Source organism: Hypomesus transpacificus, chromosome 22 (genome assembly GCF_021917145.1).
Source record: "Hypomesus transpacificus isolate Combined female chromosome 22, fHypTra1, whole genome shotgun sequence".
Lineage (NCBI taxonomy): Eukaryota > Metazoa > Chordata > Actinopteri > Osmeriformes > Osmeridae > Hypomesus > Hypomesus transpacificus.
The window spans coordinates 8,603,274-8,664,221 of NC_061081.1; the positions used below are offsets into that span (position 1 = coordinate 8,603,274).

The following is a 60,948-nucleotide window of genomic DNA, read 5'->3' on the forward strand; positions in this document are numbered from 1 at the left end:
CTCTCCCTACTATTTTCCAGCTGTCCATTTCTCTCTTCCACTGCTCTCTCCCTCTCCAACCTTCTCCCTCCATCACTGACAGTAAACCCCAGAAGAGAAGCACTTACTTCAGCTCCATGTCTGCTCTCCTTGTTTCCCTCTTCCTCAGTGGGAGAATGTCCACGCTGCCCTCTCTGTCAACTAATCCTTCTCATCTCTGACACTGTGTGTTGTGTGTGTGTGCGTGGGTGTGTGTGAGCGAGAGAGTGAGAGAGAGAGAGAGGCTGGTGTTATAATAACGCAAACAGACTGACAGGGAGCTGTCGGGGTGAGCAGAGAGGGAGGGGGAGGGGCCCTGTCGTCAGGGGAGATGAAGCAGCCAATCGCAGGGGCGTTTGGGTGCTCAGGGGCGGCCCCATAGTGTGTGTGGATCTAAAAACCCCACAGAGGCCGGAGGGAGAGAGAGAGAGAGAGAGAGAGAGAGAGAGAGAGAGAGAGAGAGAGAGAGAGAGAGAGAGAGAGAGAGAGAGAGAGAGAGAGAGAGAGAGAGAAAGAGAGAGAGAGACAGATAAGAGGGAAGGGAGTAGGAAGGGATCTGCTAAATGACAGGAGCAGAGAGGAGGAAACAGGACGTGGCTGCAGCCAGTCAGACTGTCGATTGACATTGTCATAAAATGTTGTGTGTTGGAGCACAGCAGATTCAAATGTCATATTGGAGGTGTAATTGTTGAGTAAACAACTTGCATACAAAATAAGCACACAGGCATGTTTTCTGTATACCTGTTCGCAAAAATGATTAAACATTAAAGTTATATATCTAAATTATTTGCCTTCTAAAAGGCATAAACTTGTAAGAAACTGAAAAACAGACTCAGAGATCTTAACTACAGATCCCCCGTGAAGTAAGGGATGAGGTCATGGATGATGTCACTGTAGTCAGGTACTAACACACAGGGAGCTCCATGCACAAGTCCCACAGGGGAAGATCCCCCCCTTGAGCTTGGATGGTTTGTTAGCTTTAATAACAAACACATTCTCTCCATCTCAAGTTTCCAGTTTTTTTCTCCAGAGTGGATGATGACAGCTCTGAGGTAACGGTTGGCATGAAAACTACAATTCCAACTCATCATTAGCAAGGGAGTATGTAACTACAGATGGCCACTGTAATGTTTATTTTTCCAGAATTCTGAACACAGTTGTCCAACAAACAGTAATTTCAGCACTAAAGTAACTGTATAGTCATCTCTTCCATACAAGAACATTTATATATCATTGTTTTGCTTCCCCCCCATCTTTGACATTCCATGGCCTTCCTATATTTGTGTGAAAAAGAAAGAAAAGACAGTAAGGATAAAAATGACCCGGCTCCACTAGACTATGCTCCAGTAGACCAATCACAACCAAGGATTTGAGGCCCTAACATGAGATCACCCAGGAGGAGGATGAGAGAAGACAGGGCTCTGACTGTAGTCTGACTGTGCTGGCAGACATGAAGAGATGTGGAGCAGCGTGGTGACAGCAGACAAGGCACAGCGTTTGCAGAGCACTCTTTCATGCTTGGTTGAACAGTGGCTGAAAGAGCCTGGTCGGTATACACACGCACTCACACACACACAATATACATTGTCAAAGACAAATTCAAACACACATGCTGAACGTTCATTTTGCTTCACAGACTAGAATAGGTCAGGTCATCAGCTCATAAACCTTCCTCTTCAATCTGCCATTCCCTCATTCAGTTGAATTACATTCAAAAAAGGTCAGTCGACAAGATCATCTCTCCACACTCCCAATCCACCAAGGAGTGCACTGAAACATCACTGCGTTTCAGGAACCAAGGAAACCAGTTATTTTGGTGTGTGTGTGTGGGCAGGGGTGAGCGGGCCACTCATAGACACGATCAACACGCCTCTCATGTTCCAGTACAGAACTGAACTGAGACCTCATCAGGGAAGCAGAGGAACACAGCGCTTCAACCATGAGGCTTTACATTATATAGGGTGGTTCACCAAAGCCTTATGTGATTCACAGCATATTGTACCAGATTAAGCATGATTAGGAATCACCCAAAAATCCATACATGTAGAAGACAAAGCCACATAGTATAAGCATGCACACACAAGCACACAAACTCTCTCACACACACCCGCGCTCATGGATCACTAAACAGGTTGGTTTCCAATTCAAACCAATTAGCTCTAGTTAGTCCAGCTTTCATCCAGATGCCCATCGACCCCTATCGTAACAGAGGTCAGGAGGTCACAGGACAGCACTGCCCTGGGCTTCTGGGGCCTACGGTATATTTCCAAAATGGAAAGCATCAATAATGGTCATCGACAGCTTTCCCACACCACTGGAAACAGTCAATATATGTGTTAGGATACAGGAAAGACTCAGTGTTAGGATACAGGAGAGACTCAGTGTTAGGATACAGGAGAGACTCAGTGTTAGGATACAGGAGAGACTCAGTGTTAGGATACAGGAGAGACTCAGTGTTAGGATACAGGAGAGACTCAGTGTTAGGATACAGGAAAGACTCAGTGTTAGGAAACAAAAGAGACTCAGTGTTAGGCTACAGGAAAGACTCAGTGTTAGGAAACAGAAGAGACTCAGTGTTAGGATACAGGTAAGACTCAGTGTTAGGATACAGGAAAGACTCAGTGTTAGGAAACAGGAGAGACTCAGTGTTAGGATACAGGTAAGACTCAGTGTTAGGATACAGAAAAGACTCAGTGTTAGGAAACAGGAGAGACTCAGTGTTAGGATACAGGTAAGACTCAGTGTTAGGATACAGGAAAGACTCAGTGTTAGGATACAGGAGAGACTCAGTGTTAGGATACAGGAGAGACTCAGTGTTACGATACAGGAAAGACTCTGTATTAGGACCCAGGGAAGACACTGGTAGGAGACAGGAGAGGACAGACTTATTAGGAGACAGGAAAGGACAGACTTCTTAGGAGACAGGAGAGGACAGACGACAGGGATTCTCCGTGTGCACCATGTGACAGACATACTGAGGCATCGAGACAAAAAGGAAAGCAGACACAAGTGACAGCAGTTGGGTTAGACTCATTTTTATGCTTAGACAACCTTGAATATAGGCCTAAAGTTGACCTCAGGGCTTTGAGTTAAGGCTGTTGTAGAGCGACTTAGAGCAAGAACGCCTGGGAGATTACATACATACAGCAATACTTTTAGGTTTGTGACTGTAAAGAATAGGGACTTCATTTCCTGACAGATTCGGTGCTGTAGATTATTACATACAGTAAATATAGAATCGTATCCCTTGTGACCCCATCTAGGACTGCACTGCAGTGTTGCAGCAGAGACAGAGCTACGCACCCTGCTACATACTGCACCATTCGCTACTTCCTGGTCTCACACACACTTAGCTGTGATGTCAAACTACAGAGCTAAAGTACAACAATGCACCTGAGCTTGGGTCTAGGATAGAGGGCGAGGAAGGAAAGGATGACAGAGAGAGAGAGAGAGAGAGAGAGAGAGAGAGAGAGAGAGAGAGAGAGAGAGAGAGAGAGAGAGAGAGATGGAAAAAGAGAGTGAGGGAGATTATGTAATACGATTTTACAGTCCACCATCTCAATCTGCTGAGTGGTAGAAAGGGTTGGCAAAACAGGAATGTAAATTTAATGAAAGCATAGTGGTCTGATCGAGGGAGGCAATCTTACTAATTCATGTGATGACTGGTATTTAAATGTGTGTGTATGGAAGGCTGACCATTCACGGAAGGAGGAGAATACGGTCAATCCAAGCATTAGTCTTACCTTGCACCACAGTGATTGACAGATCATAAAAAACTTCCGATATCATTAATGTATGCCATCCACGAATGACCCAATTTCACTGCATGATTTCACTGATCCTGCACTTACAATTTTATCATTTAAGTTTGATGATTGATGTCAACATGACGTGACAGAGGATGTCCTTGTAGACAAAGCACTACCTAAGCATATCCACATGACCACAGTAGTCAAGGTCATAAGATAGCAACACTACACTCACAGGACCTGCGACAGCTCTTACACATTAATATAAGAAACCCTCTGGTTGTTGATTTAGAATAAGTTACCATCAATCGTTTTAACATTTACGGGTGTTAAAAGAGATTTAACTTGGGACAGTGCCTAGTGTAATATCTTGAAAGCACTACTGGAGGGGGGCAACATATGCCTGATGATGTCATAGGCGTCTCTGGAGACCTTGAACTAACGTGAGCATCATTCACAAAGCATGAGTCAGCAATACAGAAAGACAGGAATCCCTTCCAGCTTTCTATCCACTCACTAGACCCATGTAAAATAATATAAATACATCATAGTGACTGTCTGATCATGTCAAAGTCTTAAGCGTGCATGATCTGACAAAGTAAATTAATTTTGATAATGTGGATTGATAACAGGTGTCCGGCTATAAATTAAACCACTGGAAGTTGGAGTGAATGAATTATTACAGAAATATTTCATTGAGGGGTTAGGTGGTGTCTGTGGCACTGATTGGAAATTCAGACGACTACTTTGACTAGTGTCATATTACATTAAAGTAACAGAGACAAAATTGTACCAGTTCGACTTGATTATTAAGTCCTGCATGAAAGTCTAAAAACACTGCAGTCTTTTCAAAACAAACATGGCAATCTAGCCTGTAAAGGAACATAACCAGGTTCCTAATCTATCACTGTCACCAGTGGATATACATAGGTGCGTGTGGATCTTAAACCATTAGTAGAGCTTGCACCATGTACTGCATCAGTAGTCAACATCGTGTCGATGACTACGTAGGTAAAAAAAAACGTTTAACAACACTTCGCTTTTCCTCTCGCCTTTGAAAGATCCCCCGTAGATGACACGCTCGAACCAAATGTTCAACAAACTGCGATCTCCCAAACAATTCACATGCGTTTCAAGTTCACGCACCAAACTCCTGTAGACCTATACGCGTACATGCCGTAGCCTACATCATGGGAAATTGATGACTATCGACCTTTTTACTCACGTTCTTTCACAGCAGATGTGGTCACTCTCCGTTGCGAAATATTTTGAAGTAGTTTTAAGTTCTCGCTCTCCTTGCTGTGCCTAGAAAAGAGATCCAGCGGAAAGTGCGTCTTCACTGCCAGATTCAACGTATGAAGTGGGGCAGAGCAATGTGTTTCTGTTCAGTTAAAGGGACATCTGTAGCGACTGTCAGGCAGGCGACCACAGTGGGATACACATGCATTAACCAAATCCGCTTAAAAACCACATCAATATTGCATTCATTGCAATGCATGCGCATCAGCCCATGTACAGAAATAGACTTAAGATTCATGCAGTATTCAATTCCTTTTTATCAGTTAAAATGTTAAGGGTCTACATAGCCTACTGTTCCTCGCACTGTTCGATGTTACTTATATATTTGAAAATGTTTAGATATCTCTGGCAGATGATCCTACATGATTCCTCTTCTGCATGGAGTGTCAAAGAGGGTGTCCCGTGCTCAAACCCTTGGTCATAGTAGTTTCCAGGGGAACCACTCTCTGCAGCCCCTCCTTCTTTCCTGAGGGAGGCTGTTGCCATAGCAAACATGCATTATGCAGCAAACCTATGAAAGCCTCTTTTGAGACTTTTTTCTTATTCAAAAAAAGGGAGGGGGGGAAAGAAAGTTATTTGCATTCCTTTTTGATTACAGAATTCATTGATAGTAACAAGGAAGAGGCACACTATGGGATGTTTGTGTGTGTGTGTGTGTATGTGTGTGTGGGGGGGGGATTAGGGTAGTTTCTTTTGAAAAGAAGTGCACTGCCTATGCTACATTGTGAGAAAGCTAAGATAAGAACATAGTGTGCCGAACACTCATGCAGAACCTTGTATCATATCTCAGAGCTCCAGGACTTCTCTGCTGCCAACTAAAGGTGTGGCTGAAATGTGACTGAAACTACTCACATCCTAAAGACACTGTGATTCCTCAAATCAGAGTATTAGGGTGTGGTGTGCACGCCTGGTGTCACTCTGCACCTGCTGCCACCATTAGCTCAACGGTGCATGATGGGATTAGAACACACTCACACATGCACGCACACACACCTGCCTGCAGTAAATCATTAATTGGCCCTTTTGTCTAATTGATGATGTTATGGTGTTGATGTAAATGTGGTTAGTGATAGACAGATGTCAGAACATTGGTCTTCAAAAGAAACCATGTTTTCTCTGTTCATCCTAAACATTCCTTCGAAATATATTTCAACAGATCTGCACTGCAGGCAAGAATATGTAAGACTAAATAATCCACTGACTCTTTCGAACCCCAGCCCTCCTGCTGAGTCTCAGTAGGACGTAACTCAGACATTACAGTGCAGTCTGGAGACATGGAGATGCACCCACTTTCTCTATGTATATATATTATGAAACTGTTAGAGAAATGGCTGGAATGAAAAAATGAACAAACTGCTGCAAAAAATGTTTTAAACAGTTTGTGAAGTTTGTGGTCATTTCATAAAATAAAACACCCCTCTGTAATCATAGTTAGAATTTTTTTTTTTTTTAATTATGGGGTAAAGTATCTGCATAACAAAGGTACACTATGGTGTATTCTCAGTCAGGGCCCTTACCCCATGGTTGGCATGGTTTCTTTTCAGTTTTGGATGCGGTCTTTGTCTCTCTCCTGGGGGAGGACCGGCTGGGCGAGCGTGGAGGGAGGGGTGGCTGTCACGTTCTGATCACATCATAGAAGGATCTGTAGACAGGGGAGAAGGAGCCAACCACTGTCACAACCACAGAACTAGCCTGATTCAATGAGCACCAACCTCAAACGGGGACTTCCCTGAGGTGGGTTCGTCCCCTGTGCGGTGGGATGTTTGATTAAAAAAAACATGAAATTCTAGGTGCAACATTTGAAATGTTTATCATTATGTGACCAGTTAATATGAATTCTATAGAAACCTTTACGTTCTGATGTTTCTATGCTTGTGCATGTCAATGTATATTTACACACCCACTAGTGGCTGAAATCCTCATATGACATGAGGACTATCTGGAGATATGCCTGCGAAGAAGACTTCCTCAGTCCCGCCATTAGCCTCTTAGTACTAATCACTCTGGCCACTGTTGACGTCCACAAGCTAATCCAGCTAGCCACTCCAAAAGGAATCAGTGATTGTTTGATCTAGAGGGGTGTCCCACAAACTAGCTGATTGTGGTGACATGGAACAGTCCTGTCTGTAGTGACATGCTGATAACATCGGGCCCTAAATGGACATTTGAAAGAACACCTGTGAGGAATGTGACACATGGTCCCGTTAATGTCATTCAACTTTTCAAACACAAACGGATATAAAAATGTACACTGTTTAAATCAAAAATTCGCATTTTCTTCATTTAAATCCTAAAATGTACATCATTTAAGATATACATTTTTTCAAATACCTTACCAGTGCAACACAGTGAACTATCAAAGTCGCAATGTGCAGTGGAGTACGCCCAAAACACAGGGTTAGTATCTGCTGCAGCGCCATAGCTGCCACTTACCCTGGCCTCGGTGCTAGTATGAGTCTTCCTGTTTACCAGCTTCCAGCAGCATCCTGTTTAAAACGCTCTCGTCCCCCGTCAGACAAGCTGTTCCTCAAGGAGCTCAGTTGAAGTAAGAAGAAGAAAACAATCACTGTCTTTGTTTTGAACGCTATATGCCTCGCCACTAATAAGTCATCGTAGTGAGAGTAAACTCTCCAGGAAATATGAAGTGAAAGTGAGGATTCACCTGTGCTTCAGGTGTACTGACTGAGCCAGAGCAGGATTAAGTAGGATTGAGGCGAGGGTATAATCCTTGGTGCATGAGAAAAGCGATGTTTATCTTCAGGATAAACGTGTCAGGTCATGAGACACTGCATTGAAGACATGGCTCCAAACCAGGCATGGTGACCGTCACCTCTCCTGCTGGCTCTGTAGTCACTTCAGGGCATGAACCTGCAACTAAGAAAAGGAGTGGGTAGTAATACTACTAATGCTCTATTATACTTTACACATGAGTAGAATGAGTGGAGTAAAGACATACACGTATGCTTTAACCGCCGAGACAACTACTAAGACAACCTGTATGTGCAAAGTATGGAAGTGGAAAGGAATGCTCAAGGTCCAAAGCATAGCACATCATCTGTGAAACATCAGAATCAGAATTGGCAAGAGCAAGATAGTCTGGCTTCATGGTGGTGGGGATGTTATGGCCTGGGCATGTACGGCTGCCACAGGTACTGGCTCACTCATCTTCATTGATTTGTTGCACTGTCTACAGGTTGAAACCCAAATGTATGAGAATACCCTTTGATAAAAACTGAGAACGTGCACTTTAACCACTTGAAATCGATAGAGATTGTGGAATACACAGTGAAATCATGATTGTTTGTCCCAAATATTATGGAGGGCACTATGTAGTCAACCAAGACAGTGTAATATCAGGGAAATTGTGCCATGGACATACGGTCTAGAAAAGTTATAACTCCTTACCATTTTGTAACAATGTTAAGTTTTATATCCTCCTAAATGGCAGGAACTGGCAAAAAGGGACTGGCAAATTACTGCCATCTGGTGACAGCATTACCGCAAATGCATGTTGTTCATTTTTCATATGACTATAGGGAATTAGACCACAAATTAAGGAACTACTGCTCCCAGGTGGCTTTACGGCCGCAAGTGCATGTAATTCATGTTTTCTACCACTAGATTGCAGTAATGTAAATGTAGCACTGTAATGAACGATTGCTTCTGTGGCTGCATGACTGCAACGACATGCAACACATCATGTCTTGCTACCACTAGATGGCAGCAACATACTATGGAACTACTGCGACTACATGACTGCAGGCAAAGGTTGTTCCGAGTTCACAAATATAGCTGGCTAGCTGTACTTTTGTTCATATTGTCCTGTTTTTTATTTTATTGTACTGTAGCTTGTACAGTAGACCTGTCAAAGACTGCAGTTTCCGTTTACTTAGCTAAACTCATAGCCTAGTATCAGGAACGTTTTGTCATAATTGTTATATTGATGGCATTCAAAGAGGACATGACCCTTGCATATGATACAAACAACTGCGTGGTTACACGGTACAGCAAGCGAAATTTGGGTACGAGATACCAGTCCATAACGACATGAAGTTATCCCTAGCATTACTAGTAACCAAAAGTTAACCCGACAGCTCCCGTTGCCTCCATATTCTGTCAGACTTAAGTATTAAAGTTAAGCATGTTGCAAGTATATGGTGAATTTAAGTTCAATATTAAGGTTGAAACAACGATGTCATCACAACGCGGAAGCTTGGAATGTATGGGACCATGCAGTTGTTAGCCTGATGTTGTCATACTCATAATAATTTTTTCGCTAAATTGGATAGACCTACAACCAATCAGAGCAACGTAATATGTTGTTTGTTTAAAACGAATTCAACCCAAGCGCTCTTTGGTGACGTGGTTGATTACGTTACTGTTGATCATCTGTCCATCATTGTATAAAGCCCGCCCTGACAATTTGATTGGTCCGAACAGCTCCCGTTCGGACATACTTTTTCCAAAACTAGCAATCCCAGACCCAATTTCCTGACAATTTTTTTTTGTGGGCGGGGCTAAATTGGCCTGCCAGCCAGGCTATGCAGTCGTAGTTGCAGCGGCAAGTCGTCAGTCGTCACCTTGCTGGGCTAGATAGGCCTACTGAATAACAAACAGAACCCCAATGAGCTACTGACTGTAATAGCTAACGGCAGCTAACTGTCTCTGTTCATGACACAAAATAAAGTTAAATAATTCGCAATTAAATATATTTTATTAACCTAAATTGAAAATTATGACTAACAACTATGTAGACATTAATCTACTTAAAACTAGAAGCCACATTATGGGAATCTTGCCATCCTCCTTAATGACATGCAATATAACAACTGTCCTTTCACTCCCCGACACGCTAGCTCCTAGCTACCAGTATACAGTACAGGTTGGGTAAGCTTTGGCAACAGTATCAGGCTTACTGGGGTAACTGAGTAACCTCCATCATGGTGGATACTGATCCAAGGTGCGAATCTTGTTGAATATATCAGATGCAGGCAAAGGTTTCTCTGAAAAAAAATGAACCCCTCTGTAGATGACACAGCAATATGATTTTATTGATTTATTTTGATATAATTTCAAACAATCAGTGCTGTAGAATATCGACATTCCATTTTATAATACTAAAGTGATTCCAGACTAAACGGGTCACTGGGTACAGTTGCTGGAGACTTTTATGTGGAAAAGGTGACTTGGATTAAAAGGCTAAGCAGAACGAAGGCAGGATAAGAGAGCGACTAGTTCACCCACACAGCAGTGGGAACTACAGCAAAGGCATGCTTTGGGTCTTTTCAGAAAAGAACCACCTTTCATTTTTAGAAAAACACCATCAAATCCAAACTCAGACTTAGACACACTGGGGATGCCAATAAGGTGATCTGTGCCACACAGTAACTTTTCCTTATGTAGTAAACAATGAACCTCAATGAAAGATAAGTTAGGATGTACTATTGTATATGAAGTCACTGTATTGTGCGTGTGACTATTGAACAGTGGAACAACTGACGGAGATTTAATCCTGTCTGATGTGAAAGTCACCACCTACAGTGACATTCAGTTAAGGCTGGGGAACATTAAACAACAACCCCTTTTACCATTGCTTGCAGTTCGCCAGGGGTCATAATTTACTCTGACACCCCTTGAAGGAGGCTCTTATTCTCTAAGTTAAGCAGGCAATAAGTCAGACTGCAGTCTACAGCTTGTGTTTCAGTCTAGTCTCCCTCGCCCGGAACAAGTTGCTACGGTGACCATCCCATAACAAGGAACTGTTTGGAGGGTAGTGTGACAGAGGTTGGTGTGTGTGTGTGAATTTAAATTCCACATAGGTCCCACTGTTAGAAGGAGCTTGACGTAAAAGTCACCCTATTGTTGCCCCCTCCGCCTAAGAACAACCCCACAGCAGGAGGCATTGTGAGATAGAGGTGGGAGGTCTCTATGTAAGAAAAAGGAGGCCTTTAGTAGAACTAGAGCACTTCATCTTATAGAGGGTGTGAGGACAGAGAGAGCACACAGCTCCTGTCTGATGTTTTCTGTGTAGCCTGGAGTGTGGACCAGACTAAAGACCTGCAGCTTTTCCTTCTGATCTTAGGGTCCAAATAGTATCATCAGGGTACAGAGAGGGTGAGGATTTGTTACCATCCTTGATCAAGAATATCCATGACTTAAAAATCGAAATGTGTAAAATACAGGGATAGGCCCCTTTTCTGATTTGACCATAATCCTCATTCCTTTAACTCATCTGCTTCCTACATCTTATAATATATGTCATATTTTACCTGTAAACAATGAGAGCTCTAAGTATATAGTCCAAAAAATAGTATGTCTATACCCTATTTACAAAGTGGACATCTACACCTGTTGGCCTCATGTCCTTCAGTAACTATATAATTTTGTTTTCGTGCAATGGAATGTTCGGAAAGATTACAATTGAGGAATGGATGATGGAATGGCTACATCAAGTTTTAAAGTGACGATTGTTGTGGTGTTTGGATGCTGTTCCTGTTTTTTCAAGTCAATGGCACAATGCAGTTTGAAAGGCAAGTGGTGTGAAGATCCATCGCAGGGCTAAAAGGCTAGTCTACAGTACTGACCAGCAGTGGTCATACAATTACATCTTTACACTGTATGAAGGGTCAAATAAAAGACCACATTCACAGTAGAAAAGTTGATGCGTCATATAGAGTGGGACAAAGCGTTCAAAGCAAGACTGGTAACACCATTACTGGGTGTCTTTACAGTTCAAGAGCTACATGTTCAATGCAATTTCTTAAAGCATTATCGTCAAACTAGCTACAGTAGCATGGGCTGGAAAAACGAACATTTTCCTTTGTTTGGACTACATGACACAATGGAGGCGTAAAGTACAGCGGAACAGAAATACATGACAACAGTAGCACAAGCACATGAGAAGACATCAAGTCAAACCAAGGTCACCTTCAGCCTGGACTTGCTGCAACGCAGTGTACAACGTTGCACTGCAGAGGTATCACACCAAATTACTAGACAGTGTCACTCTTTTGTATTTTGGGACAGGGGACTAGGGTAGGTGCAATTCCAGTACTTGACTCAGTATTACCAAACAGGATTGAGATTGAAGCGGCAGCCATTTTGTGTGAGCTGGTACTGTTGTGGGAAAACTTGGCTCCGGAGCAGTGGAGAACCTCCCAGCCCGCTGCTGAGGAGAGCCAGTCTAATAACAGCACATTGAGCTCAGTCCAACATGACTTTGCACAGAGACGAGGCGGTAGAGGAAGATAATTAAGTCACAGACACAGACAACTGCGCAGTGTTGCAAAGCTTGTAACCCTGAACGGACGACTCCAAACTCAGTCCCAGAATTGTCAAATCTAAAATAGCAGCATTCATATGTGTTGTTCAGTAGGTGTTTTTTTCTACTTTGTTGTAAGGTTTCATCACAAACAGCGTAACTGAAGATCACAAAGCAGGCAAACATGTTCTGTGGAAGGAGCAAAGAGGGCAGGAGTGGAATTTGCCAGTTCTCTTCCCTGTTGAAAATGCACAGAAACACACACAGGGACTTTTGAAAATATAATCTTTCTTCTATCTACAGAGTGTAAGTACATGGTACATTGCATTTGTTGAGCAATTTGCAAAAATTAGTGGGGAGTTGAGGTGAGATTGTTTGGTCATTGAACCAGGAAAGATAGAAGTTTGTCTGCTCTATACATTATGGCAAGAGATTGTACTGTAAAGAAATTGGGGAACCAAATTTCAACTATTTCCTCCCTCTAAGATTCCTTCAATCAGATTCCAGTTTTATTTCCAGGTCGGCTTATGGGTCCTGCAGGATGTTGCAGAGTCTCTTGATAGGACAGATCTCTCAGAGAAAACACTATTCTTGCGCGTGCGTTCGTGCGCGGGTGGCGGAGTGGGCGTCTCACTGCGCTGGGTGCTCCGGCTGGATGCTCGGACATTCGGCACTCTTCGTAGGTTGGTGCCTTGGGGTTTTTCCTTCTCCTCCCCTCGGGGCAAGTGCTGCCCCCCTGTGGTGGGAGGGGGAACTGTCCTGGTGGCAGGCTGCTTTTGAGAGGCAGTTCGGGCGAGGATGGAAGGGGTTTTGGAGGGGGTGGATGGAGTGGACACAGGGCCCAGCTCCTTTGTCCTGGAGGAGGAGGCTACGGTGTTGCGGGCAAAGCTGGGCAGGCCAGATGCAGTCTTGGGGCAGTGGGCAGGGGTCTCAGGGGCGCTGGGTTCAGTGGAGGTCCCCACGCCCTGGGCCTGGGCCAGAGCTCTCATAGTAGACCGACACATCTTCTCCTCATGGGGGGCCTTGGGGATATTCCTAATAGGCTTGGCACTGGGTTTGCGGAAGGAGGGCTTGCGTGGGGTGGGGTCGCGAGCCCATCTTGACAGACCACAAGCCAAGGCTCCACCTCTCTGACTTTTAGACTCATCCGGTGGCAGGCTGGAGTGTCGCCGTGTACGGCTTGCCCTCTCGTCGTGCCCCCTCACTGGGGTGCTCTGGTCGCGGAGGGGGTGACCCGGCTCGCTGCTCCCGTGCCCCGGTGGTCTCTCTGGCCGCCTCGCGTTGCTGCCGGAGCGAGCCAGCTTGGTGATGGGCACCACCTTGCGCATGTCCTGGGTCTCGGTGGTGGTGAGTGTCCGGGCAACTCGCCCCCCACTATTTTTTGATAACTTGGAAACACTCTTGTTCTTAGTGCTTGAGGGTTTCACACCACAGGTCTTCACTGCTTTCTCCCCCACCTGTATAGCCCCGGCTATGTCACAGCTGTCTGTTTCCCCCTCTTCTGTAGTGAAGGACTGTGTGGCGGAGGCGGGATGTTCGTCCGTCAGCTTAGATGATGACACTTCATTGGTTGAAATGGACTGTTCATTGGTGGACGTGGACTCATAATTGGAGGAAAGTGAGCTCAGGTCTTGAATGTTTCCTAATTCGTTGTTGCAGTCAGTGGTTTTTATGTCGTGGACCAGGCCTTCCCTCATGAGAGGAGAGCTTTCGACTTCGGAATAGTCTAAAGCCACCGAGCAGTCAGTCTCAGTGCAGTCTACTATGTAAAACACCGGCTTCTTATTGGACACAGAGGTGTCTAGAGGGAGGGGCGTGTCGCAAGTCGTCGAGGACACAGTGCTGCTGTCCTCCTCCTCCTCTTTCTGTCGCGAAGAGACATACTGAGCAGCCCTTTCGGCCTCCCACTCTGGGCCTCCGTCTGAGCTCTGATGACAAGACGAGGACTTCAGATCCAGGGTCTTAGGAGGGGTCTCCCTCTCCAGGTCGGTCACCAGTAAGTCGCCCTGGTTGATTAAGTGCATATGGTTGCTGTTGTTGTTGGGACTGGGGAGGTCAAACAGTTGGAGGCCGGTGACAAGCGTGTGTTTCTCCACACTGACGTTCATGAGTCCCGTTGTCACACTGGCAACTGGTGTCTTCTGGAAGACGTTGCAATTGAGAGGTGAGACGTCCCCCTCGGACAGAGATGTGTAGTTGTTGTTGACGTACGGATCCTCATTTGCGTTGAAGCCGGCGGAGGAAAACCGGGCAAGCGGGCTGATGGGTTCCGTCTCGGCACGGGGGGACGTCGCCGTGGTCACCTGCCGCCCGGGGCCCAGCTCACGGTTGTCGTCCTGGGAGACGAGCCAGGCCGTGGTCCGGCGCTGGGGTGTCCTGCTGGAGCGTGGCAAGCTGTTGAACTTGGAGTAGTCCGTGGCGGCGTTGGGGCCGCCGGTTCCTCCGAAGACCTCGAGGTAGCTGTGTAGCTGGCGGTCGGCCATGCTGGACATGGTGTGCCGGTGTCGGCGTGCGCTGGCCGAGCGGCTCAGCGGGCTGTTGGGGCTCTGGGAGCGTTGCTGGAGGAAGTCCAGGAGTCCTTCCTTGGTGAGCATGTCCACGTCGTTTTCACTGCTGCTGCGACCGAAGCATCCGGCATTCTGGTCGGCACCAGCCCAGGCGACGCGCTTCTCCTCCAACTCCCTGAGGCGCCGCTGTCTGGCCGCCTCTTTCAGCTCCCGGTCATGGTTGTCCTTGAGGAGTGGCGGGAGGAGCAGAGAGGGAGAGACGTCGCAAGAGTCATATTTAATCTCCAATTATTTCCAAGACATGGTTTGAGTTCCAGCGAGCATCAGACACACCCATTGATAAGCGGGAGAAAGTATCGACGAAAAATCTCACCTTGACCGCCTTTTTGAACTTCATGCAGAAGTCCTGGAAAATGCGAAAGCACTCGTCCAGTTTGAAGGCGTCCTTGTCTTCACAGAAGAAGTCGATGAGTGCACTGCCCTCTTTCCGCAAGTCCAGCCTGCGCCTCTTTAGATCCTGCAGCGTGCGTGTGGAGCTCTATCAGACAAACACAAGGCAACATGAGAGAGACACAAGTACTTCTGTATGGACGTCCATAACTACATTTAGTAACTGTGTTTTAAAGGTGCCCTCCTGGAGGTGCATTGGTTATGTGATAAAAAAAGCCTCCTATACTTCTGTCATTTGACCAATGGTGATATAACCTGACTACATGATTGAGCTTCAGCAAAGTCTAAGCCACATGTCCCCTAGTGCCTCCGGCCATGCCAGTCCTGTTCCCACCTGCAGGAAGGGGTCCAGCTGCTGAAGGAGCTCGGGGTCGTCCTGAACTTTCTCCTCCAGGGATCTGGTCCTGACATAGAGAGATGAGAACTCTGATTCTATGTTCTCCACCGAGACCCTGCAAGGGCAAGTCAGAGAAGGGGTTAAAGGTCAATCGGAACATTGAGTAAAACAAAACACTGTAAGGAAAAGATGGATTTACAAATAGTTTTTTTGGGGGGGGACTGCAGTGCGAGTCTGTTGGACTGTAAATGAACTCATAATCAATTATCTTGCACTGTCCAACAACCCTTATAACTAAAGAATCAGAGAGGAGGTGAGGTGGAACAAGAGAGGAGGAATGATGTGTCAGCAGATTTACAGGGAAGGAGGAAGGGAGGGGGGTGCAGGAGGGACGGCGGGTAATCTTTTGGCTCTCCTTTTGGGAGAGAAACTGCATCCTGCCATGCAGAGAAAATGACCTTGTGGAGGAACAAAGTCAGACAGCCATGAGGTAGATGTAACGTTTCACACACAGTGCATGTCTGCTGAAAGTTGTCTTCAGTGAATATATAGCTGAGCAGGTGCATCTGAAGTATGGTCTAAAATGTGGTGCTAAACCACTTTTATTTGAGGTCATCGGGTATCAACACTTGTTCTACTCAGGTGTCGATGTGAAGTCTGAAAAGTGTTGATTTATAAGCACAATACTGGAGCTGAAGCAAGCCTGTCAAACACTATAGCATTTCGGGAAGTTCAAGCTTGTAAATGGGGTAATTGTGGTTGTAAAAGTCCTCTTTGTTAGAATACCTCCTAAAGACGGTAAATTAAACTCAAACAATGCCATCAATAAACCCATGAATCTCAGATAAAACCCTGTCCAGGTGATTCCTGTCAGAGGACACATACCTGGCAGCACTCTGGACATCCTGCAGTTTCTCTGTGAACTTCAGCAGTTTCTCATCCTTCTTCTGGGCCTCCTGGGAAGAAAAACATATTCAAACACAATACTTAAATGAAAAATAACACAAAAAGCTGATATATTCATGCATTTATTTACTTTTGTGGGATTTTATAAAATCAGATCTCTTATAGCTTCTTATTAAGGATATGTGTGGGGCTGCTCTTTCTTGTTATGTAATTACAGCGAGCAACAAATGATTTTTTGCTAACATCTGCCATCTTTCGTCCTTCTTGAAATATTCATAATGCCAGACAGTTGGACACTGCTTGCTAAGAGTCATAAAAGATGGAGAGGCCAACCAATTTCAAGACGGTTGACAGGGCAATTCTGGAAATAGATGCTTCTTATTTTAATTTGCCCTTGGTGAGGTGAAGGGGTCAAATGTATACATTTGGAGGTGTGTAGATGAGGTCCACAGCTTTACAGAATGAGACATCACCAGGATTCTCCGGTGTGAAATATTGGCAGAAAATTGGCCTTTTGTTGGGCAAATGACAAACTATAGGTAGCAGTCAACAGTCTAGTGCTAACTACATTCATCGCTGCTCCTCATGTTTTTGTTGATCTGAACTCTGGTCGTCATAGAGGAGAGTAGATATTTACAGCAACCTCTAACTTACTGTTGACAAAAAGAACGTACAACGACTTTCTCATGTATGTTTTTTGGCGCCAAATCCTCACAGCTTCTCAATTATCCAAGTGTGTGTGTTTCCCAGAATAGCAGCCATTACTCACCAGGGCCACAAAATGTAGCAGGTTCATGGCTGGCTTGTTGGCCTTGGTGTCGGCCAGGGAGAGAAGAGACGACAGCTTGAAGCCCACGGCGTTGCCCGCGTAGCCACCCTGTCACAGAACAGACCAATGCGCCAATGAAAAACACCCTTTACAAAAAACCCATGACACCCCTCAGCCTGGCCCAGTCTACTCACAGCATTCATGATGTTGCCAGCCTGCAGGACCAGGTGGAGGATGGCATGAAGTTCCTCACAGGTCATCAACTCTGCAGGAGAGGAGAGGGGGAGAAGAGGAGAAGAAAGAAGGGGGGAGAGAGGAGAAAAGAACAGAGGGGAGGAGAAGGAGAGCAGAAAGGGAAAAAAAGGAAAGGATCGATACAAACTCAATCAGAGCATTCAGCGAACAACTCTCCATTACACACTCTCACTGCTCAGGGCTTCTCCTCATCACACCATTCCTGACATCTACTGACGACTGCCAATGGAACAGAAATTAACTACAGTTTTTGGTGAACTAGCCATTTAACGGCAACACTTGCAACCAGGTCCTCTAATTCACTGCTGGAGGCGCAACATTACTGAAATTATACCGACTTTTTTGTCAAGTGCTGTCAGATACTGAGAGCTGTACTCAGCTCTGTGGTGAAGGGGGCCATGGTGGAGCGGTTTCTGAGGGAAAGCCGACAGAGCGGGCGAAAGAGAAAAATAGAAAGATGGAGGGAGAAAGAGCGAGAGAGAGAGAAGAGGGGTGAAAACTTGTGACTGCTAAAAATGACAGTGGGCTGCCGCGGTAGGGCTTAGAGGGAGATGGCCTTGTTAAATACTTCTCACACTTTATTGGATTTTTGTCTCCCCTTTTCCTCTGGGAAAGGATGTGCTGGGTTATGTGTGTGAGAGAGAGACATAGAGAGATACAGACAGAGAGTTAGCAATACAAACAATAATGTGTGCGTGTTTCCCTCAAGAAAAATAACGTTGTTTTCAGCTGTTACAAGGTACAGATATCACTGCATACTGTAACCTATGGACACATCTGTACAAGTTTGCCCAAGTATTTATTATATCCTAATTTCCCCCTGCGTGTGTACAGATCTCCCATCTTCCTGCCCTGTCTCTGCGGTGTCACTGTACCCACACAGTCCCTGCTCAGGTGACGGGCCTCTGGTCCTTGTCATTTCAACGCTGCCGGTGGCTCAGATATCTGGGTCATCTGCCTGCATGTGGGGGGGCCGATGTACTAGTATGTGTGTGCATCTGTGGGTGTGTGTGCTCCAGCAGTGGCGTGCCGTTACCTTTGGTGGCCACTCGGATGACATCGATACCGTGACTCATCATGGCGCAGGAGGGGAAGAACTCCTCCTGGAGGACCATGGCCTCGATGCGTACCTCGAACCTGCAGGGAGGGGGGAGGACATGGGGGTCAGGGGACACTTGCGCAGGGGACAGAGTGTGCACTGGGTTTGAGAGCAGGGTACAAAGGGACAGGGGGGGGGGGTTCCAGTCACAGCCTTACCTTGGTACCTGGATCAGGAGGTACATGAAAGAGTCGGCTAGAGTCAGCTTGCTGGAGTCTCCCTTGAACTCCTTTAGTTTCTTAACCTAAGGAGGGAAAGGACAAAGCTGATCTCGTGCTGACTTGTTTTTACTGATCAGCTCTTGTGCAGAGAGCAGAGGATGGTACAATATGTTCTCACACACTAAACAGGCGTGTACACACACACACACACACACACCTCCTCAGACTCAGGCAGTAGCTTGAGCAGGTCTTTCAGCAGCTCGGCACCATACAGCTTGCCGTCCCCCTGGCGTATGTCCTCCACAATGGAGTGGTTGGACCTGGAGGAAGAACACACACACACACATTGGTGTGTGCACGAGAGGAGCTTCATAGGCAAGAGCCTCTATTCATCTATTGTATACATTTAAGTGTGTCTCATTCTATTTTCCTGTGTCCCTCTCTAGCTCCCTGTCCAGGATAATAAATGCAGTTTTCTCACATGGGTGGTCTGATGTGTGAGCTGAATGGACGGGCTCAATGTGGATTTATTGGCAAGCAGGAGAAATACAACCTTTTTTCTATCTGGGACTAGTAGAACTGGGTATAAGTATAATGCAACCACTTAATAGTGCAGCTCTAGACAGGAAGTTACCACAGTTTGACACAAAATGGACAGGCATAGTGTATAGACTATGAATGGCATTTCTATGCGCTGGTAGGATGTGTTGATGGAGGTGTTCTTGGGACACATTCAAATGCAATGGAAATATAGAGTCAGTCATGCAAACATGCTATGAGATCAGCTGGCTTAGCTTGTATGCAAAGAAGCAGCAACAACGTTCACCACACCCCTTCCTCTCCCCCCCCCCCCCCATCTCTCTTACTCCACACACCTATGTAGGCTATAGTACTGGCATGCACATACAGTACCAAAGCCTATAGGTTGAAAACATGTTCTTCCGGAAATATTCTGATGTGTCTATTGGACCGGCCAAGCTCAGGTTGCATTGAGGCCCCTCACTATTGAGAACTACTTAGAACATCTCTGTTCTAGACTGACGTCTTCAAACCTTTTTTTGTTCACACACAGACCCTTAACCATGTGACCTCATGTTCCCAGGTACCTGCTGCCTCACGCAAGACGTTAGGACCTCGCCACTTGAACCCGCCACACACCCACATTGGGTTTCACACACCGAGACACAGGCATCCCTCCCCCAGAGCCCTCAGCAGCATTACACACACGCTCCACTGGTCTCACACACAGGGTACTGCGGTCCAAGACTTACTTCTTGAACTGTTTGAGGAAAATGCCCACGTTCATTCCCCGCTTTGAGTCCAGAATGCTGATCTGAAAGGAGAGAAGAGAAAGGTGACTAAGCATAGATGTGATGGTACACGGGGGTACATGGGTTTATGGGACAGTGTTTTATAGTCGGTTTGCTACTTCACCCCTTCTCAGTCAAATTGGTGATTTAAAACGTGACCCTGCTGCACCTGCCAATGTGTTATTCTCTTCGGCTCTTCTGTTTCAAAACCTCCCAGTGATGAAATCATCTCATTAAATCCAAACAGGCTTGTGCACTTGCGCGTGGCCGTACACGCAACCACACACACACACACACACAATCCTTCTCCTTCACAAACAAGCTCCTCCCTCCTCCAGATCCCAGGGGACCAGTGTGTTCCCTGCTGCCTCTGATGTAACCCGGAGCTTCACATGGTCACACTACAGGGCTTCTGAAATTCCACCTGGGCCACACGTGTAGTGCGCACCACCACCATCGTAGACAATAACAGCAGGCTCTGCCTTCAATTCCCAGGTGAACAATTTGTACTCTTAGTCCTCAAGCAGGGTACCTCTAGGCCTGATTATAGAGTTAAGGCATCACTGTGGGTCTATTAACAGAGGTCCAGTACAGTATGAGTGAATGAGTGTATCTGTGCATATGTATGTGTCTAAGGCAAACTGTTGTAGGGAGACTGATTTGTGTCAAACTTACCAAATTGTTCATTTTAAAGACATCTACTTAACATGAGGTGGAGCTCACTGACAACAAAACATTACGGGAGGTGAGAAACATAACGTTACAGTAGTTATGGTAACAGGCGTCAGGTTCTCCTGCACTAGCAAACAACAACCGGTTCTGTATTACAGAGCACCATTTAAAAGCACTTCAGATATGGTTCTGGGACACTATTGTTCCTGTAGCCATAGTATCTACGGTCTGCCTACACTCAAAAGGCACTGCATGTGCGTAGAAGCTATATTTGGAGTCCTTGGGGACAGAACAAGAGGTTTATGGACGTGATAACAATTGTTCTGTCATGTATGGTTACTGAAGGCACCATTGTGAAAAGCAGAGGGGATGCTGGGAAGTCCGTCTGTGTTCTGAGCTTCCTGAACCCTCACTAGAGGATTGGACAATGATCTGACACTCCACCACAGATAATTACCTACATGTACAGGTAATGCAGTTGTGTAACTTCCTGGAAAAGAATACCAGACTGTTGTTGTGACTTTATATGGACAGCAGTGGATTCCCTGAATGAATAACAGACTAGTACGACACACAGTAAAGGGTTTCTGGCATTCTCATACTTATCTTTCATATTTACAGTCAGGCAGTTTTACCTCACAAGACCACACCGCAAAGGTCCTGAGGTCCTACTGTGACCTCAGAGAGCCCTCTTGTGCGGAAGCCCTCCAGGTTCCCATCAGCCCCTGGGGGCCGTGTCACTCACCTCGTCCTTGCTGCTCTCCTTGAAGGAGCGAGAGCGTGCAATGCGAGCCGAGGGTCCGGCGGCCGGGGTGTCGCCCGGCCTTGACCCCGTCTCCTCCTGCTGGCCGAACAGCTCCTCCACGGAGCGCACGTCGATCTGGTACTGCTGCTGCCGCACCGCCATGGTCCAGATGTTGGGCTTGCCCCGCACCTTCTCCTCAGGGATCGGCTTCCAGAAGAAGCTGCGCACGCGGCGCTTCTTCCTGGGGCCGTGGTTGGATAGGGACGGGGGCAGAGGGGGCGGGACCCCAGGGAGAGGCGGGGGGAGGGGAGGGGGAGGCGGGGCTTCATGGCGGTGGGAGAGGGGCGGGTCGGAGGAGCTGAGTCCAGACATGGACGAGGGGGGGTCGGAGGTGGTGGCGGCACTGCTGCTACCTTCGCTGCTGCAGCTTTCTCTCTCATTTGTCGGGGATTGGATACTCATAACACGCATCACAGCCCGACAGGGGGTAGGCTGGGTGGGGGCGGGGCTAGTGCCAAGGGGGAGGGGCCGACATGCAAGTGCCACTCCAGGGCCTCCTTGCTGGTTCAGGGAATTTTCAGTCAATTTATGTTTATCACAGCAGCTTTGCTCAGGTGCGCGAATACTCTGTCTGCAGGACTTCACCAAGACAGCCAAATGACGTTGTGTCCTTGGGCAAGGCACTTCACCCTACTTTCCTCGGGGAGAATGTCCCTGTACTTAACGTAAGTCGCTCTGGATAAGAGCGTCTGAAAATGTATATGACTAAATGTAAATGTATGTACATGTCTAAATGCTCCTAGAGTCTAAGCCTCGAGTTTAAGAGAGGGTCGGTTTTGTATGTGATTTCAAAATGAAGTAGTCAGCATGTTTCCTGGCTCTGTCCATCTTCCTCGCCCAGCAGGTATCCCATCATGCTGTGCAGGGCATGCGGAGGGCACTTCCCGTGGGGGCGGGGCTTATGGGAATAGCCATGGTTCTGCAGGAGGAACAAAAACAACACAGGGGAGGATTATCTGTGGGCGCTCAAGCATATCACACCGGGGGGACCTGAAATTAAGGGGTACCAAACATCAAAGAGCCCAAGGTCCCCCCAGCCCAAGGAATCACAGTCCAGGGAACTACAGACATCATTGTTTCACGTGGAAGTCCTTGAAGTCAACCTGTAGGGTGTAAAATGGCCAGTGACACTCCAGGCAGGAGGCCTGACATTACCCTTGGGGCAGGCTGCAGGAACGGTTCACTGTAGCAGAGTTTGTTTGGAACAGTTAGGAATCTTTGGAAGGTCAAAAAAACAATGTTATACTGTAATGATAGTGTATCTTCAATGTTAATTTGAATTGGGTGCTGTATATTTGCCGTTTATATCTTTGAGGAAGTGACTGCAAATGGATAAGCACACAGGTCCCTTACTTGACAGTGAAAATACCACAGCCTGCCATGACTCTCCATCTGTATCTGTTTACCATAGTACTGTGACTGGACAAGGGGTGGACCAATGGGAATATGTGTATCCTTGTCACTGAGCTTTGCATTAAATAAATAAGATATCTAAGTTTGCATAATAACTTGTATTTCAATAAGGAAATGACCGGATTACACCACTACATACCGTTTGCTTACGTATGAGAGAAAGAGAGATGACCAGGTGTTCCCAGAGCATGACTATGCTAAACGACTTCACGTGAAAAGGATAGTCCCTCAAAGTTAACGTGAGCAGTCCCTGGAGCGTGGTGGAGACGATGTCTGTCAGCGCCCCGTGAACCTGACACCCAAGGGAGGGGTCTTTACTAATTAACGTCTCTGACGTCACAGACTGCCTCATGTTCCACAGTCGGCCGTGCTGTCCTCCGGCCCGGCCTGCCTGGCTTGTGTCTTATTCATGAGCGAGATGTGGAGAGGGGAGGATAGCGTCTGACCCACCCTGCGGCTCGGTGTTGAAGGCCCAGGGACGTGACGGGGCTCTGGAGGGGAGGGGCCGCGGCTGGGTACAGTATGAGGTAGGGGAGTAAGAGGAAGAGTTAGGTCTGTCTGCTGGCTCGCTCATCGCTCCTCTCTCTCTTTCTCTCCCCGTCGTCTTTGCAGCAAAGTCAGCTGCTTTGGAGTCGCATGGTTCACACACACACTCTCTCACACACACACACACACCTGCTGCAAGCTCTGCTTCTGTGAGAGAGGTGACTATTGCAGCTGCAGTCCACGATGGACATTCTACAAGCTCATACATAGCAATCTTAATGCTATAAAGTCAATAAATGCTTAATGCGTTTTCTAAAGTATCCTTCTGGAGACTGATTTTCCTAAAAAAGTCCCATTCAGAAGATGAGGCTCATGGCAGAAGCGCCCTCATTTGAAATCACCCGTCAACCCCCTTTGCCAAAGATGCCTCAGACAGTCACAGGTTTTTGTTCTTCCTACAGACACAAAGCTAGCAGTGACAGTTATTCTACAAACAACATAGTGCAGGCATGCCATGTCGCTGGAGGCAGACTGACACAAAAGCCAGGGAAATACTCAAACACCAAAGGTGTCTGTTATCCCTCCAGACACCTGAAACCACATGTAACACTATGAGGGGCCCTGGGGGAGCAGACAGACAGGCCTGAATGACCATACCCCAGCACTCTGTGTACCTGGAGCACACAGTTCTGAAGGAGGGACACAGGTGGGTAAGACTGGACAGAGTCCTGCAAGCTGTCCTACCCTGCAGCCTTCGGGTTAGAGTTAGGGCAACACTTCAGATCCAGGTGCTTGTAATGAGCGTAAGTTCAAATGTAATAAGGCCCTTATATGATACTTTTTTAACATGAATGTCTTAGTAAGACTTACTAACTTACTGAGGCCTTATTACCTATTGACTGACATTTATAACCTTAGCATTTGGATCTAAAGTGTTTCCCAGCCTTCCTATCACCATCATCAGTCACCATTACTGACAGGACTGCCCCTCCCAGACCTGATATGCTGATGTAGCTTCAGCCTGTATCCAGAGAGGGTGGAGGGTTGAGACAGTGGGACAATGGCTCTCCAATTCGGGTCTTTAAAAGTAGTGGGCGGGGCTGGGTGGAGGTGGATGACAAGGAAGACCTTTGAGGTCATACATAGTATCTACTACAGAGACCGGGAGGGTTGAGTGTGTGTGTGGGCTGTCAACTTTGACAAGGGGCTCACCTAATATTAACCCCTCACCAAAACTTAAACCCTTCCAGACAAAAAGTGCTACAATACTACAGTAGCCAAAACATCTCCTTATTTGGGGGTCAAAGGGCCACTTTCTGCCCCAGATCAGAGAGGAAAGACTCTAACACAGTGTCCCCCAGGAAGCTGTTACATCCTGTCACTTCCTGAGCTGGTTAATCCCTCACTGGGTCTTTCATTCCCACAGCAGGTTCAGAGGGGCACGCTCGCTCAAGGGGGTTTGCTCAATCCCGCTCCGTCATCATCGCCAGGGAAACGCATGCTAGACAAGGCTTGGTGTAGGGCTCCAGTGCTCTTGATCTTGTTTGTTTTTTTAATCCTTCCAACAGCGTTGATCTGCACGTGATTACGCAGGTGGATTCAGGTTGTCAACAGTCAGGGAGCGACGCCAGGGGTTAAAGGCACATCATGGTTGAAACTCAGTGGTCTAAATGGCCACTGGCTTCATTCCCTCAATCTGCTATGACTCCGTTTGTTGACACATTAGATGGGGGTGGAAGAGTGTACACACATTCACATTCACACACACACGCACACACACATAGAGACCCAGACACAAGATTATCTTAGCCAAACACATCTATGAAACTGAACCTTAATGGTACATGAGGAAAACAGAGACATAGAAGCAGACCCTTTACAGTACACCAGTTCCTGGCAACTGCAGCGATAGCACAGCATTTAATTCAGATTTGACAGCTGGCCACAGACTGCATCAACAATGTCTCATCTATCTGGGGTGTTTCCTGATACGTCCCTCAGCCACACTTGTCTGCTCCATTCGTTTCATATCCTTTCCTGGTGGCGTCTGTGGAAACCAGACTAAACTTGTCACTGTGGGCCTACATGACAAGACTGGGTGTCAAATATTTGTGCAGTGCAGAGTGAAACAATATGTCAGATTGTGTCTTCTGTTTCTGATATATATCAAAGTCATTTTTGAAGACAATTGAATACTTAACACCTGCTGTAGTGATGTTGTTTTTACTTCTACATGTGTCACGTTATTGAAGGAGAGGAGATGTTTTGCATGTGGTCTGCAGTCTCATATTGAGTCTATGGTTATGTTCTGACTATAGAACAACTCCACCCGGGTAAATATGAGAGTCTCAATAAAAGCACCTGCTAAGCTGTCGGAAATTGGGCAACGACACGGACAACAATGTTTTTATTTGAGAAATTCAATTCAGACTTGAGAAGAAGGGGGGATAAAGACTTACCAAATACTTGATAAGATTGAAAGCTTAGTGCTTGTGTGGAACTTTTTACGTAAATTTAGTCTAAGAAACTTGGACCAAATTGGTTTGAGGCTCACTGAATATTCACATTATTAAAATAATCTCTCTTTCAGTCTCTCATTCTGAGACTGACCGGTTGTCTGCTAAAATGACTAAATGTAAATGTAAATGTCCTAAGCAGAGACGCACCAGCATCCATCTAACAGTGCCAGTGCCACAGACACCTACAGAAGTTCATACAAATGCTCTATTCATGACCCCAAAAAGGAACACATACTTTGCATATGTCATATCAATATTGAAAGTTGTTTCCCCTTCAGGTTGTGTTTCAAAGATTTCAATCATGATTAACTTTCATTTGATCAATATGGTGCATTGAAATCTCAAATTGTGAGTTCCACCTGGTTGGCAATTTTTTTTATAAGATCCATCTATGAATTATGAATGCAGAAATGTACTAAATTCAAACAGGTCTGACCTGTAGAATGAGGGTGGCTGGTACAGACTGGCAGAAAGAAACAACACAAACCAAAGTGAACCTGGCAGGACGTTCCGGCTCATTCCACTTGGTGTCAGAGAAATTAAGGAGGTTTTTTATTCCCAAATCTGTTAATGAGCTTTCGTCAGATTACCACATTGTTTTCTTGCCTACTCCCAGACCCCTGTAAAACCTACTGTTGTCTGAACATTCTGGAGGGAAGTCAAAACGCAGATGAACAGAACAGACAGACTGTCAAACTAGACTGTTGCATCCAACTGCTGTATACTCAATGAGTATATCATTCACAAATATCTTTCACCCTGTTCTACCAAATCTATTACCATTTAGCATCAAATGTGAATATTCTTCCACAACTCAAAGAAGGTCTGTACCATATCGAGTCTTTTTGCATAGCAACATAAACCTATTTTCTAATGTAATCACTGGGCAGGTGAAAATAATCAGTACTCTAAACTGCCCTGATTCTCCCCCATCATGATACAGCAGTGACCTATAAAGTTTGTCAACTATTAATACCCTGCAATTAATTCTCTCTTTAGTATGAACCCACTCGCTGTGAGAGAGGGCTCTGTCTGTAAGTGACGGTAATGACACTTCAGTTCATTTCTCTCCTTAGCCCTTGTGTTATCTTCAGGTCATTCTGACCCATTTGTCATTGTGACCCACTGTCGTATTGCCACAACTTTACCACATACAAAAACAAAGTGAAGCATTTTCTTTTAACCGTCGGACTGTCTCAGACCCCCCACATCGCTTATTTGTTTTTGTATGTGATGGTTGTGCTGCCTTCGGGTCATGTGACCCGAAGGCAGCACAAGGGTTAGTGCTGCCTCAATCTTCTCTCCCTCCGCCAGTGGAGTGAGATACGACACCGAGGAACGCTGCCTGTTTACGCATCGTCTGAGTATCCTCATGATCTTTGATATTTTACAGTGGAGAAAGAAAGCAAGAAATAGAGCAAGCAAGCAAGCATTCGACAGCACAAACAAATACAAAAACAACATTGTAACTCTTCAAGGCCTGTAAATGTTTCACATCAGGCAAACAACAACATAATCAGTATCATGACATCCAGCAGTATGCCAGAGCCTGTCAGTGCACAGCTAATCTCAGCCCATCTCTCCAGTGCCGTCCTCATTATTGATCCACTGGCTCATTAAAGAGCATAAATCCACTGCGGAAACACTGAGCCAGCCTTGCGGCTGGTCCCCGTGCTAACTTAAGCTGGCCGGAGATTCTTGTTTTCACACGTTATGCACACACACACCCTCACACGCATGACTGACACATGTAAAACAATGCACGGATTGCTGTTGCTGCGTGAGGCCGATGTTGGCAGCTCTGCATTTTTTAGTCTGACCTGGTAGGTACCTGTAACATTGGTGCTTGTGTGAGGAAAGTGGGTTTCTGGGTTACTGAGCCCTTATCGTACGATAGCGACACAATAATTGGGCCATTGGCTTCCTAGCTTCGGAGGCCATTCAGATGTGAAAGATTGTGCTGTGTGAAATGAAGGTTAGGGAAGCCTAGGGTAGCACATGTGTTTCTACAGTGGGTCTTAATATATCAATAATATCACATAACTCAGCATGCACTTAGTAACACTCTTCTTCAATACTCTTTCTGTTCTGTCCACTTCCCAAGGCAGGTAGACATGAAAGTTAGTCGCTTACAATCATTAACTAAGAGCAACATATTTTGATTTGCTTCAAGACTCATGCATGGTCAGTGTCCTCTCATCATGTTATGGTCTATAAGGCACCGCACACACACACATACCCTGTAGCCTACACACCTCATTGACTATGGATAGTGCTGAGACAGGCAGAAAGAGATCGGTTGCATGTCAAAGTGCCATTAATTTACAGTACCGTAAACATCAAATCCCTGCCTCGACTTATTTATGATAATAAGGGGTATCATTAATGTAATATTTATAAAGTGCATCTACATAAATAAACCACTTCTACACGGTACAGTGCATGTGTATGGGTTTCAGAACCCGTCTGAACACAGTTGGTCTTCACGTAATGTGTCCACAAGCAAAGCACCAATCCCTTAATCATAGCCTGTGGGTCTGAAGGCAGGAGGTGGGGGGAAGACAGGTTCTGTTTTGCTCCATCATTGTGAGATCTACTGTACCAATGTAGGCTAGATGCTAACGAGGAGCCGCTGTTATGATTAATGTGAAATATCCAAACATGGGCCTCAGAGAGTACACAGCCACTCTTACGCTGACATTGATACAAATAGCAAACATACAGACTGGACTTCCCCATCGTAAGTCATATCATACAGTACCATTACTGGAACTCACTTGTATTGTAATACCTCTGACATGCCACAGCAAGCCTGAGGATTCCCGACTAAAGTCTCTAAAATACCCATTTAGTGTACGGTGCCTCAACCATATGTGTTACAGCAACATGAAAACACGACTGCCACCAAAGAACAAAATTCTTTATCCTCTAGCTGACTAACGACTTAAATCTTAGTCTAGAACATAGGTTCATGTGTCATGGAAAGGTTAGCTCAAATATGATACCGGTGACACCATCTCAAATACTATAAACAACTATAAGCAACAGCTAAGTCACTTGAGATTTGGGGATTTCATGTTGTGTAATTTAAAGTAAGTATGAAAACCCAACCGACAATTTGTCACATCTGAAATATTTGGGGAGCAGCTCCATTTTTAAGGCTAGTTGAATAAAAACAACAGGGATTATATTGAGAGGACAGTGTATGCCCCACAGGGAAACATGGTGAACTAAAGCAAGCATCAAAACAAAGGTTTGAATCTGTCTCCTTTGTTCTGTTGCAAACAGGTGGTGAGTGTCTGGGCTGAAGCTGAACTAACGCTCAGCTCTTCACTCTAACTGCTGTTATCTTTATAACTGAACCCAGCAGACTAGCTTGGTCCCAAGTTTCTGTCATCATTGTCATCGCTGGAAAGAAACACTTAAAGTACTAATGTTAAATGACGTAAACTCCAACAGGTGTTTGTTGACAACACTGGTATGGCGAGGACAGAGAAAGAGAGGTTGTTGGGGTTACCATAGAGATAACAGGTGGAAAGATGGGAGGGGCTTGAAAACACCTGATGTTTACTTGGTGGTGGTGTGTGTGTGTGTGTGTGTGTGTGTGTGTGTGTGTGTGTGTGTGGAAGGGGGGGGGTACCTGAGGCATAGGCTCACTCAAAGCAAGACTAATGAGAAAAGAAGTCATAAGGCCAAACAAGGAGTAAGTCACACATCTTGAATTACCTTGGTGCCCAGAAGGACACTCCCATGTAACCAGACAGAGAACCCCTGGAAACAATCTTAATTTGAGCAAAACCCCCAAAGCCAACATGCTACCTATAATTTACCCTTATTCATGTATTACATGTATACATTTCAAGCCTTTGAATTCATGTACAGATGAAATATGTTTAAAATAAGTCTATATTTGAGCCCTTACATTCTGCTTGAGTGAAACCAAACATACAGCATTCGGTTTGCCTTTCCACCACAAATTCTAATGTGTCTTCCAGTCTGTCAATGCAGACAGAAGACTTGACATTTTCTGCTCTGTACCAATACCATGCAGTTTACAACTATGACCTTTTCCACTGCCAGGGCATAGCAGTCCAACAGCAGTTTGCATTCGCTTTCCAACATGTAACATCAGTTAGACTAGTACTCTGTTACTAGAATGACTTTCAATTCACCCAGTTTTTAGGTTACATCTCTATCACAAGCTACAGTATTTAAAATACCAATTTTTAACACTATAGTCTACAACTAAAAACACATTTCACATTCCATCCTAGTATAACCATATGAATCCAGTTCTCAAAAACGGTTCCTCCTTACTATGTCTCCACAAAATGTAGTTTCACCCCTTAGTCTTAATCTCCTAGGTAACCGGGGTGAAACCATCCTCCCCCTTGACCTGTCCCTGAGAGCTTTTTTTCCCTTTGGAACATTGTTCCTAACACTTGAATGGATTGCTCCCTAATTCATCGCAGCATGAGAAATCTAATACAAAGACCAAAGAAGTCAGGATCTGGGGACTTGTCTACACAGACATATTTACAAAGACTTACATAAAGACAGACAGATTAAGGGGTCAAAAAACAACTGGTTGACTCAAGAACATGCACTATAAGGCTAGAATCGTTAGAACAGTTATTAACTTGTTTCCAATTGTGCAGAGGAGTTAAATGCTTCAGGCAAAAGCAATTAAAGAATTATGAGATATTGTCTGACACACAAAGCCTACATTTTTCTACAACAAATGTTATGAGTCCCCTATGGATTCATGCAATTTACAGTAGCCTACTAAATGAAATAAACATTTAATGTTTAAAAAAGAGGCAAACATCTGTTTACAATTTACTGGACTCACGGATCTAGTTGATGTCAGCCAGTGTAATTTGTATAAAAGACCGACTACTACCCATGTGTAAGTGGATTCAATTAGTACGTTTGACCTCGAGGAATTAGTTTATCTGCATTTTAAGCAGTAGCCTATAATGATGGCAATGGTTTCGTAACCCCGCTTTATTCTCTCTAGTCCACATTTTGAATACTGTAAACTGTGACAAAATAGGACAAATTAAGGTTAGGTGAAATCCATATATTTTTTTAAGATTCCCGGAACTTTACGTGAAAACATTTAACAGCCACCTAATTTCTTAATCACATAGGTTAGGCTTCATCACAAACACAGCTGCACTGAGTAAACCTACTTGATTGCAGACCCTTAAAGTCAAACTGGTCATAACAAATATCAATACTTGACTCACCGTTTATTACAGACAGAAGGGTAGGACACATACTAAATAATCCGCAAGGATAACGTAGTGGTTAGTAAGAGCGCTTTCCAGAGACTGAAAAGGTGTCGCGTTGTAATTTGTTCGTTGGTGCAGCATCGGTGTCCTCTGTAGCTGCTGCTCAGGAGGAGACCAGCAGGAATTAGTGAAGGGCGGCAAAGGCGGCAGTAGCATCAGCAGCGACCAAGGCGGTCGCGTGCATTCTCTCAAACGTGATTGGTCCAGGTGAACGCGATGCGACCACCCCTTGCTTGCGGCCCAGCGCGCGACACTATAGGAGGCTGCGACAAGTGGTGCACTTCTCTCTCTTCCGGTCTATTGTTTTGTTATTACAAGGTGATGTATTGTTATGTGTGACCGGTTAATGCACCAGTCTAGGAAATAATGTTTCCTGTAGAATTTTAATTACAAATAAAAAATTGAAAATACAAAAAGGCACTCAAGTCTTAACTACTCTGCCTTAGTTAGTTGATGTCTAATCACTTGATAAACTCTTAATGGAACTGATTGTTTGACTCTATTAGTTAGTCATTGCCCAGACAGAAATAGATACATTAATAATTGAATGAAACACCTGCAGGGTATTCATTAAAAAAAGGCATGAATGAATTAGTTCTCAGTGCATTTGAAACCTCATTTCTAACCACACCCTTTCCTTCTCACTTACCCTGCAGCTATCTATCTCTTGCTGAGGTGTATAATACAAGTTTTACTCAACTGGAGATTTGGAGCAATTATGAAAAACAGGGAGAGCAAATTATTTTTGTGTTAATTATCTTGAGAAGGAATTTTAGTACATTGCAGTTGACATTGGTTGTTGATGCAAACCTAATTTGGGATTATCTAAATTAAAATGATTCCAAAATAAATAGCAAAAATCACAGGCACACTTCATTCCATGACTGTCAAATTTTGTGTTCCATGCGAAGGATAAAACATGTTTTCCGTAAGTACAAAACACACAATGACATCATGCTGATGTTAGTCAAAACCATTGCCTTGTTTTGGTGTCCTTGGGGAGGCGGATGGCTTGCATGTGTGCTGTATAGATGCTTGATGAGCACTTAAGCAAATGGGCCTCTAACCCTTGTGTAATAGCATAGATTGGCTGTCACTTTGTATGCTAGATCAGCAGATCTGTTGACAAACATGCATATAGGGATCAGATTTAGAACACACACTTGTGTGTGAATGTTTGTGTGGGGTTGGTACTGTCACCATGGTGCCATATAAATGCTGACAGTTGTTGCAATCGAGTCACACTTGAAATGCCAAAGTTAATTCATGGCTTTTGTTTCGCATTACCTGTTGGCTATCAAAATAACATTATTAAGATCTGTATTTCACATGTTCTAACCATACTTTTTGACAGTTCTAGATCCCCCCCAGACACAGAATAATACATAGGGAGAAAGATGGGCAAGATGTGTATTCACTATTGACACCATGCACCCTGGGCCTGTCACATCTATTTTTAATACATATGGGAAAGATTTAACTTTTGAATTGGCCCGTGAAGTCGGTGAAACCAAAAATGACAGCGTTTGATGTATTCCCAAGCTCTGGAGCTTGGTTGATAAATGGCAGAGCCTGGGGCCGTGCTTATTGTAGAACATCTCTGGCTCCTGGAGAGTCTGTAAGCTTCCAGCCTTACATTATAATGTTGGTTTACATTACATTTAACACAGAGGTTCCACCCCACATCCTCTCTATGTTTAAGAGGATAATCAAGTTCCTGTGAAGTTTATAAAAGAAGCTGGGTGTGGTATTGATGAAAAGAAAAGTTGTCCACCTGTAGAAGCCACAACTCAAAGGAAATGGACCTGGAAGGAGACCAAGCTGCAACATGACCCATCTACCCCCCCAAGATCCCTACACTGAAGCACTATTAAGTCAATAGAGGTGCACCCAATCTCAATAGTGAAGGACCATAACAAAAAATCTAAAGCATTGGTCTAAGGACAGTGCCTCTGCACACTAGGCTTTGGTGGTAGCATGAACAAATGCATCATAAGAAAACATGAAATCTACTGGAAACAAATTGAATCCTTCTTTTCTGAAGGTACATTTTTATTTAATTTTTCCCAAAAGATGTTACACAACATTCAGAAACCAGTTTTGGAACATTTGTTAATAATCATGTCATTTTTACAAGATAGAACTCCACAAGTCTTCAGAAAGAGAGTGCCCTGCGGCAGCATCAATACACTTTTTTATCCCAGGTAAAGAGGAAATTACAAATATATATGTTCATCTATGTTTACATCAGAAAGTTTGTGAACACCAGATTGTTGTACAATTTACACGCACACACACTCGCTATACGAAGGAAAGACAAAGCAACAAAGTCAAAGGAAAGTCAAAGTTGGTTTAAAATACCAGTCCTCTCAAAAATGATTCAACCCAAATAAATGAGGTTAGCAGCTCAGACAGATAATGCTGGTCTTTCCTATGTACAAACAGTTTCATTCCGTTTTGGTTTACATATCATTCATTTCTTAAAATGTGTTGTCTTTATTTGCAAAAATACATAAATGTGTGGTATAATATCCTAAAAAGCAGAAAGATACATACAGTAACATTTCAAAAAGTCTGAATGTCATTAGTGTCTGTGTGATTGCTGTCCAACGCTGGCATGTTGCTAACGATCCCACGAGGAAACGTGTTCCGTTCGTGTGCATGTATTTGATTGGTCCATTATCCACATCTGACCAGTTTGGGACTGAAACTGGCTGAGTGTTGGTATTTTTTTAATTACTTATTAAATGTTTCTTCATTGAGGCATATGTGCAATGTGATAGTACTGGAGTGCAACATCAAACAACAGGGCAGGTAAACAGACAGATACAAGGCACGTCAAGTAGCAAAGGTAAGGCTGGACCTTTAACTTATCTGGAATTACTCAAATGTAAAATTCAAGCAATTTCATGATTTTAATCCTACAGACAGAGGGTGAATGAGAAAGTATTTCTTAAAGCTGGACATCATTAGGTTCTACAAATTGAATGACAATCCTGGGACTGACTTGGGAAAATGAACGAATGAAAGACAGGTGCACAGGTTTAGCTCACACTGTATATACAGTGATTTCCTGACAACCTGAACACATTCCTACTGTCATACATTTGTTAAAACCTATGTCATATCATGGTTGTGGTGCATCATTTAATCCTAATGATTACTTCCCCAAGGACCACTCACATATGGGTGACCAGATATTTATACATTTTTACAAACCCCTTTCTCCGAAAGTGGAGATGTCAAAATGTTAGAAGTACTGTCCTACTGAAGCACTAATGTAGCACCACCTCTTCTGCTAGGCTGATATCCATCATTCATATGCTGGAGTAAAATAGGCCTTACACATTCCTAACATATTTAGTCTTCAACTGCTTCTAACTTGATCGTCAGAACTTACAAAAGTGCTTTCCCCATGATTTTCGAAAGTTCTGCCGCAGTTCAAGTAAAAAAGATGAAGAAAAGAGATGACTAACTTCACTACACAGTATGTCAAAGAATCCCATCAATAGAAGAAAATAGGAGCATCACTTAGATTTTTTTACTTTGAGTGATATTTATATATAACCTCTTTATTTTTTTCTTTCTTAGTTTGATTTCTTTGTTTTTTTGCTTTGCCTAAGAGGTACACAATTCTGAAAGAAAAATAGGAATAATATTAAGCTTGGAGAGAAGCTTTTGAATTGCTTCTCTGGAATTCTGGAATCTTCCCTTGCCGCCAAAACTCTCAATTGAACCCGAGAGAGGTTTTTAAAGAGAGGTTGAGGGTGTTTAGTGCTGCTCCAGCCAAGATGGAGTGTCTCCACCGGGCATTTTCAATTTGATATGGAACTGCTTGAGCGTCTGTTCCAGCTGCTGCTGGTTCCCTGCATAGTATGCTGCTATGGCATTGTGGAAGAGGGTTAGCTGGTTGTGCAAAACCTTCACCTTGAGGAAAAAAATAATACAGCAGGTTAAGTCACTCCAGATTGTAAATGCTCTAAACCATTAGGGGATTTCTCTCTTGACAGAAAACTGTGATTGATTGATACAAAGCTCTCCCAGTGTAATGTGCAGTTGTACTAAGTACACACTTTAGACAGGGGAGCCAAATGAAAGGTTTGTTGAAGAGCTTCTGCTAATGTGCAGCCTGTAAATCCTTGCTTTCAAAGATCAGCTAAGGTCAGCTATGTTAGTTAAGTAAAACCGAATTAATTCTAACAATCTGCACTCTGTTTACCGACACTCAGGGCCGGCCCAAGCCTTTATGGGGCCTTAAGCAGATTTGATTTGGGGGCCCCTCTGAATTTGTATAATTACCATTAAAATAATATATATAATTTTTGAATTAAGCCCTAATTTAATGTGTTCTTGGGGGCCCTCTGGTGGCCACGGGAGAAGCAGCTGCTTAGTTCACTTATGCCTTGGCCGGCTCTGCCAACACTGTACATATTTAGGCACACATATCAGTTTCTGAAAGAAGCCCATCTTCAATCCTACCTTATTTTCCTCCAGGAACTTAAGCTTGACGGACACATCATTGCGCATCTTCTCATACTTGTCACGATGGATCTGGAACTGCAGCTGGGACTGCTCTATCTTGGGCAGGGTGGTGGCATCACGGGGGCCCAGGTTCAGCTCCTCCAGGTCCGTACGGTACGCATCATACTCAACCCTGGAGAGGAGGGCAAGGGTCAACCACTGACTTTATTTGAAGTGTATTCTATCTTAGGGGATACTCCAGTAGTACATCAAACTAAAATGTGATTAAACTGGAAAAAAAAGTAACAAAATATGTTGAATATTTATAATACGTAATTCTATGTGTAAATACTATGTAAATACTATAGTAAAAATAAAATGAAAGCTGTGCCACATTCTGTGTCTGTGCAGCAGACAACACAAGAGGGTGAAGGGGGACATCATCACTGCTATTACCTGGCTGTTTCATACTGTTTGATGTTGATGATGGTGTCCTCAATTGTTTTGTCCACCAGGGTGTTGACACTGCTGATGAAGAAGGTGATGGCTCCTAAAAGGGTTTCTCCATTTTTGGACAAGAGCTTTTGGGTATCAGCGTTGTAGCCAAACTCCTCCTGAAAGAGGAAACATTCACACACACACACACACACACAATACACAGTTATTAAGACTTGTAAGTCTCACACACAAACACTATAATTTAAAGACAGGTGTGTGTGTGTGTGTGTGTGTAGACATCTGATAACACAGAAGTAACATGGGATACCCAGTTTACGACCCAAATTTGTCTTTACAACTGACACGTTTACACAGCAACCGTAAACAAAACAGATTGTTAATGCTCCACCATATACGGAAAAAAAAAATTTAGTTGGTGCATGCATTAATAATGCACCACCAGTATAACTTTTATTTTCATGTGTTTTGATTCATTCACATGAAATGAATGCAGATTTATCACATTTTTATTACAGGTTGCCTTACCAAACCTGCATAATAATATAAACAGGACCATACTGAACATGAATCAACACTGATATATGACATCAATAATATACTATTGCTAAGGTTTCTGAAGTATACATAGACTGTTAAGAACAAAGAAAAAGAAGACTGTATGTATGTATGAACACATTTATAAGAAGAATACTCCATGAGGTGTTTGAGAAGCTAGACCAGCAGTCTGGAACCAGAGCTTCGTTGGTAAAGGTGATGCTTTTGGGGCAAACCCGGAAGTGATGGGACATCTAGGGCTTACGTGGAGTTCAGGCGACTTGAGGCTGAGGTCGGCGAAGGCGTCTCCCAGCTGCCTCTGTGTCTGCATCATCTGGGACAGCTGATTGGCCAGAGTCTGGGCCAGCTTCACCACGTTCTCGTACTTCCTCTTGTTGTCTCTCAGCACCTCGATCTGGGCCTCCAGCTCCAAGTCCACGGTCCGAGAGCCGCGGCCCAGCTTCTCTGACAGGATCTGTCTGGTGCACTGGTGCCAGAAGGGAGGGGAGGGGGGGCACATAGGGACAGCTAGGGTTAGTGTCAGGCTACTGGTATTTGGCATCCATTGTTGATTGCTACTCACAGTTTATATCAACCTACACAAGGATGAGTATTTAAAACCTAGTTAAAGAGAAGAAATAACTAATAGCTCCTCAGTCACTTCAATGATGTTGTATATGAAGTCAAACAGTAGTTAAACATGACTAGAGATCACTACACCTATTGGTGAGCACGTGTGTGATATTGATACTGTGATTGTGTGTGAGGGAGTGTAAGAATGTGAACACGTGTGTGTGTGTATGTGTGAGACAGAGCTGCCAGCAGCAGATGCCAGTGGCTTCAGTCCCCCTGCTGAGATCCCAACAGACTGGGAGAGAACCCAATGAGGAAGAGAAGAGGTAGGGAGAAATCAAAAAAGGAAAAGGAGAAAATTTATATATATATATATATATATATATATATATTCTTTTTTTACTTTGTAGGTGTTGACGCTCCACTTCCTCACTAGGTCCAGCTTCTCCATGGCCGGGTTCTTCAGGTCGTCTGCCAGAACCACAGCTCCGCTCTGGGAGGGCCCTCTCATAGTGCCTGTACAGAACGACCATGTGTTTGCTATGGGAGTCACTGCGCACAACATTAACCAACCATGACGCAGTGGTGGAGACTACAGTCCCGCTGGAACAATGTACAGCTAAGAGTACAGTAACAGAAGGGTATTTATGTGTTGTTGTTTCTTTCAACAACAACAGCAACAATGATTTATTTTGTGAATGGAAAACAACTAAATTGGGATTGTTTTTAGTTGAGCAAGGAAGAATAAATCTGCAAGGAGCGACATCAGCCAGGCTGAGCAGTACGAGAGGGGAACAGGCTGCAGGGAGAAATGGTCATTGAAAGTCCGGTAAAGACGCAAGCTTGGCAGACCCAGCAGAGTGTTAGCGCATGAGGAAGACCGTCCGTGCTAGCAATACTTCCCCAACAGTGTTAGCGGTCACCAGGGGTCACAAAGAAGGTACAAACCGAAAGTGAGAGGGCATCCGGCACAGCACGGACAAGCAGATGAGGAGGGTGTCAGGAAACTGCCATTACGTCAGGTGATGAACAGGAAGAGGAGGGGGGGGGGGGGGGGGGGGGGGGGAGTTGTGTCTGAAACTAACCCGTCTGCTAACCCGGACCAAAGAAGAGGGAGAGAGATAAGCCTAATCAGAAGTAGCAATACAGTATAGCTGCTGTTAGTGCTGGGTGTAGCTAGCGACAGGTCCACAACATCTCTCTCTCTCTCGGTACCTGTCTCAGCCTGACTATCGCTGGCAGAGCGTGCCAGGCGGCTAGCCACGGCCGAGCTGGGAGCCACAGATGCCACAGGAGACGTGGGCTGGCTCGCTGACCCTGGGAACAGTCAGAGTAGCTGTTAGAGAGCTCCGTTCCACACCACACCCTGTACCGCTAGGGCTGAAACCTGGAGGTGAAGGTGTGCGTTTGCAAGATGGACTAATGGAGCTGCATTATGATAATAGCCTAAACCACCTAGATGAAATCTCATTTAAAGAGAGTGGTGCTACTGCAATTCAACTCCAACTTCTTCTTTATTCATTTCCAGGTGTGCGCAAATATCAACATGACCTGGGGCAGGGACAGCCCCAACTTGACACGGCAACAACAGACTCTGTTGCCAAGGGGGAAGAAGGGGGATTTATTTACATTTGTAATCGAGGAAGTTGTAATGACATGGAAATGCGGGAGCCACAAAATGGAGATCAGAGGCAATTCATTAAAACTCAATTGGAAGGCCTCCTTTATAAATTCAAATGTCTCTCCTCTGCCGCTAGGTAGAGCAGGGCAGTTTGTCAGGGAACACACACTAAGCTACTCACGTTTCCCTGTTGGATGTGGCAAAACGCAATGCAGGCAAAAATACCACAATACACTGAGGAAGAGTCTCATTAAATAGTCAAATTCATTACTATCTAGCTCTCTGTTTGAGCACACAGCTGCCTCAGACAAAAGAAAACAGCGGCATAAAAGAAAAAACAATGACATTCAGTAAACCAGCCGTTTGAAGAGGAAACAGCACGTTGAAAGTGAAATGTTGAGAAGCAATAGATGCTTTAAACCAGGGGTGTTCAAGTTCGGGTCCTCGGGGTCCACTGTCCTGTATGTTAGTGTGACATAGGATAGTGGACCCTGAAGACCAGGATTGAACACCCCTGCTTTAAACCAATGACCCGACATGCGTTTTGGGCAACATTTCAGTGGAGTTGACTGGATATTGCTGCTACCTCTGTATGGTCCTGATTCAATGATGCCTTCTGCTGAGGCGAAGCTGCTGTTGCTGACGTGTGCCTCTGAGACGCTCAGGGCTCCGGGGGGGCCTCGGGAGGAGTCCTGGGGGGGGGGACAAGTGACACACCAGGAAGTGTGAGCATGTGATGAGCGTATGTGTGTGTGGGGTGAGGGGGGGGGGGCATAGACTGTCTTTCAAACTTCTATACAAAGTCACTTCACACACCGGCATGTAGCAAGACCAATCTTTTTGACAGGCTGGGTTCATGTCGAGAAACCAAAGCCTCCAACTTTGTCCAGACAGTCTTAATCAGTTCATTATAAGGTGGAGGACAGAGGCTCAGTCTTGTTGGGCAAACTGCTGATTTCGACATGTTCCAAGAAACAAAAGCAACTGTCTTTGGCCTGCTCTGCGCTAAGCTTCGATCTACTTGTATGTACTTGCTCAATTGAATTGAACCATACGAGGCTGTGGTTACAAAGTTTGTTTGAACTTCATTTAAACTGCTCTCAGTTTTGACAATGTCCATGTATGACTTGTAATGACTGGATGTAACTGTGGACTGGACTCCATTGTATTCTAGTGTACATTTACGCACCACCATACACCTAGGTGTCCTTTCCTGTTCTTGAATTCTGCAAATGACAAATTACAGTTCACACAGTGGGACAGAATGTACGGTTTGTGTGAATGATATCCATGTTTACAATGTGTTTGGAGTGTGTGTATTAAGCCGGTTGTGTGCAGTGTGCAGGATATCTGTGTGTGGCTGTGTGCGTTTGGTTGTGAGCATGCGTGAAGGTTTGTCCTCACCCTTGTGAACACATCTTCGTGGCCGTCGTCCAGGCCTCCATTGCTGGTGACGGAGATCTCAGCTGCAGGACTTCTAAGGGCCTCCTCTGTCATGGTGCTTTCCTGCGAGGAGAGCAGAAGAACTCCACGTGAAACACTGGAGCGGACACAGCTTTAGAAAGGGGAGTCCTGTAGAGTGATCTGTCAAATGTTTGGATGTGAACCAAGAGAGAGGGAAGGGGGAGGCTCCATGCAGAAGTTTGGCAGGTGTGGGCTGCCATCTTGTGGGCAAGATGGTCCAACTTTGATTTCAGACTGTAACCATAACCATGGAAACGTCATCCCACATAGCCACACTGAGTCATGCACAGAGCAGGAGTAACATACAGACGAGCGCACGCTTAAGAACCAAGGCTGTTCATTCATCATCCTCTGTAGCAGTGTTACACACTGGGATGGTTTGGCTGTGTCAAGGATTTGTTGAAGCACAACAATTGTAGATTGGTGACCCCAAATTATTGATTAGCGGTACATCCAAATGATACATTACTATCATGTTACGCTTAAGGACAATTGTCTAATTGTCTAGGATTAGGATTTATCCATGTCCGGGAAACTGGGCCTTTGACATGCTGAACCAGACACACAAAAAATCCAAATGGTCTACCTGTTCCACAATGATTGGCATAGAATGCCTTATTACTCTAAACCAAACAAATACAGGAAAAAGGCATAGACCTACAGTGTCACAAAATGCACATATTGTGACACTGTAGGTGTATATTTCACCATAGTATATGTGACCACATGACACTATGGTGAAATAGAAATCTATGTTTCAAAGTATGTTGTCTGAGTACCGTTTCTACACTTGGCATGTCATGAGGTTGGGCAAGGTGTTCTCTGTAGCCCTAGACAGCGATCTAAATAATGCAAGTATCCACCATATACAGCTGGCCTATACAGACTTGTAGTTCAAATTCACCATTTGGACAGAGTTGGGATGCTAAATGTGCCACAGATGAGATCCACCCTACGGATACCCGACCAGTTGCGGGAGGCCATGTCAACTCTACGAAGCCTTTAAGAAGATTGTAAAATGTCATCAGAGCCAAAAGCAACCCGTGAGTTTACAAGGTTGCCTGCCCATGAGACTGACTGACAGGATCAAGTTCAGGAATTATCATGCAAGTAGGCCAATTCAATCAGACTGAACCGGATGCTCAATCTCTGAATACAATAATCTCCTGTTTACTATCATATCCCAGTGCGTAGAAATTGACAAAATATTACCTAATAGGGCCTAAAGTGTACTGCTGTGAGCTATTTGATCATATGCTCACCTCAGACTACAAAAACTCTAAGCTGGTTGTTTTCCAAAGTTTGTCTGTGTCATTTTGTGAGCTCATCGGGGTCAAAGGAAGGCCTATGGCCTGCGTCCTATGTTCATTCTACGAACGACATATAGTACAGTACTACTGTTTTAACGAGCGATCAATTAAACAACTAAATTTTTTTGTAAGAGAATATGCTAAGCCTTTAAAAGTTCAAACGCTCCAAAGAAGCGACATGATTGGGATCGCTTTGGCAGCAGAGTATACCAGCCTGGCCCTGCAGACAGGACTGCAGGTATCAGATTCCAACACACAACATAAATAGTTAAGAGCCACACGACGCCCACGTACGGTTAGAACACAAAGACAGCAGCATGCAGGCTTGTCTAGAGAGAAACAGGACAGAGAGCAGCGGATCTGACATGAGGCGAGAGGTGTGTCTCCACAGTCTGGGACTGCATGGCCTTCGCAGAGGTTGGCTTGAATACCAAATGGAACAAACCAAAAACAGTCAGTCAGTCATTCTCAAATCTGAGTCAGAAAGAAAAAAAACTGTCATGGAGCCTATCGAACCATTCTCAGTCGATAGCCCTCTATTCAAAACCACGTGTGATGCAACAATGGGAACAAGCCCAGTGATTGAGTGCCGACAGCTTGGAATGGTCAGGCACAGCGACAGCAGATCTGGTGCTGCATGGGAACACTAAGGCAGGGGCCAAATCCCTCTGCCTACAGCCACTGCCCAGCCATGTGACGCTCTGCTGAATACAAGTGCTGTATCCACATCCACAGGAAACACTGGGATGGATTCTTATCATAGCCGGGATCAGTCACATGTACCGGCCTCTGTCAAAGTCAAACCTGTGAAAATCCAGGTTTAGGCTGGCAAGTGGAAATGATTGTCACAGCAGTTGCTCGATGAGCCTCTCGTAGTCAATGGATTGCGAATGTATACATCATTGGCATGAAGAAAGAGCAGCTCGTGGAGTTGCAGCAATCAGCTACAAACTACAACATGTCACAGTACAGCAAACCTTTCAGAAAGAACCCCACCAAGCGAAGGCAGAAAAAGCACAGACACATCATACCACCAGTCTGTTTTACAACTTAAAAGTTCCACAACAAATTTAAATAATTTTGCAAAGCTACCAACCAAGCAAAAAGAAAAAGATGCCAAACGCTACAATTGGCATGAAAGCATTTATCAAATGTTGATTTGATTTGAGCAAAATGTTGAACTTGAGTGCTGCAGTGAAAAATTTCAAGAGAGTAGCTAGGTTGATTGCCAAAGTCAAAGATAAGATGTCACCTTTGTGCAAGAGGGAGAATCTTGAAAATGTTCCTTTGGTGTACTCTGGTCTGCTGTCTCAGTTTGGTCATTTTCTGTTTCTGCACCAGCGCTGAAAGAGCCAAAGCTGACGGCAGAGGGCGGAGCAGCAGTCCCGTGATCTGGAGTTTCCATGCTGTCTGGAATCTCACTGCTTATCTGAGCACCACCACCACCACCGTCACTGTCGTCATCCTCCTCAACATCATCATCATCATCATCATCATCGTGTGCCTCGATCCTCTTTCCTGTGTCATCTTTGTCACCTTGCACATTGTCTTTGACTGAATGAGAAACTGGGTCAGGATGTTCTTTGTAAACTGTTGCATGTTCAGCACCAGGATATCTGTTAGAGTCCTCCTCTCCCTCACTTTGGGAATCCTCAGTGTTCTGAGCTTCGTTCTTTGAATCCATTCGCAAGGCCCCGTCTGAGACTACCCCAGACTCAGCCTCAAGACTAATTTCGGACATGCCTGTAAACAAACACACAGGTGGGCATGAACACATGTCCCTGGAAAACTGGTATGTCCGGGCAGGTTTTGGCACATTCAGAGAAAGGGGTGGTCAACACCTGAGGCAGAGTAGCAGTCATTTCAAGTTATTCAGTAGCAGGTTGATGGCATTCACACAACAGGTTGTTCTGTTCTGCAAAATAGAATCAACCAGTATCAATCAATGGTGGGATGTTTGCAGAAACATCTTAATAAACATACCTTTACAGTGACTGTGTGATTCAACCATTGTTCCACAGAGCGACAATGAACACTGAGGTGGTTCAATGTACACCGAGATTTGAAAAGATGCAGACGTATTAAATCAAGAAAAAAGTGTAGGTATATAAAGTTTGGGTTTCAGGACCAAATGATTATCCCATGTCTGATCACCCCTGCAGCAGCATGTCATGTTCTCTTAATAAAATGCCAGATTACAAGCCTACCTGGTTCCATCCTTGTAGCCAGTCTGTTGGATTTTCAAAATTGTTAACTGTTCTTCAGTGGACTGTGGACCGTAGATGTCGTCTTTATATGACTGAACAATGGCCACTTCCTTGTGAATGTAACTAGGCGCTTTAACCCTTTACATTTTTCATGTCGCCTACTATTAGTATATCATTATCACAAAAATTGTACGATATGATTTGTAATGATGGGCAATTGCATAGAAACGGTTTGTTTTGGTATGTTTAGTTACCCAAAAACATCTTATTATACGACTTTATTTTTATTACTTCTAAATCTGATCAAAATTGATGAGGTGTACCTTTAAGAAAAATAATGCCAATAAAATGTAAGTTGACACGTAAACGGTAGGCTACTGTTGACAACCTGACAAATGAACCAACAATACTTCTGCTTATGCAAACTACCAAAAAGCTAGCTACATGCAGTCTATTTAGTACTGTACTGCAGTACTGTAGTGTTTGACATCTATATTTAACTGGCACCTGTAACACCTGTAGCTAGCTAACATTTTTGCTAGTGGCTATTGATGCAGTAGCTTATGCAAACTAGGTTAAAACCTCCAGTGGCGATCAAAACCTCTAACGTTTAGAAAATGCCAAATATTTAGGAAGTTAGAGCTAGTGTTCTTTGGTTAGCTAGACAGAGTAGCTATCTGTGGCAGGCTTGATGTGTACATCATCAGCTAGTACTACTGTAGTTGGTACAGTACGCTACTGTCTACAGTAGCTACTATTGGCTAATATGCACTCTAAAATGCAATCCTGTCCATTTGTCGTTTACAGTACGTTAGCAATAGCCAGCAAGCTAACTTATAACCAATACAAACTGTGAGCTAGCAAGCTAGTGTGTTTAGCTGCTACTACTAGCCACTTACGTAGCAAAAGTGACACATCATTAGCTAGCCACATACTGCTAGCTAGCTTCTACCAAACAACACACCCTGACAGTGTCGGACTGATGTGTATCGATCTGGGCAACTTTACCTTAACACGTAAGTTAGCAAGCGAGATAGAAAGTAATCCAAATCTTCCTTTGTGATACCGAAATGTCCCACTCCTGTCCTCTCGGCAGAAAAACGTAAATTTGCTCAATTGTACTTTTATTCCGCACCCATTGGGTTTACTCGATAAAGTCGTCCAGACCCGGAAAAGTGAGTGTAGTTTTCTTGCTGCACACTAGAGTGCACAGTGGTCACTGACTTAGTAACATTGCAAAAGCTTAGACGAATCTTGTTGTGTACTCTCGAACCATCCCGCGGTGCTTACCATGTTCGGTTTCCAGGCAGTCGCCTGAACGCAGACAGAGAATGGGGCCACACTGTGTCTTCTTATTGTGGTTTAATATTGGTATAGTATTTTAATCTTGTAGCAGAAGCAGCATACGTGAATAAATCGGGGGTGTTCCCATCGCATCCAATTCGTTGGCTTTCGTTTGATCCCATTAAAGGACGGAAACTAGCGTTACTGACTGGTTTTGCCAAATCGAATAGACCTGCAGATTTTACGCACGACGGAGTCTTTCTCCCCCTGGTGATTGACTGCAGTAGTATTTACCGACAGTAAATGAGATTAAATTGAGAAATGACCAAATGCATATGATGGAATAATTAAGCGACTATACTTTACAATTTTTCGTGATTTATATAACTTTTTGAAGTTAGTTAAGTTTTGTTGCAGAAATAAACTGCATTACCCATCAGCCAGAGAAGCGTTGCCAGATTGAAAAGACTCCCCCTTCCCTTTTCCTGAATAAATGTGAAATCGGTGTATGTGTTCATTGGAAATGGGTCACACTTTAAACACAAAATGTACTGCTTTTTTTAACCAGGGAATGCAATACCATAACATACATATTTGTGGCACCAAAAACAGACAGACAGACAGACAGACACAGACAGACAGGCAGACACAGACAGACAGGCAGACACAGACAGACCGACAGACAGACAGACAGACAGACAGACAGACAGACAGACAGACAGACAGACAGACAGACAGACAGACAGACAGACAGACAGACAGACCGACCGACAGACAGACAGATATGTAAATAGACAGGACGACAGACAGATAGATAGACCTATCCCCTGCCTGACTATCTATCTATCCCCTGCCTGACTGAAAACTAAATAATATCACACAAGCGGCTGACAATAAACTCAAAAAGAACACCATGTTTTTCTGTAGAACATAGCTAGCATGATGGTTTTCAGATTTATTCTGCTATCATGTATGTCACAATCACGACATATCTTAACTTTAAATGAAAGGATATTGGTGTAGTAATGGAAAAGGCTTCGCAAGGAGTTTAGGACATCTTGATAGGGGGATATTTAAGTACCTGGCAACCCCCGACGCAAGCTCTTGCCTGAGTATGTAGCTACAGGGGCCATATTGAAATCTCAAATCTAGCAGTAGTCTGAAAATTCAGTGTCGCTGTCTCATTTGGAGACTCTGAAATATTGCTATCCTTTATTTATATCAGGGGGTTTGGGACAGACATTCCACCTGAGACCCTGCCTTTACTGGACGGCAAGTTGTCTCTGATTTTCGTGGAAAAATGAGTCCAACTGATGCTAAAAGAGGAGCTAAACGCAGGAAGAACAAGCGGGGCGGTGGCAGTAGCTGCAGTACTGTCTGCAGTACCAGTGGCAAGGCCGGGGTTTCAGCCACGGCCCTGAGTCCTCAATCCACGGCAACACCCTCTGTCTTGGGTTTTTTGACATCGGGGAGTACTGGGAATGGGAACATGGGTTCCATCACTGGCATGAACGGAGAGGTAAGAATGCTACTGTCGACGGCAAGTGCATGAAAGCTCAAAAGGAGCGCTCGAGATTGCTATTAGATAGGAAGCCAATGTTGCTATCTAGCTTGTCTAGTTAGCTAAGTTAGCTTGCTGCTAGCTCTCACATCAACGACACAGACATCTTGGCCTGACATTTCTGAGACCAGACAACCTAGCTAGCTCGTGAGCTAAAAACGGTTAGCTAGTTAAATATTGATATGACAACGTATTATAGACTATAGCTGTCTAGCAATCTGTGGGATATATATTTCCAATTCTAGCTCACCACATTGGTTTCTATGCGCTGCCGTGTAACATTATTGTTGACAGTTGCTTGTGCAGTAGACTCACTCAATGTTTACTACTGTTATTTGACAGGTACACGAATGGCTATCTCAGCTATCTAGCTATCTAGCTAGTAGTCTGGTTAACTGGAGTAGTAGCTAGCTAACTGTCCAAAATAAACTAGCATAGACTTGTGCACAGCCACTGGCGCAGTCTTTCTTTCATGTTAACATTTAGTAGCTAGAGCTAACATATAGCTAGCTTGTCTAGACTACACTAGATGGCTTGCCAGATGCCGGTTCGCCTTCTCGATTTAAGCCTTCTCGATTTAACTCCGAGCTAGAATAATAAGAGAGTTTGTAAGATAATCTAAAGTTAGCCGACCACAGTAGCTACTAGTAGTTTCCAAGAGATAGCTCCTTGTCGTCTAGCATCTTAAAGGGTACTGTAGTGCTAGAGCTAGGCTAGCTGTAATCAGAAAGTCTCTGTCAAGAGTCAACTGTCATCGGATTAGCCTGCTAAGTTTAGTGTATGTTTACTCGAACGGATAATTTAATAGGGAACTAGCTAGCAAGGTTACACTCAAGCCTGGCGTTGATGTTTAATGGAAAATAAACACCAAACAACCAAAACTCTTTGTCACACAGTCAATGAATACAAATGTATGCAAAGTCAGCTAAATATATCTCATTGGTTTGCCCCTAAACTAGACTAAACATAATGAGGGTGTTTTCGTACCAGTTAAGTCGTGCTAGATGTTGACAACCTGGTTAAATTTCCAATTCAGTGTACATTTATGGGTCATTGTATGCTTTGTAGTGGCATCCTTTAATGTAAATTGGGCTGAGTAGATTTACTGCTGTACATCGGTATTATCCAAAATGTAATTTGTAGCTTAGATGTCTGTTCGGACTCACACTAATTTAGATGTTTCTAGATAACATAAAGTGGTGGTTTGACGTAGGCATAGGCATAGGACCTTTTTGCCAATATGTTTCTTGCTTGGAATCTGGTGCCAGTCTTGAGGGGCTAGTCTGAAACAGACATTGCAAAGACAACAGTCTGACTTGCTCAATTCGTCTGTTTCCAGAACAGGGCTTATTCTGTTGCGAGACAAAACGTGATATGAACCATTCAGAACCGTTCTAGACACTTGATTTTAAATCTTAGTTGAAATCTGGTGTCTACAGCTGCTCTTCCTGCAAGTCATGTGCACTTGTATCCCTGTGTACCTCCAGTGGTGACATGTTCTTAAACACATCTCAACATTAATAAAATGTCTTTTTGTCTCCCAAAATATTGAATATAGACTAGTTAAAGACCCTGTTTTGATGTATTTTTGTTGGGATCTATAGGTCAACATTCTTCAAATTGAATCTAGAAACTCCTAATCCAGGCTCCACTATGATTATGTTACGATTAGGTTCTCAGTACACACACACAAGTGAACTCACTGACTGCCTGAATATACTGCTAGCCAAAGCATTAACACGAAATGCAATATATCTATACATGATCCTGTCTACCTCACTAGCTAATCTGTGTCCAAATCACATGATGGAATTAAACCATAGAGTTGAAATGCAGCATAATGTAGCGAATGTTTCTCAAAACGTTGACAATGTGTTTGCAGTTTGGCGGGTTAGCTTTGGATTTTTTATTGTTTGTTTATTTCTCCCAGGTCCCAATGAATGGAAATGTTACACAGTTTACGGAGGGCCCTGTGAATTCCGACTTCTCCGGAGTCCTGCAGGTAAAGCCCTGCTGTAGCTATCTAAGACTTCTTCAGTCTGATTCCGGTGAAGAGCATCAGTGTTACCGTGTTGTCTGCCAGCATTGTGTCAACTCAAATGTTGGGCTACTGGAACTCTCCAGAGCGGTTAGTAGTTGCGCTACCAGGAGGTTGAGTGAGAAGAATACTTCACTGGTTCACCAAGGCCTAGGGCCTCTAGTCTGTTCAGTCATCCCCGTTGCATCCCAATCATTGCTTCTAATATTTTCTGTTCAGCATTATTGCCTTACTATGTGTAAAGCACCTTGGGGTCTTTTAAAAGGCGCTATACCAATTCAAGTTATTCTTATTCTTGAATGCTAGCCTTTTCTTCCCGTCTCCATTCCAGACTCCGTTCACCTTTGGGCTCAACCAGCGAGCGCCCTACACCACCGGTGACCGCTGCCTTCTCTGTAGGAGTGAACGCAAGGACAACGGCCTCCAGCAGGAGGTGGGCTTACCGGGGCAGAATGGCACCACGGCATCCGCCAAGCCCCCCAGTGCCCTGCAGCTGCCCCTCTGGGTGTGCCCCGACTGCAGGCACACGGTGGAGAAGGAGGAACATCATGCCGTTCTGGAGGACTCACTGGGGGTGAGGACGGGGGAGATCCCCCCCTGGGAGCGTTATATTAGAGTCATATATGAAATGGATGACAGTCGTTGCTGTTTTTGATGGCTCACTCCTCATCATGGAGGCTTGGCTCCACCCTGCCCATCAGGAGGAGAGTCTGGCAGCCACATTAGAAACCCGAGTGTCGCTGCTTTGGCTGTCTGTGATCTGCATAGACCAACACGCAATTACGTTTTGGTGTCTCATGGAAAACGTCATTCCTATTGTGTGTTAAAGTGATATGATGATTCATCTCCACACTTGGTCATGTATTGTATCTTGTGCTGTATGGCATCTCATGGGTGTTATTGTTTATGTTGGCACTCCTCCAGTATTCTTAACTAGCTCAAAGATCCTTCAAGAAGGCATTGATTTCACATCAGACCCTTTCCCTGACATTATCCCTTCCTCCAGAACCAGGACTTCCTGTTGCACATGCCTCTGGGTAACGGAGGCGTGGTCCAGGAGCCGGTTTCCGGGGGTCGCCTGACCAGCACTGCGCCTACATTACCTATGCTTCCTGCCCCAGACCTCACCGCCTCGCTGACGGCTGATACTGTGTGCAGATGCGAGGCCTGCAATGAGAGACGGTCAGTAGCTGTGTTGTCGATTCTGAGCGGAAGACATGATGGTGTTATCGTTGTGCCGTCCCAGAATCAGGCATATGTAATATTGGAGTTTAGATGTTCTTGTTGAACTGTGTGTTGACATTTGCAGACCATTCTTTGTCACTAACCACTGAAATACGTTAAGAACATGCTTCTGGGCCTTGAATAGCTGCTGTCGTTCCTTTGTTCATTATTTGTATTTTATTATATCGCTTTGGATAAAGCATCTGCTAATGGATAAATTAGCAAATGTGCATTCTTGTCTAGGGACACACTGAGCCATAATGAATAAGAAAGAAGAATTATGATACGTAGTGTCTAATTGTCTGCCCATACAACGTTCATAAAACAGTCACCTCTGCCGTGACCTATCGTTGACCTTGGTGATCTTGTGGATATCCAATTACATATCGTCTCTCGATTGCTCTTGTCTAACACAAAGGAACCAATGGGCTCTTTTCCATAGATTTCTTTTTCTAGAGCCCGTCTAACCAACACTCATAGCAGATTAAACTAGAGAAGGTACAATTTCTGGGGAAATTGTGCAGAAATTGTGCAGATTAAACTAGAGAAGGTACAATTTCTGGGGAAATATCTGGGGAAATTGTGGAGTGTGCTTGCGTCGGTCTAAATCTAGGAGCAAAACGAAGCACAGCTGTCAGCTATAGCTAGGTATATACAAATAGCAAAATGGTGTTCACTTCACTTATGTACTGAACCAGACTGTTTGACTTACTGTAATATAATCCTAAACCGTGCAACGATACAGCAACACATCACACAAGCTTGAGTTCGAATACATTATTTAATGTGACATTACGTACTGTACATTCAGTCGGGGACAGATGGCTGAGCGTTTAGGGAGTCAGGCTCTTAATCAGAAGGTTGCCGGTTTGATTCCTCACCGTGCCAAATGATGTTGTGTCCTTGGGCAAGGCACTGCACCCTACTTGCCTTGGGGAGAATGTGCCTGTACTTACTGTAAATCGCTCTGGATAAGAGCGTCTGCTAAACGACTAAATGTCAATGTAAATTCAAGTCTTAAATTGCTGAGCAACAGCGCAAACACAGGCAGGGATACAGTAGCAACGCTAGTGCTAAATAACAATTTAGCTGGTCGGCTTCATGACGCTGGGTAAGTAGGGCTCATGAGACTGCTACCTCTCACGAGCCCTTGACTGCTCACCAAAAGAACGAAGGGGAACGTATCTATGCGTCGTTGCTAACGTGTGCTGACATTGTGACGGCACAGGACTGAGTTCCCCTTAATTCAAGCAACGCAATCGCTAACAAGACAAACCTTTTGACACCGACGTTGTCTATGTAGTACAAATATTGAGGGAAAATAAATAATAATAAAATAATAATGTATAATAATAATAATACATACTGAATGAGAGATAACAATTGTTTGAGCTTGCTGAAGGTATTCGCACAGCATCAAGGGCCCAGGTCTGATGCAGTATGTTGCCCCCCCCCCCACCCCCTTATAGGGAGATCTCTGCGGAGTCGGAGCGCGAGTCGCAGCAGCTACAGAACCATTGGTCAGAGGTGCGCTACCTAGTGCGTGGCATCTACCGGCAGACAAGCACGCCTTGCGACAAGGAGGGAATGAAGGAGCTGGTGGACAGGTCATTCTGCCTTTCTCTCTCTCTTTAGTTTTCTCTCGCACGCACACACTCTCCCTCTCTGTGTCTTTCTCTTTGTCCTCTCTCCTCTCCCCCCACCACCCCTCTCTCCTCTGACATCTTCATCCTTCAAATGTTCCCTATCCACTTCATTCCATCATTTTCCTCCAGCGGTAAAGGTGCACTTAAGCTCTACACAGCTCTACTTTCTTCTGGCATCTCCCTCAGAGCGGGGCTAGATCTAACTGTGCCTTCCCCCTGCCCCTCCAATGCCCTCCACTGCCCCTCCACTGCCCCTCCACCACGCAGGCTGTGTGAGAAGGACCCCTACCAGCTGTACCAGCGCCTGGAGCAGCAGGCCAGGGAGTACGTCCTGGAGATGAAGGTGCGGCTCCTCAAGCACCTGTCGTCGGGCTCCAAGTCCCCCCCCACCACAGCGGCAGGTCCGGCCCGGGCGGCCTCGGCAGGGGGTGTCGGTGCCCCCCAGGGCCCCCCCCAGGGCCCCCCCCAGGCCCATCAGTTCATCTCCCTGCTGCTGGAGGAGTACAGCGCCCTCTGTCAGGCAGCACGCACCATCAGCAGCTTCCTGCTCACCCTGGTCAGTGGTTAGCTGCAGGCCAATCGCTTAGCTGATATGTTTGACAGCCCTGTGTGGATATATATGTGTGTGTGTTTTTGCATTCACACCAAACTTGGTACATCAACTCAGAACCCTGTTCAGAGGATGTCTAAAAAGTTTTTTTGAGTAATTTTGACCAGCATGGCCCCCAGCAATACTTCTGTTGTTATTAAGGAACCTTTTGCTTTGTAGTTACCGATGTCATGAGCTTTTGTTGCTGGGTGACATGGCCATCCCATAGACCAGGCTGCTGAGTGTTTCTCTGGGTTCCTCAGGAGAACGAGCACCTCCAGAAGTTTCAGGTGACGTGGGAGCTGCACAACAAGCACCTTTTTGAGAACCTGGTGTTCTCTGAACCCATCTTGCACAGCAGTTTACCTGCACTGGTCGCACAGCTGAGGTAAAACACTGTGCAGGCTAGAGCCCTTTTCTTTACACTAAATTGCAGCTTTTGTTAAACTTTTTGATTTCTAATGTGTATATTGTGCGGTTTTGCATAATGTAGTTCAGTGTTTCTTTCAGGACGTGGGTGAAATAATGTAGTTTTCCAAGGCAAAAAGTTCCAACCTAGAAGGTATTTCTATGATGTGTTTGTATTCAGGCACGGCACAGCCTCTCATGACTCGTACAGCGAGGGCATGTTCAGGACCCTGCTGGAGAGCCACCAGCGGCTGGAGCAGGAGATGGCCGCTGTGGCCACCGAGTGGCAGGACTGTGAGAAGAGGATTGACGACTATGTCGACGAACAGGTGGACACACACAGACGTGCACACACATTCACCTACCTGTACACAATGCTGTGTACATTCCCTGGGTTTTGGTACAAACTATTTACTGTCAGCACAGGGAAGTTTGACATGAAATATTCACTCATTTCTTCCCTGCTCTGTTTGGCAGCTGCTTTTCAAGGGGGATGGACAGAGTCTAGCTCACCGACGGCCAGAGCCACACAAGTCTTTAGTCAGTAAAAATGTAAGCTGTTTAAAATGGAAACAAACTTTCAGGGCATTTTAAATGACCACACAGTTTTCTGTCAGGTGTAGTGCATTTCAAATCTCATATTCCTGCCCATTTCCTGTTTCTTCTCTTTTCCAGACTTTGAAAACAAAACAAAGAATGCTGAAGGAGGACTGGGAATTTTTCAAGCAGACAAGGTTCATAGAGGAACAGGTAAATAAAATCTAACTACATTTTTATTTGATTTTTCTTTCTTTGGTAGAGTTACATACAAACGGTCTCTTCATTTTTTCTTGGCAGTTGACCAACAGTAAGAAGTCCCTTGCTGGAGACAGTAACTTCACAGACACCATGAGGATGCTGTCGTCCCGACTCAGCATTCCTGACTGTCCCAACTGCAACTACAGAAGAAGGTGAGTCCCCCCTGGAGCCCTGCCCTCTGCCCACGTCGTCTAGCAGTGCTACTTCTGTCTCGTGAGATAAGACACAGTACCTGGAGCTGACACTACCAAAAAAAAACTACAACTTCTCAGTCCTGGTACCTCCTCCGTCTCTTCCCCCAGGTGCACCTGTGACGACTGCAGCCTCAGCCATATTCTCACGTGTGGCATCCTGGACTCCTCCATCGCTGAGGACCTCCACATCAAGCTGCCCTTGCAGGCCGAGGCGCCCCCGCTCCCGCCGCACCACCCCCACCCCTCCCACCACCACCCCCACCGGGACTACCTGGTGCTGCACCCTCCCAGCCTGTCCTCGGGGGCCAGCTCGGCCTCCGGCTCGGCCTCCAGCTCCCCCATCACCATCCAGCAGCACCCGCGCCTCATCCTGCCCCAGGGGGGCGGCAACACCTTGTGAGTACAGTTGGCATGGAGACAAGCGGGGTCAGCAGGTACAGAGCAATGAGGAAACTGTCCTTGGAAAAGCTCATGTTCCATGGACTGATTTTGTAGCTGTGACAGGTGTCTGATATAAATTTCTAAGGAAGTCTGATGGTCACTTGTTCCACAGAACTCTGATTAAGGCATTCATCTCTTCTGTTGACTTTCTCTTTCTGTCTTTGTCATTCCCTCGTCGTTCTCCCGTCCCCTCTCCTGTCACAGCGTCAGTGATGATGATGAAGTGCCTCCACTGTCAGCCAAGTTCGGGGACATCTACCCCATGAGTGGCTACGAGGACCCGGGGGTCTTGCCTGCCATGAACGGCCTGCACAGCCAGCTCAATGGAGGAGGAGAGAACAAAGAGGTGTGTGCTAATTGGGTGTTCACACACGTCTCCAGTCTTTCCTCCCTTTTCTCTCCCACGTCTTCCCCCATACCCTCCCTCCCTGCTCCACCACTCTCAACTCTCTCTACAAACTCTCATCAACCTGTGGATCCCCCCCCCCCCTCTCTGTCCTCCCTCTCCCCCCCCCCCCCTTCCCCCCAGTCTCCTCAAGGCAGCAGCAGCAGCAGCAGCTCGTCTGAAGGCGACGAGGAGGAGGCCGACGTGGAGAGTGGCGGCGAGCCTCCCGGACACAAGAGGGAGCACTCCCCTGGGAAGAGCAACAGCCCTCCCCCATCTTACCACCACCACCAGGTAACACACACACCCAGTCTGTCACTGCCCTCCCCCATCTTACCACCATCACCAGGTAACACACACACCCAGTCTGTCACAGCTGTGTAAGCACTCTTGAAATGGGAAGGGAGTGTATTGAAGGTGGGTTGACTGCTGTCCAAGACTGTTAGGTCCCAGACGAACATGAATGAAGACATGCCCGGCGGCAATCTTGTGTCTTCGTCCTCACAGATGGAACAGATCCAGCACGCTTGCGAGTGCCACGTCTGCTACCAGGACAGCTCCTCCTCTGCCCTGGGCCATCCCGGGGCGCCCCTCCCCCCTAGCCGTCTCCATGGCGCCCCCGCCCCCCACTTCTTCACCTCGGACGCCAAGGCCCCTCCGTCTCACCCGGCGCTCCAGCTCTACCCCCACATCCACGGCCACCTGCCCCTCCACACCCTGTCCCACCTGCCCCGCCCTCTGCTGCACCCGACGCTCTACCCTCCTAGCCCCCCGCTTTCTCACAATAAGGTGAGTGGGAAGCATCATATTGCATATGACCGCAACAACCCCCAAATCTGAGCTCATAGTTCCCTATCAGGGGGGTGGGGGCTGTGGCCCTGGCAACCACCACATGACACAGAAAGAGATAGTTTGACAGGCGCAGATACAGTTCATGGCTTTTTTTTGTAAGGATGTGACACTTAATGTATTGTCCCTTACTGGTGTTTTTGGTGGTTTCAACTAGGGAACTTTCATTGCATTTCCTCCTAAGTGGGGATTTACACAGAGGAAGTGTGATTCACCTCTGTATTGTTGCTGTGATGCTGCAATGGCAGAGTTTCCCCACAAGAGGTCTCACTGCATTATCAGAGTTTTTAATTAGAGGGAAAGATTGAAATCACAGTATCAAAACTAGATTAGATATATATATATATATATTTGATCTTATGTATTTGTATTAGTTGTATATATTTTCCATTCAATAACTAGTCATTAGAATAAGACATATTCTTTTTATTTATTATGACATAATAAAACATGTAAATATTATATTACTACTCATTACTCAGTATTTTTCCCCTTCCCGCTTCCAGATCAATATTAATATCATCCATCCCTCATGTCTTCTTCTCTCCCTTCCTCCTTCCCTCAGCCTCTCCCTCCCGCCCCGACGTCAAACCACTCAGCGGCCAAACAGCCGGCGTTCAGCCCCACGCTGCCAGACCACGTCTATCAGAGCTGCTTCGGTAACGGTGGGGGCGGGGCGGGAGACTGGAACAGCTCGCTGCAGTGCCTGTCGCTCAAGTTTGAGAACCTGTGTGATGCCGCCATGATGAAGAACTGGAACCCCTCCATGCTGCTGCAGGACCCTCTCCCAGGTGGGCCTGGACGCTCAGCAGGACCCAACATACTGACCCGTTCATGTTCCCTCTGAGACTGGGGGTCTAGGGTTCAGATTGGGCCTGGGGGTCATCAAGCTAGAGATATTCGGACATCAGTCCTTAATCAATATATATGTGATTCATTTTGAATTGCCAATCAATCTTTTTGTGAGTTCTGTGTAGATGGATAGTGAGAGAGTGAACATATCCACTGAACAGACGGACTGGTTTGGACTGGTTTGATCTGGTCTAACCCGTGGGTCCTCATTTTCCCCCCACAGGAGACATCCTAGGACCACCCCTCCCCGACGTGCCCCTGCCTCCCCCCTCCTCCTCCCACCACAGGGACCACCCCATATCAGGGGAGTCTCCCCTCCTCCTCCCTCCACCTTCCTCCTCCTCTTCCTCCTCATCGTCCTACTCCTCGTCAGAGCACAGGGAGCAGAAGAAGAGTGGCGCCAAGAAGAAGTGTCTTTATAATTTCCAGGATGCCTTCCTGGAGGCCAACCGGGTAGTGATGGCCACTTCAGCCTCCACAGCCTCCGTCTCCTGCACCGCCACCACTGTCCAGTCAAGTAATAACCCACCCATCCACCTAGCATCTAAAAGACCCAACTCCTTAGGTAAAACTGGAGGTAGGGGCTAGCAACTGGGCTAGGCAGGTTGGTTGAAGCTAGCAACTGGGCTAGGCAGGTTGGTTGAAGCTAGCAGCTAGGCTAGGCGGGGTGGTCAAGGCTAGCAGCTAGGCTAGGCGGGGTGGTCTAGGCTAGCAGCTAGGCTAGGCGGGGTGGTAGAGGCTAGCAGCTAGGCTAGGCGGGGTGGTAGAGGCTAGCAGTTAGGCTAGGTGGGGTGGTAAAGGCTAGCAGCTAGGCTAGGCGGGGTGGTAGAGGCTAGCAGCTAGGATAGGCGGGGTGGTAGAGGCTAGCAGCTAGGCAAGGTGGGGTGGTAGAGGCTAGCAGCTAGGCAAGGTGGGGTGGTAGAAGCTAGAAGGTTTGGCTGTTGTATGGGTTTGAAAAGGGTGTTAGCTTAGCTAATCCTGCCATTGTAATACCTGCGTCACCTATTGTAATGTCAGTATCTGTACCTCCCACCCGCTACCTCCTCAAGGTTTTTCACCCGTGTTCTTGTGTCCTCCCTCCTCAGGTGACGTCTTTCACAGTATAGGCAAAGAGGACCACAGGCTGATGCCCCCAGGTGCCCCTAGGAACAGCCCGACCGGCCTGGCCTCACTCCCCCCGCTCTCCGACCAAGCCCTGCCCCTCGCCCCCTCCACGCCCCTCCCCAGCATGGCCTCGCAGCCCTTCCCACAGATGGCTGCCCCGGTACCAAGCTTCATGGAGGCCCACCAGGGCATGTGCCTCTCCCCAGCTGAGCCCCCGGTCCCCCCGGCAGAGGGTCCCCTCAGCGCCCCGCCCAGCATCTGCAGGTCAGTTCACGTCCAGATCGAGAAGCGGCGAATTCCAAAACACAACACCTTTAAATGTACGGTACTAAACACGGTAAACTCACCCGCTGTTGCCACTTGACCCTGCCACCCCAGTGACCCGGAGTGTGAGGGCCACCGCTGTGAAGGCAGCGGGGCGTACGAGCACCAGGCGTACGACGGCGAGGAGAGCCAGGACGAGGACAGCTGTTCGGAGCACAGCTCCTCCACCTCCACCTCCACCAACCAGAAGGAGGGGAAGTACTGTGACTGCTGCTACTGCGAGTTCTTTGGGCACGGCGGGGTGAGAGAGACAGACATAAACATACATAAGCACACACACACTGAACAAAGGCATACACCCTTTGCCCGCGTTACATAATGTGAACACACCCGACCTTTTGATATTTATTCACACGCCGTCTTAACTGGCGGTGTAATAGTGTGTATTTGTGTGAATGACATGATAACCATTATAACCTGTGCTGGTCTCTCCCCCCCCGCCCCCCCCCCCCCCTTCACTCACCATCTCCAGCCCCCGGCCGCCCCCACTAGCCGTAACTACGAGGAGATGCGTGAGAAGCTGCGGCTGCGCCTGACCCGGAGGAAGGAGGAGCAGCCCAAGCGGGAGGAGCCCCCCCCAGTGGCGGAGCGGGACATGGGCGTGGAGGACCACCGCAGGGTGGAGGACCTGCTCCAGTTCATCAACAGCGCCGACAATAAGCCCGCCTCCAGTTCCAAGGCCGCCAAGAGGGCCCGACACAAACAGAAGAAGGTGAGACGGCGACCTCTGACCCCTCCCTCTCCGTCCTAGCTCCGACTCCTCTGCCGTATCGTAGCATTGCCTCAGAGGTCTGGGGGTCCCTTCTGACTCGCGATAGTAGAGCTAAGCCGTGTGTGTGTGTGTGTGTGTGTGTGCGCGTGTGTGTTAGATGGAGGAGAAGGCGCGTGTGGAGGCAGAGGCCCGGGAGCGAGAGGAGCAGCACTTCCTGGAGGAGCAGCAGCGGCTGCAGCGGGAGGAAGAGGAGGAGGCGCAGCTGCAGCGGGACCTCCTCCGGCTCCAGGAGCTGCAGCACCTCCGCGCCGCTAAGAAGAAGAGGAAGGAGCGCCCCAAGGACCCGGCGCCGCCCAACAACCCCCAGCCCCTCAAACAGACGGCCCAGAACGTTCTGGAGAACCTGCAGAACGGAAAGTCCCAGTTCCTCCACAGCTTGATGCGCCTCCCTGGGCACAAGGAGCCACGGCTGGACTCTTCCGCGCCCCACAACGCCGTCAACGGACACCCTGCTCAGCCTCCGGCCCCCTTCCCACAGCACAGCCCAAAGAGCACCAGGGAGAAGGCCTCTGGCACGGACACCCTCAGCCTCCCCCCGCTGCAGAACGGCACCGCTGCACTCCAACCAGACATCAACGGCAGAGCCAAGCCTAGACAGCAGCAGCCTGGCAGACCGCCTGCCAGCACTACCGGGGCCAGGAAACCCCACGAGGGCACGCCCAAGGGCTCAGACCTGGCAACCAAGATGGCAAGCAACAGCAGCAGCAGCACCACCAACAGCACTACGATCAGCTCCACTGCAACAGACACCAAAGCAGATCAGCCCCGGCCTGTTGAAGAGCCAGGCCCGGTCCAGTCCCCCGAGCGCAGGAGGGAGGAGAGGAGCAACGGCACCCCCGGAAGGAAGCCACAGCAGCAGCTGCTAACCAATCAGGCCAAGGAGGAGAGAAGGCTGCCTGTCTCCAACCCCTCCCCACCCCCAGTCCCGGTTGCGCCCACGGCCCTGTACACAGAGCTGTCCCAGCAGAACGGGAAGGTCCCCAGGGCAGAGTCCCCCCAGCCCAGGACCAGCCACCAGGCCAAGGCAGAGTCCCCCCAGCCCACCAGGGCCAAGGCCAAGAAGAACAAGAAGAAGAAGGGGGAGAAAACAAACAGCTCCATAGGTTAGTGTCCACCCAGCAGACAGGTTAACCAATCCAAATTCTGGTCTGTAAAAAAATTAATTGGATGTTGTTTTGGATTTGACCTTTGCTTGTTTTGTTTTTTGGCATCCTTTCAGATGATGTGTTTCTGCCCAAAGACATCGACCTGGACAGCACTGACATTGATGAGACTGAGAGGGAGGTTGAGTATTTCAAAAGGTGGGTGTTCCAATAATACAAAAATAAACTTTTACATTTATATGATCCCCAAAAAAATTCAGGGAAAACTGGGGGAATAGCGTCTGTGTGACCAATGATTAAAAAGTGTTTGTTTGGACCTCCCCCAGGTTCTGTCTGGATTCTGCCCGTCAGACCCGACAAAGACTCTCTATCAACTGGTCCAATTTTAGCTTGAAGAAAGCCACGTTCGCTGCACACTGACAGGGCCTCGCGGAGGTCCAACAGGCTGGAACTTGAAGCAAGACGCAATCATCCCCACATAGTCCCCCTCTCCCCTCCCTGACCCTCCTCTACTCTAAGGCTATCAACTGTCGACCCCCCCCTCCCCGCTCCCAGACTCGTCTACCTGTCTCGTCTCCCGCTGTGCCCAAATCTCGCCCACGCTGCCTTGCCCTGTCCTCGTCACTGTGGCTCCGCCAGGAACCCTACTGGACTGGTTCTCCTCTTGCGGAACTCTTGAGAAGAAAAAAAAGAATCTAAAAGTGAAGACGCCACCAATAAAAAAGGAATAAAACACACATCACAAAATGCTACTTTCTATCAATGATTACTTTTTTTTTTCTTGTGGGAGCGCTTGTGTGCTTTTAGTCCATCAGTGGGGACTTGCTCTTGACTTCAAGCAATGTTCTAAAACTCGTATGTTTTGTTTGTTTGGCTTAGTAGTCAAAAATATGCTTGAATATTCTTGGATGAAAAAAAACAAAAAAAAACAAGACATGCGTTTGCTGAAACCCAGTGCTGATAAAAAAAGAGATGAATTTCAAAGCCTTTAATTCTGTTACTGTGGCTTATTACCCCCGTTACCTCCATTTCCTAGCACGGAATCTCCTTCAGATAACTTGATGAGGGAATGGGGTTGGTGTCTTCTCCCCCCCCCCCCCCCCTCCTTTTCCCAACCCCAACTGAGACAAAGGCTTGATACTTGACTACGTTCTGTTCTGTTGGGGTTTATTCAGTTCCATTTAACAGACCGTTGAGTAAGTGTTTTTTTTGTTTTTGTTTCTTTTTTGTATTTTTGACTTGTAGCCAGCTTGTATCAGAACTTTCAGAATGAAATTTAAAAAAAGAACAATACTCACACTATCAATCTGTTATAGAGTGTATATTGTATTAACACTGAAGCCAAACTGGCTACTTTTTAACATATTGTTAAGTAATATTAAAATCTTGTCTTTCTTTTTTGAAAGATGGAATACAATAGTGTGGCAGGATGCG

At 45.9% G+C, this 60,948-nt stretch overlaps 4 protein-coding genes across 14 annotated transcripts in view; 1 reads left to right on the forward strand and 3 right to left on the reverse strand.

Moving 5' to 3' along the window:
- The window catches only part of LOC124484531 (tripartite motif-containing protein 2), a 23,340-nt gene extending 15,603 nt beyond the window's left edge, over nt 1–7,737 (reverse strand). For 2 of the 6 annotated variants that reach the window (XM_047045478.1, XM_047045472.1), the window contains exon 1: nt 108–298. The gene's annotated coding sequence lies outside the window, so the exon portion shown is untranslated. Of the gene's footprint in view, nt 1–107; nt 299–4,992; nt 5,307–6,583; nt 6,709–6,966; nt 7,244–7,499 lie in introns of those variants that run through there. The other 4 variants (XM_047045473.1, XM_047045475.1, XM_047045474.1 and 1 more) reach the window with 4 other exon arrangements.
- A 2,380-nt stretch (nt 7,738–10,117) lies between these two features.
- On the reverse strand, nt 10,118–22,251 carry fhdc1 (FH2 domain containing 1). The gene is made up of 11 exons (XM_047045867.1): nt 21,539–22,251; nt 20,083–20,144; nt 19,029–19,131; nt 18,809–18,894; nt 18,588–18,688; nt 17,491–17,561; nt 17,297–17,404; nt 16,507–16,577; nt 15,619–15,736; nt 15,208–15,372; nt 10,118–15,059 (listed from the first exon to the last, which is right to left on the reverse strand). Exons 1-11 carry the CDS (start codon nt 22,007–22,009, stop codon nt 12,837–12,839), a joined length of 3,579 nt encoding a protein of 1,192 aa, XP_046901823.1. The 5' UTR covers nt 22,010–22,251; the 3' UTR covers nt 10,118–12,836.
- An 11,085-nt stretch (nt 22,252–33,336) lies between these two features.
- On the reverse strand, nt 33,337–45,133 carry arfip1 (ADP-ribosylation factor interacting protein 1 (arfaptin 1)). Of its 5 annotated transcripts, XM_047045103.1 has the most exons (11): nt 44,951–45,038; nt 43,577–43,650; nt 42,988–43,478; nt 40,366–40,467; nt 39,548–39,653; nt 38,556–38,657; nt 37,744–37,856; nt 37,033–37,254; nt 36,231–36,388; nt 35,793–35,967; nt 33,337–35,240 (listed from the first exon to the last, which is right to left on the reverse strand). In XM_047045103.1, exons 3-11 carry the CDS (start codon nt 43,474–43,476, stop codon nt 35,085–35,087), a joined length of 1,623 nt encoding a protein of 540 aa, XP_046901059.1. In that variant the 5' UTR covers nt 43,477–43,478; nt 43,577–43,650; nt 44,951–45,038; the 3' UTR covers nt 33,337–35,084. The 5 variants fall into 5 exon arrangements, with proteins under 5 accessions (XP_046901059.1, XP_046901058.1, XP_046901062.1 ...); XM_047045102.1 differs by lacking the exon at nt 43,577–43,650; XM_047045106.1 differs by lacking the exons at nt 42,988–43,478; nt 43,577–43,650 and having other exon boundaries at nt 44,951–45,133.
- A 1,213-nt stretch (nt 45,134–46,346) lies between these two features.
- Nucleotides 46,347–60,636, forward strand: fam193a (family with sequence similarity 193 member A). Of its 2 annotated transcripts, none has more exons than XM_047045197.1 (23): nt 46,347–46,745; nt 48,718–48,789; nt 49,157–49,399; nt 49,832–50,007; nt 51,519–51,656; nt 51,963–52,251; nt 52,548–52,672; nt 52,874–53,021; nt 53,170–53,244; nt 53,368–53,442; nt 53,530–53,642; nt 53,793–54,080; nt 54,330–54,471; nt 54,655–54,804; nt 55,018–55,299; nt 55,925–56,150; nt 56,435–56,776; nt 57,297–57,579; nt 57,694–57,880; nt 58,112–58,351; nt 58,509–59,514; nt 59,631–59,712; nt 59,841–60,636. In XM_047045197.1, exons 1-23 carry the CDS (start codon nt 46,527–46,529, stop codon nt 59,932–59,934), a joined length of 4,995 nt encoding a protein of 1,664 aa, XP_046901153.1. In that variant the 5' UTR covers nt 46,347–46,526; the 3' UTR covers nt 59,935–60,636. The 2 variants fall into 2 exon arrangements, with proteins under 2 accessions (XP_046901153.1, XP_046901154.1); XM_047045198.1 differs by having other exon boundaries at nt 56,435–56,728.
- Nucleotides 60,637–60,948: the final 312 nt, after the last annotated feature.

What these genes read in the sequence shown, in the direction of transcription:
- fhdc1 (XM_047045867.1), bottom strand. Translation starts at nt 22,009, where the DNA reads ATGCGTGTTATGAGTATCCAATCCCCGACAAATGAGAGAGAAAGCTGC. An exon ending in CTCCTGATCCAGGTACCAAG is followed by an intron (nt 18,689 to 18,808) that starts GTAAGGCTGTGA and finishes CCCTCCCTGCAG; the next exon opens with GTTCGAGGTACGCATCGAGG. An exon ending in AGCTGGACCCCTTCCTGCAG is followed by an intron (nt 15,373 to 15,618) that starts GTGGGAACAGGA and finishes TTTGTCTGATAG; the next exon opens with AGCTCCACACGCACGCTGCA.
- arfip1 (XM_047045102.1), bottom strand. Translation starts at nt 43,476, where the DNA reads ATGTCCGAAATTAGTCTTGAGGCTGAGTCTGGGGTAGTCTCAGACGGG. An exon ending in CGATAGTCAGGCTGAGACAG is followed by an intron (nt 37,857 to 38,555) that starts GTACCGAGAGAG and finishes CGTTCTGTACAG; the next exon opens with GCACTATGAGAGGGCCCTCC. An exon ending in GGAGCGTCAACACCTACAAA is followed by an intron (nt 37,255 to 37,743) that starts GTAAAAAAAGAA and finishes TTCTGGCACCAG; the next exon opens with TGCACCAGACAGATCCTGTC.
- fam193a (XM_047045197.1), top strand. Translation starts at nt 46,527, where the DNA reads ATGAGTCCAACTGATGCTAAAAGAGGAGCTAAACGCAGGAAGAACAAG. An exon ending in TCACTGGCATGAACGGAGAG is followed by an intron (nt 46,746 to 48,717) that starts GTAAGAATGCTA and finishes TATTTCTCCCAG; the next exon opens with GTCCCAATGAATGGAAATGT. An exon ending in ATGAAGGAGCTGGTGGACAG is followed by an intron (nt 51,657 to 51,962) that starts GTCATTCTGCCT and finishes TCCACCACGCAG; the next exon opens with GCTGTGTGAGAAGGACCCCT.